The following is a 71,246-nucleotide window of genomic DNA, read 5'->3' on the forward strand; positions in this document are numbered from 1 at the left end:
CTACCATAGTGAAGTTTCACTCTGCAATAACGGGATACCATTGCACTAATCCCATTGGAATGCAGTAATTATCACCTACTAGATACATGCTATATGCTGTACTTCCAAAGGGATTATCAAATCTCCCTGATCCTCTGAGCTGGTTGATTTTTTTATTTTTTTTTTAAATTAAATATGTGCATCTCTCCTCAACTACATCAAACACTGCTTTGGTACAGCTAAGAATATGACCCCATCTGCTCATTGTTTTCATTTAATACATAAGGAATAGAGGGCTTTAGTCAAGAACAAGCTTATATTTACCATAAATCAAAGAGAGAGAATAATCATATACAATATTAAACTGTATATGATTATTCTATTGGCCGAGGCAACTCAGAAACTTATCAAAGAGTACAGGAAAAAGCTGTGGAGACATTTATTTCTTTGGGGTAAATAAAAGATGCAGAAAATCATGACTTTCATTAACATTAACTTTGAAAAGATTCAAGCTGTATTCAGAATTGAAGGTAAAGGCTAAAGTATTGTACACAATAAATGGAAAATATGTATTCAATCCAGTAAAGGCAGAGAGGATTAACATACCGATGTGTAACAAACAAGATACAAGTTCAAGGGAAAAGCCCATCACGTGCAGCACTTTACAGACGAAATAGACAATCCAAGACATGGCTAGGAAAAGGCCTTGCAGGTTTATAGTCTAAAACAAGCTACATTATTCTTACCCTTTTGTGTTCAGATTTGAACATTATATTACAGGGACACAGACAAAAATCAATCTAGCCAACCATGTTATAAACATAAGTCAGTGATTCTCAAACATTTGTACTGCTCAGCCCTTTCACATAGAAAGCCTGAGTGCGAACCCCACCTTATAAATTAAAGACGCATTTTAATATATTTTTAACACTATTATAAATGCTGGCAGCAAAGCAAGGTTTGGGGTGGTGATGACAGCTCACAACCTCCTGAGGGGTCCCGACCCAGTGTTTGAGAATCCCTGACGTAAGTGGAAAGTTTACTGCAGTGAGACAAAGGTCAAGAACTGGGTTTTATTTCCCCCCCGCCCCGCCCCCATAAGCTCTGCTCCTGGCCAGCATCCAGAGTTAGGCAGTAGCAAGAACCATCCAGGGAGCCTGGGCTGCTGTGGGTAGCCCAGAACCCTCCACCTGCCCTGGGTGGCACACTCCAGGGGGTGGAGACATGTGACCGGGGCTGCTTTTGGGCACCCCAGCCCCCCAACCAGGGCAGGTGGAGGATTCAGGGCTCCGCCCAGTGGACTGGGTTCCCTGCGCAGCTCTTACCACTACCCAGCTCTCGCTTCTGGCCTGGCCAGGAGGAAAGAGGAGCAGGGGGGCAGGGCCATAGATGGGGCAGGCTCCTACATGTGTCCTGTTTTTGCATTTTGAAAAGGTCATCACCCTAACCAGCAGGTAGTCTGGCTCTAACCACTCTCTCACAGGTGACCCCCCCCTCTACTCCCCATGGTTAGAGCTGGGGCCCAGCTTAGTGGATAGAGCCCAGAACAGGACACGGGAGTCAAGCAGGAAGTGACCAAATCATTATATAATCAGAAGAGAAATAGTTTAAGAAAGATTTGTTTTCCTGGCTTTGCATTCCCTGTAAAACAGCACTAGGATACTGCAGTGATGGGCACTTTATAGATACTGGAGACACAGAGTAATCCATTGATCTTTAGCAAAAATTCAAGTAGGCTTTTGACAGATGGATGTCTGTTCTGATAGCCACATTTAGTAGATTTTAAATACTTGGAATTAGCCATACTTCTTCTGCACCTGCTTGGAATAGGCAGCTTAAGAGACCAAGGATGTCAGACATTTAGATGGGCTGGCATTTAAGTTTTGTTGATCAGGAGGTAAAATACGAATAGCCCTACAATTGATAAGTTTCCTTCAAAAATGCCAGCTTAACTTTACAATGTCTTTTACTCAGTGAGCCACCCGAGTGCCCCACAGGCTTCCATGTTTTCCTCGGTGTTCCTTTAGAAGAGAAGTTTTACTTTCCTTAAGTAGCAAAGTTATTGTTGAGGTATAGGACAGATTTTCTTCGTTTATCTAAGGACTACTCTCTTAAGGGAGAGTGTCTTTGTGGGCAGTTATTCAGTATGGATTTTGCCACTTTACACAGATGAGATATAAAGATAATCCTTTATACAAGAACAATTTGGCCTCATTTCTATTGTGCAGGATATACGTGGCTTGTTATTTGTTACTGTCTGATAAGGAAATCCTCACTTCTGAGTCTTTAGAAAATAAAGTGGAAATTCCCAGATATACTTACCCAGTGACTGGACACTTTGGGCCCAACTGCTAGACTCACATGACCATCTTCCACATTTGGGTTCTCCAGTGGGCACTTAAGATTCCCAAGGAACTGTTTTAGGTGGCTAAGGGACAGGTTGAGCAGCCAAGTGAAAGTTATGTAGGATGCACCATATCACTTCTAGCATGAGAAAATGTAGCATTGTTTTCCTCTGCTCCTTTAGCATTATACTTATTTAATGTCCAGTGTTGATATCTATTGCTTTTACAAACTGTGACTGTTTAGGCTTGTGACTATTGGAACAAACTGTATGCGTTTGGGAACATGTTTATTCTTAGGCTTTGGTTTCACCTGCTAGATCTGCTGCTTACAGACCATATAGTTCCACCTAGGGAAGTGCACTGTTGTAGGGACCAAAGAGGCTAGCAGATGTTGCGAGCACTGTTCATCCCCACAACAGCGTGCTATGCTACAAGTGAGCTTTTTGGTACCAGTTCAGCCTTGTTGGCATTAAATGAAAAAGCACTGTAAAAACATTGTTTGCAACATCTTGTTCTGACAGCATATGTAAAGCACCTTGCATCCATACTCCACAACTGTTGCAGGCACTACACAAGCATTGGTACAGATCCACCAGCTGGATCAAGCCATAAGAATTTTTCCAGCATGATGAGGAAAATGCCAAGCGGACCCACTAACTATCCCACAATGCAGTGCCCCATTTTGGAAGTTACCCCATAGTCCCCACATAGTATCCCTTTTAGGGCCTGGCACATGTTTTAGGAATGCGCTGGAACACCACCAGTTATGTGACATGCTCGGTGTGGATGCAGTTCTATTGAAAGATTTCTTGCCACTGCCAGCAAGCAACTTGGTGATGGGGCAAATATATTTTCAAGCACTCTCTCTATTGTATATATGCCACATGTTCTCTTTCTAGGAAGTCTGTAAAATGATAGTATTAAGGGTTAACTCAACTAGTCACAAGCTTTTACTTCCAAAAACATGGAAGTCCTACACATCTGACTGTGTGTTCTGTCATACATTGCTGCAGAGGCACTGGACTGCTGCAAAGACAGCCGTTGTAACATGTAGTTTCATGCAGTCAATATCCCGGTAACAGTTTTTTCACCGAATGTACATTAGACTGTAGGGAAATCTCCCATTCCACTACTACCAGAGCAGCAATAGCCTAGATAAGATGCTGGGGGGGTTACCTCGGTTGCATATCTAGTCACAAGGAGTTTGGATGACATGCTGGCTGTTTTAAAATTTAAAAAAAGAAATTAAATATCACCATGAACAGCAGCCTCCTGAGCTTTGCCTAGTGTATTGCTACCAGCACTGCTGCTGGAGCTGCATTGGTGGTAACATAGCAATGCGAGCTTACCCTCCAACCCTCCCCACAAAATAGTAGAAGAGTCCCTAGAATGCACCATTGGACAAACACTCCCTTGGCTGGATCATTCCATTAGCCACCAGTTGATGACACAAGTAACTTTATCAGACATCTAACCCCATGTACTAGAGGGGTTTCAGACAGTTAATTACTTGTTTTTATTTATTCTGATCTCAGGAAATCCCAACTGAAACAAACTTTCCAGAGCACACTCCAGTACGCTTGTCCATTGCACTGCCCCAGCTCTCTTTACATTTGGGCTATTATCTGTGCGAGTACCAAATGTGGTAAACAAAGGGGCTCGTTTTCTCTGGTTGGGCTGCCTTACTAAGATGCTTCCATAACCATTTTAACCATAACAAAATACGGCAACTGTTTTGATAGCTATATCAGAGAGCCCTGTGTCTTACCTTTTTAAAAAAGTAATAGCTCAACACAAAGCCAACATGACATACTTGGAGAGATCCCCACACTGTGGTGTGAGCTGGGCTTCTTACTGGGTATGGTCACTGGAACCAAGCTGTGGAAGGAGTTTAAAACAAAAAATCTGTGTATTGTCTTTAGCAAGTAGGTATCTAATCACTCATTTGCCAGGTAGCTAGGGAAATGCAAGGATTCTAAGGGTTAAATCATCTAAATCACAGAGTACTTATACTTCCCCCCAAAAATACACACAATCCATCACTCTACCCTTCTGTGGTGGTGGGGTGTTCTCTGTAGACAAAGAACCTTAAAAGGGGCTATTTACTATTTCTAGCAAGGACTAAGTTCCCAGCTACCCTCTGGAGGTTGCTTGCTGGGTTCTACATTTTATTTTTGTTGTCTTAGAGGGTTTAGTCATGTTTCTTTCTCACTTAAGGAAACCTGCACTGCACCACACCACATGCTGAAAGAAAGGTGAGGACGTGGATGTGCGCTTCACTGCTTATTGTCCAGTCCATGATTGCCATCTACTGGTAGCATCAAGGAAGAGCGGAAGGGAAAAATTCACAGAAGAATCCTACTGGGGCAGGTGCTAGGACAAAGCAAATTGTTTTGAGGGAACTTTTTTTAAGCAGCGCGCGCGCACGCGCGCACACACACACACACACACACTATCAGAGACCATATTCAAAGGAGAAGAAGGGACATAACTAGCGAGTGGCCTGTAACTAACTGACTAAACCTTTTAAATGGGACAAATTCAGTGAAGAGAATATGAAGTAGTCCAAAATTCCTGCCAATAGACTTGCAAATTTGTTGACACACAGAAGAGAGGAAGGGAATTGTGTCAGCTTTCTTATAACTTGTACAGATGATAGTGGTTCTTGGCAACTACCTGGGCACATAGCATATATTCCAAGGGAAAATATTTAGAAGCAGAATGTACCATAACAACATAAGAATGGCCATACTGGGTCAGACCAAAGGTCCATCTAGCCCAGTATCCTGTCTTCCAACAGTGGCCAATGCCAGGCGCCCCAGAGGAAAGGAATAGAACAGGAAATCATCAAGTGATCCATCCCCTTCGCCAGCATGTGACTCCAGAACTGTAAATAGCTTCCAATGTGGCATTATCTAGCACTCAAACCAACAGCAAGGGGAGGAAGAAACAGAAGGACTGATTCTCATTCTGGAATGCACAGATATACCCCCTAAAAAGAAGAAAATTACCCAAAAGTCAGGGCTGGAACAGACCAAGAATTCAAGGGGGGCTAGTGAGAAAGCCAATTAATATGTTGCCTACCCCACTCCCCCTCCCCTCCCCCAGATCATTCACACTGGAGGAGCAACTTAAAAACAAAACAAAAAAAAACACGCTCTAGATAATGGGTTTATACATCAAGTATTTAAAAACATCACAAAACCACCACACTAGATTGGATGGATGCCACATAATTCTACATCCCATAACTGTTGCAACCATACAATTTATTGACCAGAAAAATTGCACGGATAGCATCCAAGTGCACTTTGCATGGCTTAGACTATAAGCAAAAACACATTTCCAATTTTCAGAGGGCTAAACTGAAACCATGCAAGAAACGTGAAGGTTCAATGGACAGAGCCACATCCAGACTGGGAACATCACCACCACCACCCTCATTGCAATCCTAGCAGGAAGATGCACAAACAGAGGACTATGAAAGATAGACAACTTCAAAGGGAACTTTAATAATTGAATAGTATTTCCTACTGTGCAAAACAAGTCTCTGGCTAAAAATCTAAGGGTTTCAGAAGGGGCCACCCCTAATTGTAGTGTCTAAGAGCTTCTTTAAATTATTCTGGGAATTAACTTTGATCATTTGGACATTTTTCATAGGAAAGAGTGGGTTTTGAATTACTGGGGCAGCCCCAGCTGGAGAGGGCTGTGGTCAGTGTTCCACCTTCTTTTCGCTCTCACACACACACAGAGGCAACTTGGTCTTGTGGTTAGAACACAGGGACAGGTGTCAGGAGACTGGGCACTAATTACAGTGCTTTGAAAAGACAGGCCAGAATTTTCAAGAGTGGCCTCTGATTGCAGGCGCTTTCATTTTTGGGCATCCACTTTAAACCGTTTGGGCCTGCTTTTTAGAAGTACTATTTTAGGATTGCCAGCTTTCTCATCACACAAAACCGAACACCTCTACCCTGCCACTTCCCTGAGGCCTCGACCCTACCCCTTACCTGAGGTTCTGCCCCACTCACTCCATCTTCCCTCCCTCCATCGCTCGCTCTCCCCCACCCTCACTTACGTGGGGCAGGAGGTTGGGGTGCAGGCTCTGGCTGGGGGTGCAGGCTATGGGGTGGGACCAGGGATGAGAGGATTGGGGTGTGGGAAAGAGTTCCAGGCTAGAAGAGAGTGGGGGAGCAGGTATGGGCTGTGGGCATGGGTCCAGGTGGGGCCAGAAATGAGAGATTCAGGGTGCGGGAGAGGGTCTGAGCTGGGCTGGGAGGGGTGAGGGCTCCAGCTGGGAGTGTGGGCTCTGGGGTGGGGCCGGGGATGAAGGGTTTCAGGTGCAGGAGGGGACTGGGGCAGGGTGTTGGGGTGGGTGCAGGCTCTGGGAGGGAGTTTGGGAGGAGAAGGGGACACCAGACTAGGGCAGGGTTGCAGGAGAGGGTTTGAATTGCGGAGTTCCAATGGCGCTTACCAGCTCCTGGGAAGTGGCTGCCAGGTCCCTGCAGCCCTTGGATGCGTGGGTGGCCAGGGAGGCTCTGCACACTGCCCTTGTGTCTGCAAGTGCTGCTCCCATTCATTGCAATTCCAGGCCAATGGGAGCTGCGGAGTTGACCCTTGGGGACCTGGCGACCACTTCCTGGGAGCTGCACAGAGCTAGGGCAGGCAGGGAGCCTGCCTTATCCCTGGGCCCCTGCCGTGCTGTCAAATGGACTTTGAATAGCCTGGTGGGTAGTGCCAACTGGAGCCACCACGATCCCTTTTCAACTGGGCATTCTGGTTTAATACTGGATGCCTGGCAACCCTCACCATGTTCCCATTATTTCACTTGGGGTCACTGGAAACTGTGGGTGCTTGGCATTCCTGTAAGACATACAACATGTCTCAAGTGGGCACCCCCAAACTCAAGATGGGGATAGGGCCTTTTATTTACCTGATGAGGCCAAAGGGTTTGGGGACTTGACAGATGACATCTGTCATGAGTCTGAAGTGGAAAACAGTTCTTTTGGTCCCTCCGTTTTAAAGAGTGCAGATATTTGTTGCCTTTAGCCTTCAAAATACATTACATTTTCCTTTCTCTCTGGCCGTTCTAAACAGTCTTCCTTTACAGTAGATAATTGATATAATCTTGCCTAGAAGTTATGTTGTTCCAAAGTGTTTCCTCTACATCTACATACATAATATACATCTGCATCCGGAAGTGAGTGCCTTAGAAAGGTATTTAATGATTCATTATATTGATTATAGCTGCATATTTTAAATTTGTGTCCTACTTGGGCCTCCATTTTTCTTGTCCCATCTCTCCTAACTGTGGTTATCTGAGATCATGACATACTGTGAAGGAACATAAGAATTTTTATTTTGTTATATGGTTTTGTATGACCAATCATCTCACCAGATTTGCTTATGAGCATGCTGGTCTATAACCAGTATTCAGCTTTACAAATGGAGAAAAAAATAAAACTTTACAAAGTGACCATTTTTTAATTAACATAAAGAGACACTACGCTGTACAGCAGTCCACAGGCAGTGCTTGATTTTACACCAGAGGCACTGGCTACAGGTTCAGAGTAAGAAGCAAATCTAACTTCAACCTCTGACCATGGAGACTTCTTAGGCAATGGAATGGGCATGGTCCTGCTTCACTAGGGAGAGGGCTCTGTATGATGGGGCAGCTGCATCCCAGTGCATGCCCCTGTATAACAGAGTTCATGTGGCACATGAACTATCTTTGCAGCAGTCCCTAAGACCAGGACACAGACTGGCCATGGAAGGGTCATGGGGAATCTGCATTTAGGATGATCCTTTTTCATTCCCTCAACCTTCCTGATGGACTGTTGCCATCTCCAGCCCCAGCTGTCTGCCCACTCTGCATACAACTACTTGGTCCAGGAGCTGGGCTGTGGTGTGTAGCCTATATTATTCTCACACTCTTAGCTGCTGTCTCCTGGCAAACATTGGGGCTCTCTTTGTCCTAGGAAGAGCTGCTACAAGTTATTTGTTGGTGATTTTTCAAATCAGCAAATGCAGTGAAAATTAATTTAAAGCAGCTATTTCCAGCTTTACAGCATTTTACTAGGAGATTAAGTTATCTGTATTGAAAGAATAACTTCACAGAATGAGTGGCTGGGTACTTCTGAATCATTCATGCAAAAAAAAGTATCTGCTTTTATTACTAATCATTTTTCCAATAATCTCATGAGCTATGTTTTGAGACTCTTACTAAACCTCACCTAGATCTGTTAATAATAGGACTTCTGGATTTCCAGCAGTAATGTTTAATGACTGCAGCCTAGTGAAACTAAGTAGAAAATGTATTGATATTAACAGAATTGAAAAAGCCGGAGAGTTTCTTCTCACCACCCCAGTTACAGGCCACTGCTGGTCAGTTTTCATGTTTGAACTGCTATGTAGACAGTAGGCCATCAGCTAAATGTTAAAGACATTTCTTTCAAACTAAAGATTACCTTACCCAAGAGGGACCAAAAAAAAAAGAGTCTCTTGTGGAAATCATCAGCAATTTCACATAATTCCCTGCAGGCCATAGTTTGCCCACTTCTGAGCTAGAATATGGTGTGCTGTGTACTTTAAAATGAGATCGGTGATCTGAAATACCATTTAGATAAAAAACATACTCTCTTTCTCCCTGCTTTTAAAGGATAGTATTGTCTTTAGCACCAAATGTGCAACATTTAGGGTGTGGTTCTTATTTTTTGTGCATTAAAGGGTAGCAATCACAGTATTTCTAATGTCTCCAGGTTCTGAACATAGAATATTAATCTGAATTATCTGGTTTTAATGATATAGTGGGGGTATATGAGACTTTAGTTAGTTACAAATCTCCACAGAAGCATTTATCCCTTTAATGGTGTTGGTTTAACCCTACAGTGATGTTTTAATAAGGTGTTAAAGCAATACTGTCTTCTTCATCAGTGGAAGCAGCCTGTTAGGACCAATTGTGTAACTCACACACAACAATTTTGTGGAAAGCAAAAGGTTGTTAATGTTTATTGCATCATGCGTTAGCTACAGGAGAACCAACTTGCAGCAGATTAGTGCCCATGTAAAATAGAGCTTTCTGCCTTTCTATTCAGCAAGTAATGTGGTGGCTGTCAGGCTTTGAAGTTGTAGCACTGTGTCTCCTTTGCATCCTGGCTGGGAGAGAAAACCCAGACTTCCAAACAAATATTGCCAATATGTCTGCAGACATTTATGCCTCCTAAAATAATAACAGCAATGGGGCATGGTGATTGTGGTACAGCAAACAATTTACAATGGTATAAATAAAGCCAGGACAAAAAAAGGCAAGTTTTTCTTTTACAAAGCCAGTGACATTTATTCAAATGTTTCCTGTGAAAATTTCCCATCATTTCTTCCCTCCTCCCTGTAGTTCATCCCTTCAGTGACTTTAGGCCATAGTCCATTGATGTCAATAAGGAGCCTATTGACTTCATTGAACCTTGGAACAGGCCTGGTGGATATGTTCACATAATTATAACCAAGTTGGGGGCCTTGGTTACAACATGGTTGTCCTCTGACCCACTTACAAACACAATGAAAAGCTGAAGTGCAGATGAAACCTAACCAAACTCTGTCACTGGGTTAAAAACACGGCATGACCTTGACTCCATGATAGAACATGGTTATGGCCCTATCGTCACTAAAAATGATACATTTGTTGTAACGGAACCAGGGGATAACCTTTAGTAACTAGTCTCTTAATTCATGCTAGTTGCAGTATAGATGGGACCTTAGTGTTCATTTTGTAGTCAGTTGAGGAATTTTGACAGTCTTTTGAAAAAAAGAAAAAATTGTTTTTGAAGATACAAAATTTCTATTTCCTTGTTATGAAAAAGGCACCAGGAAAAAAAAAAGTGGTTTTACACCATTTTGGTAAAAATCAACCAAAAATGTGAAATTTGCTAGTCTTGCTGTATGCCAGAGGTGGGCAAACTATGGCCCACAGGCCACATCCAGCCAGCAGGACCCTCCTGCCTGGCCCCTGAGCTCCTGGCCTGGGAAGCTAGCCCCCAGCTCCTCCTCCGCTGTTGCCCCTCGCCTGCAGCCTCAGCTTGCCCGCCGCCGGCACAATGCTCTGGGCAGCAAGGCTGTGAGCTCCTGGGGCAGCGCAGCTGCAGAGCCGGGGCCTGACCTGGTGCTATGAGCTGCGCGGTGGCATGGCTGGCTCCAGCTGAGCAGCACGACTCCCTGTCCTGGTGCTCTGGGCAGCGTGTCTGTAGCACCGCCAGCCACTGGTGCTTCAGGCAGCGCAGAAAGGGGGCAGGGAGGGTTGAATAGAGTTCAGGGGAGTTTGGGGTGGTGATCAGGGGGTAGGGTTGTGGATAGGAGTCAGGGCAGTCAGAGGGCAGAGAACAGTGGGGGTGAATGTGGCAGAAGTCCCCAGGGGGCAGTCAGGAAGTGGAGGGTTGGATGAGGTGGCGGGGGGCAGTCAGGGGCAGGGGGTTCTGGGGACGGTCAGGGAGAAGGGGTGGTTGGATGGGGAAGGGGTTGAGGAGGAAGTCAGTAATGAGAGGAGGGGTTAGATGGGATGGTGAGGATTCCAGGGGCTGTCCAGGGACAGGGAATGGGGGGGGGTTGGATGGGGCAGGAGTCCTGGGGAGCTGTCAGGAGGTGAGAAGCAGGAGGGGTCAGATGGGGGCGGGTCCAGGCCTCTCCTGGCACAGCCTCCACTAACCAGCCCTCCATACAATTTTGGAAACCAGATGTGGCCCTCAGGCCAAAAAGTGTGTCCGTCCCTGCTGTATGCACAAAACTTCTCATAGTTTTGGTTTCAAGAGCAGTTCATGGAAGTTTCACCTCATCCAAAATACAAACACAGTTAATTATATATTCTTCTTCTTACTCAGGGACATATCTGGGTGAGGGTTAAACCTCTTAAGGAATCTTTATAAATCAATGACAAAATGTAGGAAGCTTGATCATTTTTAGTAACTGATCAAGCTCTCCTGATCTTCAGGGAAAAGCATTTGTAATCCCTTCTGAAGTTAGCTGGCTTTAGTAGAACTGATTATTTGTCTTCATTTTTAACTACTTAATTAATTAGCTATTCATTACTCTCATTATTCTCAACAGCACAGCAGCAAGAAAATCCAACAAGTGACTAAGAAGTGACTTTTTTGACAATGTAAGTTATTATTAGGTTAAAGTCTTATAGTTAAAGTCCAGTAGAATTCTCAACACTTTCCAGATACAGTTTAGCAAAACCTAATCTAGATTTTTCAGCTATAATCTCTTTTCCAGCAAACTTGAGTCATTTAAAATAAGAGAAAAACTAACATGAATGATGAAAGTTTTCTGAGACTCAGAGTGGGTCATTAAACCATCAGTGCACAAACATTTGACTGATTTGTGTCCAACAAGCAGCACTGCCCTGAACAGATATGCATAGTTTAGGAAAACATCTTTACAACTAGCATAAAAAAAGTGGAAAGTAAAAATGCTCATTTTGGTCCCCTGCATCTCCCAATCCTTTTGATTGCCACTCTCTACCATTCATCAGCATTGTGAATGCCATGTCAAAGAAACCGGCAGCCACAAGAGCAATGGCAACACTATTCAGTTTGCATTTCAAAGGAGAAGAAACATTTCCCAGCTTTGCTTCAAAGTAATCATTCAGTGTGTCTTTGCACTCATATATATCCTAGACTGAATAACAATGCTACCACCATCATTGAAACTAGATTAAAGAGTGGGTTGGCTCCATGTCAAATAACACCTCGAGCAATCTTAAATCTTGTGCCTCGCCCCTCAGAACTAAATAAGTACTTGTGAAACTGCTGAGGCCATGTCTACATCTAAAATTTTGCAGCGCTGGTTGTTACAGCTGTATTAGTACAGCTGTATAGGGCCAGCGCTGCAGAGTGGCCACACTTACAGCAACCAGCGCTGCAAGTGGTGTTAGATGTGGCCACACTGCAGCGCTGTTGGGCGGCTTCAAGGGGGGTTCGGGGAACGCGAGAGCAAACTGGGAAAGGAGACCAGCTTCGCCGCGGTTTGCTCTCGCGTTCCCCGAACCACCCTGCAAACCGCAGGGAAGGAGACCTGCTTGTTCGGGGAACGCGAGAGCAAACCGCGGCGAAGCTGGTCTCCTTTCCCGGTTTGCTCTCGCGTTCCCCGAACCACCCTGCAAACCGCAGGGAAGGAGACCTGCTTGCTCGGGGGTTCGGGGAACGAGAGAGCAAACCGGGAAAGGAGACCAGCTTCGCCGCGGTTTGCTCTCGCGTTCCCCGAACCACCCTGCAAACCGCAGGGAAGGAGACCTGCTTGCTCGGGGTTTGGGGAACGCGAGAGCAAGCCGGGGAAGGAGACCAGCTTGATTACCAGAGGCTTCCTCAGGTATGCTGGGATACCTGCTTATTCCACGGAGGTCAAGAAAAGCACTGGTAAGTGTCTATACTTGATTACCAGCGCTGGATCACCAGCGCTGGATCCTCTACACCCGAGACAAAACGGGAGTACGGCCAGCGCTGCAAACAGGGAGTTGCAGCGCTGGTGGTGCCCTGCAGATGTGTACACCTCCTAAGTTGCAGCGCTGTAACTCCCTCACCAGCGCTGCACATTTGATATCCACTGAATATTGCAGGACTCTCCAGAGAACCGCAGTGGCAAAAGGAGCAGAATGAGAGACCGCCAGCCACCCCCTGCCAGCAGCGTCTCCGGCACAGCTGTACCGCCCCCAGCCCTACCCCCAACCCTTCCACAGAGCTGCATCTCCTGTCTGGGGTCTGTCCAGCCACACTGGAGGAGAGGGCTGGGAGCAGGGTGGGGAGGAGTCATATGGGGAGGTCATGTGCCCAGGAGGGACTCTAGACATTTTGCCGCCCCAAGCACGGCGGCATGCCGCGGGGGGCGCTCTGCCGGTTGCCGGTCCCACGGCTCTGGTGGACCTCCCGCAGGTGTGCCTGCGGAGGGTCCTCTGGTCCCGCAGCTCCACCAAAGCCGCGGGACCAGCAGACCCTCCGCAGGCACGCCTGCGGGAGGTCCACCGAAGCCCCGCCTGCCACTCTCCCGGCAACCAGCAGAGCGCCCCCTGCAGCATGCCGCCCCAAGCATGCACTTGGCATGCTGGGGCCTGGAGCCACCCCTGCATGTGCCCCTTTAGCTGGTGCACCCCTTTAAGTCCCTCCCATGAGTCACCATACCGGTAAGAGTTAAAATCTACTTGCACCACTGCCTACCTCCAGGCTGCAGTGAGGTGCTTGTCTCTGCTAGCAATAAGCGCAAACCCTCACCTCAATGAGAGACATTTGGCATCCAAGCTGTTTCTTGTGAGAATGGCTTAGTGTTAATGCTTAACTCCACCCAAAAAAAAGAAAAGGCCAGGGTGAAGGCCCTATACACTGCTAATGTCGATTCTGAGGTGGTGGGACTCTCCTGGGTTTTTCAACAGGATTGTTGAAATATAGAATGGGCAAACTTCTGAAATAAAAAAAAAGTTATGAGATGGAAGACTGTTTCCCCACCCCCGTGTGTGTGTTCTGGCTAGAGCGCTGCTGGGCTTTGGTGGTCATTGTGTGTGTATATGCACACATGTTCTGGCTGGAGCACAGATGAACTGGGGATGGGGTAAAATGGCAGGGGTGACTCACATAGAAGGGGTAAAGAAGGCTTAAGTGGAAGAGAAGGAGCTTTAGCTGGGCAACAGGTAGCTTCAGTTCCACATCACCCTTGGTTCAAGGTTTCAGGATGCCAGTTCCCTCTGGACCAGAGAACCCTGGCCTCTCTGGAATCTTCCCCACAGCATGATACCTAGACTCACTCCTCTTTCCTCTTGGTTAAAGGATTCCACAGCCTTCCTTCCTGGGGCTGTGCTGCGATTCAGACAGGCTTCCCCAGCCCCTCCCACCTCTGCTCTGGTTCTAGTTCCCATCCCAGAGATCCTCTGTCCTGACTGTATGCTCCCCTATAATTCTCCTCTCTGGGCAGTCACCTAACAGCTGGGTTTTATGGTTTAAAGGCAGTAACTACCTGATTAAACAATTCCCCAAGCTAGGCCTTAACCTTGCCATCCCTTAAAATGGGACAATAACCCTGTTAGGAGTTTGCCACTACCAACAAGCTCAGGTACCACATCCTGGTCTGTGTAATTTCTTGGGTTAACCAACAAAGGAAACAGAGGAAAGTGGAAAGCAAATCCACGCTGGGGCTTATAATTGAGAAGCTGGAGTATTGCCTTGTTCTAAATCAGGGGTCGGCAACCTTTCAGAAGTTATGTGCCGCATCTTTATTTATTCACTCTGATTTAAGGTTTCACGTGCCAGTTAATACATTTTAACGTTTTTAGAAGGTCTTTTTCTGTAAGTCTATAATATATAACTAAACTATTGTTGTATGTAAAATAAATAAGGTTTTAAAAATGTTTAAGAAGCATCATTTAAAATTAAATTAAAATGCAGAGCCCCCCGGACCGGTGGCCAGGACACAGGCAGTCTGCGTGCCACTGAAAATCAGCTTGTGTGCCGCCTTTGGCACACGTGCCATAAGTTGCCTCCCCTGTTCTAAGTGGAATGTAAAATGATGTAACGGTGTTCAATGGAAGATTGAACAAAACCAAATGTGGATTGGCCTTTGTATATATGCCTTATGCAGACATCTCCCATTAACACTGAATAGAGTGCATATGAAGAGGGATTATACTATGGAAAAGGATATATTGCAAGTAACTTGATTCCTCATGCCACTAAAGAGCATCTACAAGGGCAGCTGATTCAGTAATATGCAAAGTCCTAAATAAGGATGTTATTCCTTTGCCACTGGTTTTCAAAGCACATAATGTATTAGTACTAATGGAGGGCTCTTGGAACAAGTGCCAGCATGAATTAATTGACTCAGGCATATGCTCTACTTTATCAGCCCAGCAATTTCATAGTGAGAAAGAGGCTAAAGAGGTATCTGACACAAATATTTATATATAGGATGGAACAGCAGTGGCACATCACACTCCATAATTCACTGCTTAGTTTGGTTACTTGGATAAATCTATCTAGACATGGTAAGAGCTCTTGCTTATTTCTTGAGCTGGTCTTGCACATGTGGTTCTTATCTTCATGTATTGAAAAACTGCATTTAGAAAGCACTTATGACTCCTATTTATTTTTTCTAGTAGCAATCTCTTTCACTTCATCACTTTTTTGTAGAGTAAAGGGACTAGGATTTAGTTTTGCTCTCTCACAGCCTTTTAAAATGACATTACTACAGATTACACTGAAAGATATATCCCCATTCTCTCTCACTGAGGTGCGAGGGAGAAAGATCTGTTTTTGTATTGACAGCTTTGAGAGCGCCTCATTGCTCACTGGGCTACTGCTATCTTCTTAAATCAAGTGATGCAATCAAACAGGGACCAAGTAGTTTCGTATCTAGTGCAGACGCAGGGACAAAAGCACTGTTTTCAAACTGGAGTAGGAAGAGATATTGCATGGTCATGAGGTTATTAGGTGGGGGTTCACAAGCTATCAGCCTCCACCCCAAACCCTGCTTTGCTACCAGCATTTATAATAGTGTTAAATAAATAAAAAAGTGGTTTTAATTTATAATAGGAGGGTTCATACTCAAAGGCTTGCTATGTGAAAGGGGTCACTAGTACAAAAGTTTGAGACTCACTGCATTAGGGCTTGTCTACACTGGGACTGTTAAAGCACTGGCGCGGCAGAGCTTTAATGTGGCTTGTGTAGTGGCATAGCACTGGGAGAGAGCTCTCCCAGCGCTCTTAAACAAAAAACAAAAAACCCACCCCCAAGGGGCACGGCTCCCAGCGCTGGTACACTGTCCATACTGTCATGTTACAGCACTGAAACTTGCAGTGCTCAAGGGGGTGTTTTTCTAAACCTCTGAGCATGTAAGTTGCAGTACTATAAAGTGCCAGTGTAGACAAGCCCTTAGAATCCTTAAGACAGAAATGTGAGAATCTATCTAGCAGAGTAGAGGGAGGGAGGGAGAAAGGGGTTAAGGATTCTATAAGGACAGTCTGTCAAACTAGATAGGCCAATGAAAACAAACAAATCCCTTCATCCTCAGTTGGACTTGCCTAGTGCAATGTTTATGACTGGTAATAAAGACACAAAAAAAGCCTTATTGCAGTGCCAAAGAGCGAGAAATATTCCTCAGGCCATACCAAAGCCACTTTTCTCAATTTGTACTGAAGTCTCACATTGAGTTTTCTCATACAGATATACATTTAGAGTAGCGTTTTCCTAAATCTTAAAAGTAAGACTTAATTATAAACAAGACTGTGATAGAGATTAAAAATCCAGCTCCAGTCAGAGACCATGAAGTCTTTAACTATGCCCCTCAAATTATGTGCTTCCAGGAAGTACCAGCAAACTGTAGCTCAAGTGACATTCATTGTAGTCTCACAGTTGCTCTCCCCTCACCCCCAACATTTATTTTAAAACAACATTTCTCATATTATAAAAGGTACATCACTCAAGGTACTTGACACAAAAAGCTACAATGTATTAGTGCAGTCACTATACAAACAAGAGCAGCATTTTTGCCTTTACACGGAACAGTGTTTTGAGCTTGTGTTGGCTAAATTTGCCCCCTTACCTCTTTGCAAGTAAATGATCCCGGATACCTTTTCACAGATGAAAGGTTGGTAAGACGGACTGTCCTTTAGTCTCTGTAGACAGCAATTCTAATGGCCAAGCAACCCACAAAAAAGTCAGCACTGCATATGAACCCAACTCCTTGGGTGAAACATGAACTAAGCCCTTCTGCCTCAGATGTGAGAATCCAGCTGAGCCATAGACATTTATTTGTTCTCGGTTCACTAATTTGTTATATAGTAAACGTAACCACAGCTCTCAGTATGCAAAAAAACACCCACAAGTGACAGATGCAGAAAACCCACTGCCACAAAACAGGAGAAACTTGGGAGTTGTGAAAGCAACAAATTCCATGTTTAAGAAGTTTCATATAACTTCATTTTCAAGGTGCAGCATAGGTGAGGTCAATAATTATCAGAAACCGTTAAATCACAGCAGTTCCAGATAACCTGGCATTAAGTCTAAAATAGATTAATCCACTCTGAGAACTACAGAGAAGAATGCCATAAGCATTTATTTCACTTTATATATGTGTAATGCTGACAGATCCCAGTTGTCAGCAGGCAGAATTGAATCAGGGACTTTTGGAGCTTAGTGCATGAGCCTCTACTGCATGAGCTAAAAACCAACTCCCTGTTAACTAAGGCCTTGGCTACACTGGCGCTTTTCAGTGCTGCAACTTTCTCGCTAAGGGGTGTGAAAAAACACCCCCCTGAGTGCAGCAAGTTACAGCGCTGTAAAGCGCCAGTGTAAACAGTGCCCCAGCACTGGGAGAGCGACTCCCAGTGCTGTAAGCTAATCCCCACGGGGGGGTGGAGTGCCTGCAGCGCTGGGAGAGCTCTCTCCCAGCGCTGGCGCCACGATCACTCACATGTCAAAGCGCTGCCGTGGGAGCGCTCCCACGGCAGCACTGTACAGCTGCAAGCGTAGCCATACCCTAAGGCTGTAGAGCAGACTCACTCACTCTCTCTTTAAGCAGTTTCTGTGCCACTAGCTGGGACAGAACACCATACCCAGGAGGTGGGTGGGTTACATATGCACAGATATTTTGAAGTGTGATAACTGAACAGACTTTTCTTACACAAAGAACATGAATTTTTCCCCATCCAAAAACCAACATTCAGCAACTGGGAGAAATTACCACATCTTAACAGCAAAATGCTTAAGAACTAGGATGCAATAATGTGAATGACCCAACTACATTACTTTTCAGTTTTTATTTTAAAAAAGCAAAACCAAAGTGAAGTTACATTTACACTTAAGAACAAGAAGGTCTTGTTCAAAAATATTCTGGTTAGAGCTTTAGATGTTTAAGAAAAGTGTCTTCCATGATTTACCCCTATATTGTATAGAGCTTTGCAGATCACAGTAGACAGGAACACTTTTGTTTGTTGAACAGCTATACTGCACAATGATCCACACATACCACACAATTCTTAGCTTTGTCTACATTGTAAAGTGCTATTTTGTAGCAAGAAATTAGTTCAAAAAATATTTGGATAGGCAAGTGTCACTGAACTGCGTTTTTAGACGATGACACTTTTTTTCAATTATTGTGAAAAATGGAGAACTGTTCACCTCTGTACAATCAAGGTAGTATGTTTTCTGTTTAATACACTGAAGGAGCAAGCACCATATATTACTGTATTAATGTGTCCAAAGTATTCAAGTAATTCCCAGAGCAAATCAATTTTTAATTCAAATAATGAGATGCGTATAATAGCAATGACAGAAGCTGGATCATAGTTCAGTTGACAGACTACTCTAAAAGACCAACATGCCTATTTATTAATCACTGTCTAATAAATAAGTTCTTGCATAGCTGGCAAATCTAAAATAAAACAGTAATTTTACCTTGCATTCATTTAGGTTTATGATCCAGTATGATTAATACCCTCAACCTTGGATTAAAAAAAAAATACTGTGATTTTCAGGTTCCATTTAAGTATTTACTTAAATATTATATATTTAATAAATGCATGAAGTACAATACAATTTACATCCGTCAAGACAGACAACCACAACCAAACAAGAACAGTGAGTTATTAAATATGTTATATTTCAGGAATATTTTCAATTGTAGAGATGCATGTTTCTTATAAGCTACGGTAACAGTGCAGATACTTAAACCATTTTCGCACATACATAAACACCACAACATTAGAAAATTTTAATACAACAAGGAAATGTTTGCACTAAACAGACACATTAAGGCAAAGAATGTCTCAAATGTAATCAGTGCATTTTTCTAACACATTCTTACAAAAAGAATCCTTTATTGAAGACGTTAACTTACAAAACATATATTAACAGAAAGACCTGAATTTTTTTAATTAAAAAGTTGTTTATGTGTTTTATCATTTGTGTCAGTTCTTTATTTGTTTTTGCCCAGCAAAAGACCAGGAACCATTATTATACATGCAGATAATGGAGTTTCATAGACATTGAAGGCCAATGTTTCAAGACAAATTGCACTTTTTTAAATATACTTTATACAGTCCATACTAAAAACCTGGGATAGTAAAGATATTTAAGAACCTCATTATTAACCACTTGTACAGTTATTCACCAGTTTCTGGAAGTCATAATTTTAGTTTATAGTCAATCTAAATGTATATCAGATACAATAATCCCCCTCCACACATCAAATATAAACCTATTTAGTGCAGTTTTGATTTCCTACTGCTTTGCATTTTCCATTGGTGCAAACATTATTTAGCATAGAAAAATCTCTCTCACTGGTGCTCATGAGTCAGTTACAAAAATGCCTGATCACTCACTCAAATGCATTCAGACAAACTTCTTTTAAAATAAAAGGACACACAAAAGATAATCACAATAAATGCACTATTATGTGGGCCCTGACTCCATTTAAAAAAAAAAATGAAACCAGCAGAGCCAGCTAAGTAAGGATATAAATTACATAACAAACAGGTTTCCAGCTCAAGACAGACAATTAGGTTGCTAATCAAACTCTGAAGAGCAAGTTTCACCACACAAAGAAAGAAAGGCAGGAGAGCGACTGGAAGAATGTCCTCATGGGCACTATAAGCCGATAAAAAGGTGGAAGAGGTTGGACAACAATTTTTGTTTCTGTGATTAAAAAATGACCCAAAAGCATGAGTGCAGCAAAAGCACTTAGTAGATATGATGTAATTGATCAAGACTTAATGCTAAGGCAGATCCTTCTGCTCACATTTTTCATCTCAAAAACAGTACCAGTAGATATTTGCACTACATATCATCTCGATATTCCAAATACTTTGCTGTGATGGCTTCCTCAAGATGAATTCCTGCACTCCCCATTAATGCAAATGCTGGATACATTGTACCAGAACAGTCTACCTGGCGCTCATAGAGGCATTTCATGTGGTCTGCATCATAGAATCCAACTTTGCCTCTGTCACAGTCAAGGCAGATTCCTATACAAGATGGCATTGGAAGAATTCTATTTGCAGAATCTTTGGGAGCAGTAGGTGCCTTGGGAATAAAGAATTTATTCATGCCTAAAGTAATCAATGTGAACGGCTGTGATGAGTCAAAGCAGGTATCTTCACTCCCACTGTCATGACCGCTGTCTTGTTCATATCTAGAATCAAAGAGCATAATTTTCTCAACAAACAAATCATAGTCAGAATGCTTTCGCTTATTTTAAACTGAAGTATTTTATGAACAGATAGCACTATATTAAACTTCTGGCTCTGCAACAGATGCTCATAAAATGGATGTCCAATTTCAACCTGTTTTATAGGCATTGGGAGAGAAAAGGTTTGAATTTGGACTTCTTCAAATGGTGTACACTGCTCAGCATTCAAACCAAACAATTCTGCTAGTCCTTCACTGACTCAAAGATTGGTTGGTTAGGGGGTTTCTGATTTTTTTTTTTTTTTTTTTTTTTTTTTTTTAAATAAAAGATTGATGCAGCTAGTCCCATCAGGCTGAAGGGTTCTTGCCAGAGTTGACAACTCAGAACTGGTGCATCTTATCGACATTAGGAATTCTATTTTAAAGAGTTCCACATAAAGCTCATCAGTATAGTATCTGACCTCACCTGAATGTTTGTGAATTTAGTTTCACAAGAACTTTGTGAGGTAAAGTAGAACTATCCTTATGTCGCAGAGAAAGAAACTGGCACCAGCATCATCAATTGACCAAGGTTGCACACAATCTGTTGCAGAGCTGGAAGTTAAATCCAGAGCTCCTGATTCCCAATCCTCTCCTTGTCCACCAGACCATTTGGAAATCTGTCCAGGTGGCATGGTTCCAAGATTTATTGCACAAACCTCTTGCAGTGCTCTGGTTCATACCACATTACCTGTGAAGTTTTGGTACCTCCAGGAATCAAGATGCCCTGAATGTATAACCTCTCCACATGGATTCTCTATCTCACAGTAGATGCATCCATGATTATTACAGTTGTGACTGAATATATTTGGAAGTCCTTCATTTGTCCTTTGCCCCTTGACTGCTACCAAGTCAGAAAATTTTACTCCAGTGCAGTGCTATGCCTGCAAACAGTGAGACTCTGAGGTCCACCAAAGTAGACTATTACAAAAACATGTCTCAGGTATTATTACAGTGTCTATTCCAAGACTTAACAGGCACACTGAACTCTAGGAAAGCCTTCTTACCACAGCCTACAATATCCTGGACAGCTGCAATGGCTGGAAAGTCATGGAAAGCTATGTAAAGACAGACACCAATATACTTCAATTGTCTCCAGGGAACAAACTAGGGTTTGGATAATTCAGACATCAATATTAATTGCTAGCTTCTCAGGAAGTCAATCAACTGCTGAAAATGTACAGTAATTTCTCTTTAAATCAGAGGTTCCCTGGATTGCTTCCCATCTCTTATTTCACCATGCCACACGTGATTGCTGAAGCTAACCTAATTGGAACAAATTAGAAGTACACCTCTACCCCGATAGAAGGCGACTCGATGTAAGGTGGGTTTGCATACAATGCAGTAAAGATCTGACACGCTGCTCTGAGCAGTGTGTTAAGGGTGCTGGGCCAGGCTGGGGCCCAGGGGTTCGATAAGGGGCAGAGGGTCTCGGCTGCAGTTAAGGGCTCCCCCCACCAGGGTCTGGGGGATAGGAGCTGTGGGAGGGCACTTTTGGGGACCCCACAGTCCCAGAGTGGCCCGGGCGATTAGCAGGGGGCCGGGAGCAGCCTGCTCTGGTTCCCTCGCCCTGGCCCCAGCCGTGTCACTCAGGGGAGGGGGTTTGGGGGGGAAGGAATCCCCACCGCACTCAGCAGCAGTGGCGGAAGCAGAGTAGCCCAGCCCCAGCCCGCTCCACTCTGCCAGCTCCCAGCTGCAGTGCTCCGCTTCCCATCACAGGTGAGTATGCAGGGTGTCCTTTCCTCAACCTCCCTGCACTCACTGGCAGCAGGAAGCAGAGCACTGTGGCTGGGAGGTGGCGGAGTGGAGTGGGCTGGGGCCAGGCTGCTCCTCTTCCCGCTGCTGGTGAGTGCCTGTCAGGTGGCGGGCGTAGAGGGGTGGATAGGGGTTGGAGCAGTCAGGTTGGGTAGGGGGTGGAGTCCTGGGAGTGATTAGGGACGGGGGTCTCTGGAAGGGGCAGTCAGGGAACAACGAACGGGGAGGAAAAGCAAGTTTGACATAACACAGTCTTACCTATAACGCGGTGAGATTTTTTCGTCTCCTGAGAACCACGTTATATCAGGGTAGAGGTGTAATTACAGTCAACTCTTAATTCCACCAAAAGGAAAGCTGTCCTTTTAAATTTATTTTAAAAGATTCACTCATTACAAAAGTTATACAAAAGATCTCCCACATTTACCTTGGGCTGGTTACATCACGGGGATTATGGAGCCATTCTTGTAGTTTAGTGTTAGATGCAACTCCCACTTTCACCAAGTATGAATAAGATTCCACATGAAAGGCCCAGAAGTGCTTCCCTTTTGTGATTCCAGTGTCTCCGATGATGTAGTCCAGAGTTGTGTAACACCCTACTTGGATACGTTCAGCCCCTAGCAGCAAAGGAAATCCAGCCCTACTTTCCACAGAGGTTCTCCTTGGATTCAGCATGAGACGTTCACTGTTGTAGCCACATTTATCATCAAAAAGAAAACTAAAGACTTAAACAAAAACAAAAATTCACACTAGGTCAATATTTTACCACGGAGTTTTTTGTCCTTCCCTGTATTTTTCTAAGATGCGCTAACGTAAGAGATAAAGTACTGGTAGTGCAATACAAGACAGTGTAAAACTCTTATAGCTGATTGCCAATTAGTCTCAACCTTAATTCATGAATAAATGCAATGCTTATTTATTCATTCACACACACACACCCACCCACCCACCCACCCACCAAAGGATGACAGCAGGTCGCAAATTTAAAATTTACTTGAAAACAGGCATAGGTTAAAGAGAAAATGTACGCATTGTATATTGATTCTGTTGTCTATGGAGTAACTTATACTTGGTATACCTGGAGCTGCAGGTGTGTGTAAAATAACTTCCCTGCTCCAGGGGCTACAGATAGATCCTTTATATCCTCTGACTCTAAAGGCATAGCTGCTGTTATTTTCAAGGTCAGAGATTACTTTACTCTTGCTGCAGGCTTCAATCTCTTGCCATGTTGCATTCTCCTCTTCTCTATTAAGTTTACGGTATTCAAGGATATAGGTATCAGCTGAGTCTTCCTTCACTAGATGTTCCCAACAGATCAAAGCTTTATTATACATTCTGCTCTTCTCCTCATTGATCTCTGGTATATCTAGACCTGGAATAGCCATAAAATACAAGAAAAACATATTATTGTATGTAATCAGCTATTAGTATTAGTTTTAGAACTACATACCATTGGTGTGCGAATGGCTTATGAAGTAATGGAAAGTTCTTCCTCCCATGGTGAAGGATGTTCTTTGTACTCATGTTGAAAGTTTCCAGTATTCCTTATCTATATATTTAAAATGTCAAGCAACTACAGAAAGTTTTTTTTTAAATCTATGTTTTTTATGCGAGGCACAAAAACTTCTAGTTAAACCAAGTATTATTGCCAATCTAAAAGATACTTCTAACCATCAAAGAACAATCCTGATATAAGAGTATTTGCAAATAGCTACTGAAATCGGTTTTGGTACCAATAACTCCAAACACAAATGTCAGTTATTGTGATTACTTGTAAAGTTGTTCTATGTGCCAGGTTACATTAGGTTTCTATTGTATCTCATTTTTACCCATGCACACACTCTAATAGTATTTTTCCATTTTCAGTGTTATGATGATACTGCGTGTTAAGATGGAGAGAGTTCCATTCATGCTCTCAGGCCTAGTCTATGCTTAAAAATTAGACCCAAGCTACGTCAGTCAAGACTGAAAAATTTTACACCCAGGGCATCATAGTCAAGGCTAAGATTTTGTCACAGTTATTTTTAGTAAAAGTCACGGACAGGTCACAGACAATTAAAAAAGAAAAAAAAAATTCATGGAGCCCATGATCCTGTCCCTGACCTTACTAAAAATAAAATAACTGGGGTCAGGGCTAAGGGGGGAGGAATGGAATCTAAGTGAGGGTGGACCAACAGGTGGGCACTGCCCCTGCTCCAAATCTGGCCGCAGCGGGTGACACAGCCCCCTGCTCCAAATCTGGCCACAGCCTTGGGACAGAAGTGCGTGGCCCCAGCTCCAGCCCCCGCCAAGCTCTGGAGACAGCCCTGGGGAGACATGAGGAGGATACACAGCCCCCCTGGCAGCCGCCAGACAGAGACGCGGGGCTGGGATGCAGAGTGGGGGGCACACAGTCCCCACTCTGGAGCTAGCCACAGCTGTGAGACGGGGTGCACAGTCGCACCTGCAGCCCCTGCCAAGCCCTGGGAGTGAGGGGGCACATGACCCTGGGACACCATGAGATGGGTGCATGGCCCACAGTGAAGTCCCCACCACGGGGCTGGGGCACATGGCCCTGACTGTAGCATGGTCCCCACTGCTGCCCATGGCAGTGGGGGTGGAGCGCAGCCACAGGAACCACGCAGCTCCTAAACAGGGGCTCACAGCCTGGCTGCAGCTCCCTAAGCCCCAGAGCAGGGGCTGCAGGATATTGTTTCCAGCCATCCAGCCCCATTTGCAGGGTGGAGGCGCACAGTCCTGTCTCCAGTTCTGGCTTTAGCTGCTGACAGCTGAAGTGGAAGAAATCACGGAATCTGTGACTTCCGTGACTAAATCATAACCTTAATCACAGTTAGGAGGGCCTGAATTCCTGGTGTACACCCAGCTAGGTCAATAGGAGGATTCTTCCATGGTGTAGGAACTACATTGATGCAAAAATAAATAAATAAAGAAAGAACCCCTTCCGTTGATCTAGGAAGCATCTACACTATAGCGGCACAGCTGCAGCACCACAGGTGTGCTGCTATTGCACAGTCATACCATTAGTAAACATGGAGCTACGAGACTGAGAAGCTTGACGTTTCAGAACATGTTGTTGGAAATGTAGAAATCTGTCTCCATACAAAGCTTTTTCTTGATAGAAAGCAGCTTTTGGGAGGCGCATCAAGGATCTGAAGAGCTTGGGAATCCTACCTAAACCAAGCCTCTCGTCAGGGCCACAATTCAGGAACGAGGTAATAGAAACAACTCCCTTTATTGAACTTACCACTGGAGTAAAAGGACAAATCTCCAAGAACCTCTTCTTGCTTTGTTATATCAATCACATAATCTTCAAAAGAAGTTTGAGCTGCTGGCCTGAAACTCTTCAGAGATTCAGTAGCTTTTTGAATTCTGAAAGGGGAGGGGGGAGGGAGGAGAGAGAGATACATAGACATATAGTTTAGCAAAGTAGGGCTACATTCACAAGGGGAGCGGGATCAGACTTGGTTATGTCTTACACAGCCAATAAGGTCCTGTGGCAAGGAGTCTGAGAACTCAGGTCAACAGGTTCACGCTATGGGGCAAAAAAACTAGCAGCGTAGACTTTCTTGCTGAGGCTGGAGTTGGGCTCTGAGACCCTTCCCCCGCACTGGGTTTCAGAGCCTGGATCCCTGCACGAGTAGGAATGCCTACACTGCTATTTTTAGCCCTGTGGGCAGGAGTCTGAGCCTGCAGACCCAAGCTCTGGGACTCGCTACTATGAGTCTTTGGTTTTGCAGTGTAGATGTACCCTTAGGCTCTGAGTACTGCAACACCTAACTTTTAGGCTTCCTAAAAAGGCACCTAGAGGAATTCACTACCCCAGACACCCTATACAATGCATGGGGACAGTTAGGTGTCTAAGAAGGGATTCAGAGAAGCCAGCATGCTGAGCAGGCAGCCACCTAAGCAAGCTGACAGCAAATGCTAAGAAGAGAGGTCTAAGCCCTGCCCCTCAAAAGGAAGTTAGATGCCTAACTCCAGGCCAGAAGAAGCATGCTTGCCAGACCGGGCCTTGCAAGAAGGAACAGGCAGAGAACACTGGGACTCAGGTGTAAGCTACATGCCGAATTTTTCAGTACTGTCAAGACTTAGATGGCTTTGCATATACCCACCAGCAGAAATGTAGACACCTAGGGAACTCGGGCACCTACGGAAGAGGGGTTTTGTGAATGCTAGTAGTGCCTAGATGTTAGTCTTTAGGTACCTAACTATCCTTTAAAGCACCTTCGTCTCCCCTGTGAATCTGACCTGTAATGTATCGAAAACAGCATTAAAATACAAAGCATGAAATCCTGCTGTCCTGGGCAAAACATCAGTGGAGTCAGGATTTCACCCAAAAACTTTAAACACTGTACACTGTGACAGAGAAATCTAAAAAGGTGACAGATTAAAACTGATATTTCTGTTTACATATTTCAGTTTGTGCAAACATGCCTCCACAAAAGCAGCATAAAGAACAACATGAATATTCATTACTACTAATGGAGATCAGCTTTTAGGATCAAAGAGGTTAGAGGCAGAAGATACCTATTAGATCATCAAGTCTATCCCTTTGCAAATTCATAACACAGTCTCCCTGCCAACAAAGGGTTGTGTATTCATCCAATAGTGTTCCACTTTGTTGTTGCTTTGCAAGGGATGAATTTTTGACTTTTCATCTCTATAAAGTGTTTCCTATATTACAATGCAACTTAAGAATTGCCACCTCAAAAAGACTGAACTCATTAAATTAACCGCTACACGAGGATCAACTACATCCAAAATTTTATTTAACAAACAGAAATATCTTAATACACATGAAAAATATGATAGAAAAGACAAAACTTTTCAAATACTCTTTATAACATAAGATAATTAAATACCTAACATGGAGCTGTTTTGCTGTTTGAACAAAGCAAGATTGGTCTGTTTCTTTAAGCACTTCTTGAGCATATCCCACAAGGCCACTGTTTTCCAGAAGTCCTTGATATTCCTCTATTTGGGTTTGGAGTTTCTCTAGTCTTAAGTTCTTGGACGCCTCAATTGCCCTCAGAGCAGCTGATCTCCTCTCTTCCAAAACATCAAACAGCTTGTCAAAGTTATTAGATGCTTCTTCTTTAGCTCTCTCACCATTGCACTATTATAAAATACAAAGTATATTTCAAAAAAACCAAAGAACTCATTCTCAAATCTTATGAGAAGCAATAGGAGGTTTTATGAAAAATTTTCAAAACAGTATTGCAAAGTTCTACTCATTCATGGCAAACAATTTTTGATGGGCAAAAGATGTCAGTATTTTCATCATCCAAATAAAGAGCAACTGAGTAGATTTTGTGCCTAAGTTGGGAAACTCTCATGACAAATTTCACAACTCTAATGTAGTTAGATGGATGAGCAGAGAAGCATTTTCCTGCCCACTCAATGCAAACCCTTGAACCATGCAAGGCATTTCTCCATCTACATCATCCCACAAGGATTTTAACTGATTCTTGAACAACTTCTGTAATGGCAGCTCAACAAATTCATGTGAGAGTGGAATAATTTAAGCCCTGGAGAACACTAAGACGTTTCCTTAGAGCGAATATTAATGTATATTCCCCATGTAAACAGAGAGTTATTTCTATTATATGAGAGTAGAAACATGATTTTTAAAAGAATTTCCTGGTGTCAGCTGCTCTTTAAGCTTATATATTTCAAGACAGACATTAAAGCTGGATTTCCTAAAATATGGAAAGTGAAAACTCCTGGACCTATCATATTTTCCATTCTCTCTGCACTCTCTCTCTGCTTATGTAATACCAGCTTCTTCTCAGCCCTTATGTCTCATATGTAAGCTTTTTTCCCAGCCTGAACTTCCTACTTTCTCATTCGGTTATTTCCTTAAATTTGATTTTGACTGTATTATAGTTTAACTACAATTTAAGATGGAAGAGACCTATTAGATCGAGTTCCTCTTCTGCAGACAGTCACTGAATATTATTTCTATTTAGCTATAGAACGTAACACCTATATATTTCTAGTTCAATAGGAACCCAATGGAGATTGGAAGACATTCCCTGTCCTGAAAAATATGTACACCTCTACCCAGATATAATGCTGTCCTCAGGAGCCAAAAAAATCTTACCACATTATAGGTGAAACCGTGTTATATCAAACTTGCTTTGATCCGCTGGAGTGTGCAGCCCCCCTGAGCACTGCTTTACCACGTTATATACGAATTCGTGTTATATCGGGTCACATTATATCTGGGTAGAGGTGTAGCATAATGGGATGTTATCAGATATTAAATCATTTTTGACTAATGTACTAAATTTAACTCCAAACAAGCAACTTTTGATTATTTTGTGCAATGTCACTCACAATTAAAGTTCTACTTTGAAGAATCTGTTCATCCCAATTTGCAGAGCGTATACAATTTTTATTTACAATGTAAAAGATGACACAGTCTAGAAAAAAAATACGTAAGCACAATCTTTTTTTGAGAGCGAGGGAGAGAATGTCTAACAGAAAAACAAAAACAAAAAAATCTGACCAATAAGTTATTCCTACCTCTGTTTCTTTCATTAAAAGACCCAGTTCAGAAATTTGACCTTTCACCTGGCTCTCCTTACTAATGAGGTATTCTATGTCCTTTGAAAGTTTTTCCTGTAGAAATAGAATAGTACGTTAAAAGAAATAGGATAATATACCTACATTGGCAGGTGGTGCATGTAAGTCATCTACAAGACAGACGTCCAATGCTCAGTTTGAGTTGTTCAGTTAAATTTACCTATTTACAGAAGACCAACAGCCAGCCATGGATTATATATAAGCAATAGATTACAGGAATGACAGGTCACTGATCAGCTCTACCTGGTGATCTGTCGTCAGAGTCAGATGTTTCCAAGGAAGGTGAAAAATCTCTATAATGCACCTAAGTTTACGCTATACTCTACTATACACCATCGAAGGACATTTCTTCCCAACCTCAGAAACCAATTTTCTCATACCCTGAAGAGTGAGATTTTGGTCTTTGTGATAATTAATAATATTTATATAAAATGAAATATAAATGTAAGATCTTAAAAACCCTAAGATAATTAAGATGATTAGGGCTGGCAGAATTTAACATTTTTATATTGTTTTGATAACTATCATTTAGTTTTAAGCATTTTTATCTATTTAAATTTTCACAGTTGCAGGATATTACTTGGGGGGGGGTCATAAAATTTAATTTCAGTAGACAGAGATTCAAAAAGTTAAATTTTTAACTGTAAAAACACAAAGTGTCCTTAAATTAAACTCCAGTAAGTTCCCAAGGAGACTTTTTCTTACTTTGCCTGCATGTAAATTGTGATCATCATCAATGGAAATTTGGGCATTGGTTCATGAACACAGCAAATTTGATTTTAACCAAAAAAGTTACCTATAAAAGTCTTCCAAGACTAATTAAGATTGAGCTGTTTGAAGTTTCTGAATATTTTGCTTCTATGCCTCATTTTTCACCATAACCAGAAAGTTGTAAATACTGCAAAGACAGTGTAACATAAATAGCCAGTGCTGGAAATCAAATGAAAAGGAAACCCTACCGTAGGCCAAGTATCTCAGATAAATAACACTCCCGCTTCTCTACCCCACAAAAAAGGAAAAACAAATAGTTTAAGTTTACTCTACAGTTCTACATATATGCAGAGTAGTTCAATTTTGGTTTAACTTGACTTGTGGTTCTTTTAGGCTTCTGGAACCTGCTTCAACTATCGGACAAATTTGCTTTTCACTATTTAAAAAACAATTTCGTCATTTGAAATTCCGTTTGCACCTTTGTTTTTTAAGTCATTCCTCCCCAAGTCATAAGACAAGAGACTGTTTTACCTGAATAGCTAGAGTGGGCAGGCCAGTAGTGCCATGTTCTTAATTTTTTTTAAGTCTGTACTTTACAGTGAACTAAAAGAAACATTAAAGGAAACATTTTATAAAGATGGGCAGATACGGTATAATTTTAAATTATAATTTTATAATTTTAAATGAGCCAGAGTATGTAGTTTATTGTTTCAGATAGACATTAACACCCACTCACATGATTGAAGAAACTAGTTACATCATCATGATCTATTGTGCAACAGCCACATGGATAAGGCATTAATTACAACATCCTCTAAATGCAAAAGCCTGAGAGTGTTTTTAACATGCAATACCTTACACAGTTTTCTTAAGACAAACTGAAGTGACATTTAGTCTTACCTTAAGAGTTTTGTAGGCAGTGCTCATGGTTGTTACTCTATGATTTGCATGAGACCCACCCAATTTACAAAGATGACACACAGGCCTTCTGCAAATTTCACAGTACATGTTTACCCTCTCCATTTCATGTTCTGGACACATCAAGATCTGCCAAAAATAATAAGAATGCAACTGTATTCCACAAAAACATTTAACAGCTCATTAAGGTACATTATAACAGTAAACCAATCCCATAGTCACTGGACAAACTCAAGCAATTTACATTCATCTTATTTATAATCCATTGTAAGTGATATCAGGAGGGGGAAAAAGAAATATTGCCCAGTGACCTGTGAATAGAAGAACAAATGAAGCAAACTTTTGCTTTTGAATTCCAAGTATCAACTATGTCTCTTCAGTGAAAAGGCTAAAGAAGATCAACCTGTTTACCAAGGTGCTACTGAGACAATTTCAAGAGTGCATCATTAGGCTAGAAATATGAATATTCAGGATTCTATGGTTACAGACTATTGGGCTGGTAAAAAGAAGGGAAGCCCTAATAAAATTCCTTTAAACAGACCTCAAAATATGAGGACTGAATTCATAAGGGCATTATTAGCCACTGTTTGGAAGACAAGCCATTTTTCCACAGGAATGTCTGGCCTTTATAATAGATCACATCTATTCCTCATCTTGTCTCTTACTACAATCACATTAAAGTTACAGCACTCCAACAAGGTGCAGGTGGAAAAAACAAGATTATCATCTTGTCCTTCTCTCAATTCAGGAACAATCATAGTATATGCTTCTCTGATCCCCACCACACACATCACCAAGTGCTATCAAGTCTGGTTTTAAATTAATCAAATAGATGACTGGGAACATTGTTTAGAAGACTAATACTTCACGCATTCAAGTCATGGCCTAACAAAGCATGTGATGCAAGTGCACATTTAATCTTATATAAAAGTGCTGGCATCCCTCAATAAGGCCATCACAAAAGCTTTAAAGTAGCTATTTTGGTCTCTTATCATAGGGAAGCCTGTATAATGACGTATTTAAGCCATATTCATAAAAACTGTATTAAGAAAAACATTTCAAGAACATGTCTATTTCCATTGTCAAAGCTTCCTCTTATACATCACAACGATATGCACACACAATATATCAAGGTCTAGAGGCCCAAAATCATTCTCTCTTCCCCCTTACTGCTTCTGCCTGCAAAAGAAAGATTTGTTTTAAGCTTTAAATCCTTTAAAAAACAAAAATTAATATTTGTAAATAGTTACACTCATCAGAACTTATGGAAGAATTCAGAAAGACATCAAAGTCACTAGAAGTCTTTTTTTTTAAATAAATTAAAACATGTATTGAACTTAAATGACAAGGATTTGATGCAATGATATGCTGTATTAGAGAAGTAAGTACCATTTGTTGATTATCGAGCAGACTATTGAGTCTAGAGATCTAAAGATTATTTTTTAAAAAACTGACATCACAAGTAAAAAAAATGTTTTTTTGTCAGGAAAATGCCTGCCTAAAAAAAAAAAAAAAAAAAAAGCCACACACCAGTTTGGCTTTAAAGAGAGTGAGAGCTTGGGTCTGTGTTTTTTCTTCCCAACATACACAAAATCTTTACAAGTATAGTAAGAAACATGCAAACGAGGTTTTGTTTCATTCAATTACCTATTTTACAATATTATTTGAATTACATAGTTTTGTACTGTTGGATTTTGTGTCAGATTGCAGGAATACTATTAATTTTTTTCATGTAAATTAATCTTGAATAGAATATTTTGTTTTTAAAAAGATCACTTTAAGTTAATTAACCCTACAATACTAAAACAGGACTATTAATCTCAGGATTTCCATCTGCACTAAACTTGGATCAGTCTGCTTCTCTAAAGGAGAAAGATTAAATAACTGTAACAAAGTAGAAGCAGCTAGAGTAGTCTGGATAGCAAGAGAATCTGAAAGAATATTAATTGGTTTCAAATTACACAAAATTTCTGCAGAACTATAACTCAGCTTTGCTGCTAAGCCTTGATTTTCTAGAATGTAGAACCATTAATGAATGGCGTTACTAGATTTTAACCTTAGAGTCCTGCTTAAGTTTAAATATATATTTTAAAAAGAGCTGCTGCTAGAAAATATGTAGCTGTTAGCATAAAGCTTCCAGATGACACAAACCTTTACATAAAAAGCAAATCCACACCTGTAAGTCTATTTGTCTCCCTGATTTTATAAGTACTTTACATTTTCTCTAGGTCAATTACTTGACGCATACATATTTGGACCAAATTAGACATGCCTTCCAGCCTAAAGTGAACCAAATTAAAGAAGAGAAGCTGGCCCCAGATTAATATCTGAACTAGCAGATTAATATTTTAAGAAAGCAGTACCACACTATCTTGGGTACACAGACAAGAGGGACACAAATTTAGCAATATTTTTGGTATTTGTAAGGACCTAACAAACTACAAAGATGATTGGGGACATTTACACAGTTTAGGTTTTAAATTCAGAACACAAGAACTACACATTTCACCACACACCTACCACATAATTGTGTCAGGGACTCAACCTTCTGTTACTGCTAAGAATGCAGGAAGAAAGCAGCAGAGGAGGAGAGAGAAAGAAAATACACTTTTATATAAATGAAGCCCCATGCAAGTAATGTCCAAAGGGAACGTGAATGGAACTATTGCTACAAAACTCTGGATATTGTGCTACTTCTAGAAAAGACCCACTGCAATGATTAAACAAACAAAACAAAAAAAAACACATTACATTATTTAAGGCCACTAACAGACTAAAATTATTAACACCATGTTCTTAAAAAGCCCCATTCTTTCATCTGAAAGAACCACACCCAACACGTTTAATTTGATGAAGTCAAAGCTTATGGCCCACTTCCAATATGTGCCCCGTGCATTTGTTAACACCTGCCTCTTTGGCATCAGATGAATAACTTTAATGCAAAATCTTACAACTCATTTAATAGATTTTAGCGATGGAAACCAAAATGTACGATTATGCAATAGATAAATGCTTTTTATGGGCAACATTTGCTCTGCAGCATCAGGTCAGATGCAAGAGATGAAAAGATCTGCAAGGTACACCAGATTAAAAAACCACTTACCTTGGGCCTGAAGTTAGTGGTTGGTCCTACATACTCATGCTGAGCTTTTACAGTTCCCCAAGGATGATGTATTTTGAAGCATTCATTGCAATAGCTTGCACTGCAGTCCATGCAACTCTTCGTAGATTCTTGAGGTGGAGGTTTGCAGACATCACACATAATAGCAGTGGCTGCCCTGGCTGCCTGCCTGTATCTTTCCACAATAGTTTCCAGGGTGAAATTTCGAAATAAGCCATTGATGCCACGTTCTCCCAGATCCACATCACGCCGGCAGCCAGGACAAGGAAAAATGGTCGTCCTAGGAGTCAGTGAATTGCGTTTCCAGCCTGTATAGATGGCAAGTCCTAGTTTAGTTACAACATAATAGGAATAAAGATTAGGATAGGAAAGGGGGAAAGACAGCACCTAACAAGAATCCACAAGCCTAAATTCTGAGGAAATCCTGAGCTATTTTAGCACGTGTCATTCAAAGTGGTATTATACAAATTCAGGTGAATTCTGCCAAGTCAAAGAAGATTTATTTTTTTTTTTAAATTAACAAGGCATGACCCCGGTTGGATTCAGAAGATATAGTAAGTAAAAAATTACTTCCAAATGAAATGGCAGTAAAAATATTTAACAATTCTGACTCCAGAGTTGCAATGGTGCAATTTTGTTTCTTGCTATAGTAAAATATGCCAGTAGTGCTACACTCATGCCTCTTTCTTCATAGTAGGCACTGTATGCTCCAGTCATTCTGAAAAACAATATCAGTTAAATTCAGTCATTAATCTCAACAGAACTGTGCACGATGCGGAAAATGGCCTAATAGGTCTGTATTCATTCCTGGTGGCAAGTCACTGTGGCACAAATGCACTCCATCCAGTTACTTAAATTTGTCTGATTTTACACAGGAAGGTACTATCTACCCTACTAAGCTTGACAAATTTACATGGTAATTGCATGAATGTGAAAAGCTGAAACCCAATCACTAACAGAGCAAGAGCTACCATAATAAATCTAGTTTTGGATACTACATGGTTAAAATCTCCGACGCTTTCTGGAATCTATGTTAGTGTTCGGGTGACTCTGTCCAAAGTGGAGATTGTTTAGTCTCAAAAAGTGAGAATAAATAGCATTGTTCCCAGAGGCATGTAGTTGAATTTGACCTTTTACAAGTTTTATTATGGCTGCAACATATCCCAAGTGGAGCCACAACTACAAAACAAGACAAGCTGGACATTTAGAACACTAGGAAATCCCAACCAAATCTCCCAGTCAATCACAGCATGCACAGACTGATTTGGCTTTTCCCAGCTGCATTGCTCAGATTTTAGCACTTTTAAACAAGGGGGTCAGAAACATCTCTGTGAAAGGAAGGTTAAATGAGACAACAGCTCCAAGTCTGGGGGCTGGGGGGAGGAGCTAAAAGAAGTTCTTACTGAGAAGAAGTAATGTTCTGTCCTAAACAATAGACGTTTCAATATAGCCAATTTACTGGGCATTTTCACAGCTTCAGTTACCAGTCAAGGGGAACCCCAGCACCAAGAAGAGGTATCTAGTTTTTTGACAGTTTAATATAGTTTCACTTAGTCTGAAAATATCAGCTTACTTAGATTTAAAGGAATTTTGCTCTACTTTTAGTTGGGGAGTATGGTGCATTATGGTGACATCAAATAACTGTGCACAAAACCCAAGAATTCCCCTGCTTCTTCTGTTAATAGCTATTCCATCTTCCCTTGTTCAAAGACTGGAATAAAGTGGCTAACTTCACCAAATACGCGCGCGAGCACACACACACACACACCCCCACACCAGCCTGTTTCCATTTTGAGTCTGCAAAACCCTGGGATAGCTCAATACTCCTACAAAGCCTCAGACAGGAAGTACTCAACTCATTTCATTCTTGAGCAAAGAAATAGGAGGAGCATCAGCCAAAAGGAGGCAATTTAAATAAATTCAAAATTGACTAAACTGGTATTCAGGCATGGTGCATATCCTCCCCTCCTTCTCCTGCCAGTAAGCTTGAAGTGATGCTTCTGTAACTAGAGCATGGCATTACCACCCTTTTCTCAAAAATGCTTTCAAATTCTGAGAACTGTGTGAGAATTATGACTCATGCAACTGTAAATTAAGGCAATTTCCTCTTTTCTTTTTATGCATATGTTAGATCCCTTACAACCAAATTCTAAGGGAGAATGTCTCCCACCAACATAGCTTCCACCTCTCACAGAGGTGGAGTAATTATGATAACGGGACAGCGCTCTCCCATTAGCACAGCGCTTCACAACCAGACGTGCAGTTGTGCCAATGTAGCGCAGTAGTGTAGACTTGCTTCAAGTCTCTATAATTTTAAAGTGTTTAATTCTTTTCAAGAATAATTTTCTAAAAGGAAATTAGGCAATAACTGTATTTAGTCAGCTGCCTTAATTCAGAAAAAAAGTTATATAGTTTCCCAGTATTTTGAAAGTTTTCCTCAAGTATTAAGATTCCATTATGTGCAAAGCTATCTAGCGGTGCTGATCTCTAGCTGCCCCTAATATACCAACCAATTCAGAATTTTCTTCACAACTTCCAGCATTCTGCAACCTTTCTTTAAAAATATTCACACCAGGAACTAACACCCTTTTTATAACCGTTACTTTATGGTGAAAGAACTGTTCTTCAAAACATGTTCAGTATGGCAGGTATGTATACGCTTCTGGAAGGGAAAGGCCCATAGAGTGAGCAAGTGTGCACAAGCAGACAGTGATTTCCAATTCAGTAGGTTCTGTATTTCTGTCTAGAGAGCCTACAGAAAGATGGCCAGCTCAGACTTTTGAATAAATACAATTAAACTGATTAGTGTAGTTATGGCAACGTACAGACTTCTGGCTAAAAAGTAATCCAAAGTGTTTGCGTACTTACTTGAAGCGAATTTAATAACCCAAGCTGGAGGCCCTGCAACACCTGTAACTTGGCATAGCTGAGCAACACACATGTAATGGATGAAAACAGTACTGATTTAAAAGCCTTATTTAAATGTACGCCCAGACATATGCACGTAAGTTTAAGTAATACACCTTCTACAGACACTTCAAAGAGAGCCTGAAATGCCTGAGTAGAAGGATTATTTGGCATTCAAACCATGCAGTGAAGAGAAGCCATTAAAAGTAAGGTAATACTTATGGTCACTAATTAAGCAAATAAATAATGAAAACTAATGGTAGCTTGTAAAAACACAGCACATGAGCAGTTCAACATGCCAGCTAAATGAGCAATGACAAATAGCAAAATAGCAGGTGAAAAAAGTATAGTTCAGTGGTCAAGTTTAAAATAAGAACCATCAAACTCTTATCCAATAGCATGCTTTTGAAGTCTGGACCAAGTGCACACAGAAGTGGGGTCAATATTTGTTTAACCCAAAAGTGAGTTAGTTGCCAAGCAGTTGTGGCGTTTCATTCTGTCACTTAAAACACAAAATCAGACCATGGTAAGGACTACATGCTTTACACATATACTGGTGACACCATGCCTAGAACACCACATTCAGTGGCCAGGAAATCCAAAAGATGTTCCATCCCTTTTTGTTAAATTTACTCCAATAATTTGATTTTTCTTAGACTCATGATTACCTCATGGCATTTAAGCCCTCTCAAGAGGGGAAAAGAATTTTTGCTAGTTAAAATAGCACCATATGCTAAATAGTTTTAGATACATGAAGAATTAGCCTCATCACTACTAATGGCTGCTCTCCATTTTTTTTAAGTCAATATAGTTGTTAAAAGATAACATTTCTGTTTCAAAGATGGAGTAAATTGATCACAATGTGTGGTGAATAACCAGGCAGATTAATATATTACAGTTAATGAGATGGGTTCTGTTTCTCTTCCATTCTCATTCACAAAAGCAAAAAGTTAAATTTTGCAGATATACAAAAGGTAGCATATGCCTAGAATAATTTCATAAAAACACTTCAACTTTTGTGGCTACCACTTTTAAAGTGAGCCAGAATGCTCCATGCCATCTTTTACAGGTTACAAATCCAGCTTCTACCCATCAGTTCTACACATACCTCCTACTAATATTCATACACTATCAAGATTATTATTTTCTACCTCTAAATTTCAGAATACTCTGCAAACGGCACCCTGCACTACTAATAAATAGCCTTACTTGTAAGTAGACGATATCCTACCAATTCACAGGTCCCATGGCTACAGTTTAACTTCTACAGATTCTCTAACTCCATTAAAAAGATAAAAATATGGTTCTCTTGGAAAGCAGTTTAGACCCCAATCCTGCCAACAATTAAGCACATGCTTATGTTTACTAAGATGAGTAGTAAGTCAAAGCAGCAAAATTGCACACATTTTATCTAAAAAAAATTTTAAAACAATGTTTTCCTCTAAGAGAGTGTGCTAGATCAACATTTAAAAAGTAGAACAGCATAATATACGGCAGTTAAACCAGGGAAGTGATAATGCACCTTAAAAATATAAATTGCTTGTTTGTGTTTTTCAGATAAAATATGATATCACCAGCATTCTGTGATTATGGTGGATATGAAGACTGAATTTGTGGAGCTGTTAAAAAGATTAAAGGATACTTTAAAGTTTAACTGGATTTAGGGTGACCAGAAGTCCCAATTTAATAGGGACAGTCCTGATATTTGGGGCTTTTTCTTATACAGGCTCCTATTACCCACCCCTCACTGTCCCCAATTTTTCACACTTGCTATCTGGTCACCCTAACTGGCTTCAGCTACAAACTTCTTAAATGAATTGATATATCCACCTCAGGCCCACAGTTAGCATTTTTGTAAGATTCTTAGAAAAAAAGTATTAACTTTCCTTTCTTTTTAGAAAACAACTTCATATTAGGTACTGCATAAATTTAAAATCTTTCAGTTACAATAATTGTAGGTGTTGCCAGGGACGGCTCTATGTTTTTTGCCGCCCCAAGCATGACATTCAGGGTGTTTTCACAGCGTTTCGGCGGCGTTTCTGCAGGAGGCCTGCCAGTCACGCAGATTTGGCAGCGGTTCTGCAGATGATCTACCGGTCCCACGCCTTCAGCATATCTGCCGCCAAAGCTGTGGACCTCCCACAGAAAAACCGCTGAAAGCGCCCTGACTGCTACCCTCACAATGACCGGCACGCCACCACCCCCGGCTTGCCGACCCAAGTTTCAGTTACTAAACCTGCTCCCTAGTTTCTCTGCTAATTTTTGTGGTTTTACAATTGCACTTTCCTATCTTGCTAAATAATCCTTTTTGTTGCTGTGTGACAGACACACAAACAGGGGAAGCACTGAAACTCACTTATTTAAATATTGTCAAATGCACAAAGTAAATAAAAAAAAATCCAGAAATAATGTGGTGTTCTTGCAAATTATAGTACACCTTTCATAAGAGATTAAATTGGTATATACTGTTGAAAGAGAGAAAATGAATGGATTTCAGAAAATTATTAATTGAATCCGAACGTCACATTAAACACAAATCTAAAAATCAAACTTGGAGGAAAAAATAATGTAACTTATTTCACTCCAAATGTTTAGAAATATGAAGGATCTATCAAAATAGAGATTCCCATCAATTTGCAGACAGTTCAAGTAGCCTTAAAAAGAAAAAAAGCATTGTCAAAAATCCCTTCTGCTATATGTCCACTCTAGTTCTAAGCAACACCCAGAGGCAGCTCCAGGCAAGGGGGAGGCATGGAGTCAACAACCCATGCCAGCCCCTGTTCAGCCAGGGATACTTTCTACCTGCAGGCAGGCTCGTCAGGCTACAGCAGCTCTCAGCCCAACCCAGCAGCAAAGGGTGCCCAGCTGCAAGGTAAAGTAGCGGAGCAGGGGGCATGACCTTTGGAGTTTGGTTACCAGCCATTAGAAAAGTGACCACCCTATATTTAAGAAGCCTTTAAAAAACAGTTTAGTTATTCACTTTTCTTTGTGATGGATTACAAATTTAAATTGCCATTATTTTCCCTTTAAAGAAAGGATTATAACTGGCCATAATTTACAGTATATAGAAGATCAATACTTTAATTAGGTATTACTGGACGTAAAACTACAACCAGTTTTACTGGAACCTGGTTTGATAGCCTCTCAGGAAATGATTCCTTAGGAAAACAAAAAACAGACAAAAATGTTTTGATGGTAAACTACAGAAATTAAGAGCAATACCAACAAAAAAATATGTTCTACAGGTTTTAGTCCAGTTGACCTTTAGATCAATCGCAGAACAGAATGAAAAGTTTTTCAGATAACAATCTTCCATAACTTTGGTCAAGTCTACAAAAGTGTAGCCTATGGACACTGATATTTAAAAACTATATGCTAACCATTTATATTTAAATTAAGATCTAAATATTACACTATCTACAGCCATACAAGAAGTGAAGCATTTCTACCTCTCCACTCAAAAGACCTCCGCTGCGTGGCTGTGAACAATGAATAGAAAGCTGTTAGAAACAGAGAATAAATACACCACTGATTTACAAAAGATAAAGCAGCAACTCTTTTCGTCTCCACTGCACTTGCCAGGTGAAATTAAAAAATGTTTAGTTTCCTAATACACTATACAGTTATAATGCATAAATGGGGGAGAAAAAACAAAAATCAAGCTCTCTTTTACTGTATTTCAGAATCGTTCATCATTTACACAGCATTGGAGACCTAAATACTTCATATGATTTTTGTAGTATAATGGCATTATACTTAAATATTTGCTTTTAAAATTATAAACCACCTCTATATTAATTAAATTTTCATAAATTCTCCAATCCATAAAATTAAGGCCAGTATTTTATTAATCATTACTATGCCATATATATATAGGCTTGGCAGAATTGTTTTTTTATAATTTCAACAGATATCAACGTTTATTTTTGAGCATTATTTTATTGATTTAAATTTTCACAGTTGCAGGAAATTTTGGGGGATGGTCAGACAATTATTTAATGACAGTAGATGCTAAGATTCAAAAAAGTTAAAATTTAAAGCTTTAAACTCACATTATCAACATCATATGTCAAAATATACAAATAGTCAAACTCTAGTAAGTTCTTAGGCAGTATTTTTCTTACTTTGCTTATCTTTCCATTTCTGTTACTGCCAATGAAAATGTTTTTTCATTGTTTTGTGTACGCGTGGTGAAATTTACTGGTAAGTTAATAAATCTTAATATAGTTTATTATAGGACTGGCTACAAGCGTTGTCCTTGATGTGAGATCTAAGGCACAACTGACCTGGGTAAGCGACTGGGTAAGCGAATATTGCTGTGATTCTTGGTCTTAAGGACCATATATCATGGAAATACACTCACTCGCCAGGGTGACAAAACGGGCTGGAGTATCCTAGGGACTGTCAGTGAATCTGTTTAAGGCTGTTAATGTGCCTGAAGTGTTTGCACAGGGTACAGTTGGTTGGGGAAATCTACATTTAGAACGAACAATCAATTTAGGGTTTATGTCCTGTTTTTTCAAGTCTGCCCTGAGCTTTGTACTCATGCTAATGGGCCACTGTTGGGATCATTACAAAGTCAATGGGAGCTTTGCACATAAATTAGCATTTTGTACCAAGTACCTGTACTCTGAAAAATCAGTCCTTGTACTCTGAAAAATCAGTCCCTAGGCGTCTCAAATTGGGCACCCTAAATTACTTGTCACTTTTTTTACAATATTTAAAAAATATAATCTCTGTATTTCCGGCCTTTCATATGTAAAATGGAGATGAAAATATCATCGCACCTCAGAAATGTTGTAAAGATTAATTAATTAATATTTGTAATTAACTAAGAGGTTTATAAAAAGAATTAAGATATTATGATGAGAGTGCCACAGAAAAGTTCCAGAGGAAATTAATAATTCTGTGTTCAGTGCAGAGTTTGGATGGCATGTGGCACATAGCACATGGGGTTGTATACTGAATAAGCTACCCATGCAATGAGCACTGTTCATCCTGCACACTGAATGAGGCAGGCATCTTATGGATAAAAAATAATATGTGGTCATGTACTTACAGACAGTATTATAGTGCATACGCACAAAAGGGCCAAATTAACGTTGTATGGTCAACACTTAGTTCTGCCATTTCTTAGCTTCCATGCGCTTGATTTTGCTACCCAATAGTTCTTTTTACAAGTGTGGTTTTGTTTGTGTTTGGTCTGGATGTAATAGTACACAAAATGTGAAGATGGTAAATTACTGTATTAACATCACAAACAGGATTCCTAGCCTCAAAAGACACTTCCTGAGTGACAGCAAACCAAAATACAAAATATTAGAGGGTAACTAATTTTAAACTAGGATTTTTTTTTTTTAATTAGCAAAGCCAGATGTGCAACATATTGGTCAAACTCTACCCTTTTTGGGGGTGGGGCAGGAAAGAGGACACAAAGAGGTATAACTAGCCACAATCCTAATTTAAGTCACAGTCCTAATTTAAGTGTGCTTTAAAAGATGGTGATGAAAGTTTCTGCTCTCGAGAAATGAAAGACAAGAAATTAACATTCCTAAAACCTGAGATGCAAGTTTTAGGATTTGTTTACACACGAAAGTTATTCCATAATAAAGGTAGGGCTTGAATTTAAAGGGAATCCACTTTGGAAGTGGATTAAGCTAACTCAGGAAAACACACTCTAATTCCAAAATTGAGTGTGGACACTCAGAGTTATTCCAAAGCGACAGCTATTCCAGAATACCTGCAAGTGCAGCCATCCCTTGAGATTTTTTTTAAGTGTTACAGAGTACTTTTACACTTATTTACATTTAATAAGGTGGATTTCTTTTACTTAAGATCTATGAATATTTAGATAATTGAATAAGGTTAAGCTAAGTATCTTCAAGATAAAGTCAGACATGAATTAACAGTTCAAGAAACCAGTAATTAAGTATTCCTTGATACTTTACACAGAGAACTCTGGTTCATTCTTCTTGCAAAGTTTTTTGCTTGAAGAGTTCAGATATCACATATGGAAAGTAATCTACTAATATACCTTAGTGAAATGCATGAAGCAAAGGAGATATATAGTTTAGAAAAGCTGCACCAAAAAGACTCCAAAGGAAACCAAAGCCACCAGACTGTGAGCAGCATAAAGCCTGGAGACCAACCCAAACAAAAAACATGGCATTTTCTAAAGATACCTAAGATTATGTCACATTAAACAGCCATAGTGACTAGACTAATTCAGCATCAGAAAAATTATAGCTATGAACCAATTTACAGGATACTATATTTAATAACTATTTTATATATGTCCACTAGAGTATCTCAACTTTACAATAGGACATTCTCACTTCCAATATTTGTTTGCGCATGCTATAAACAAAGACCGAAAACTAAACCATTCTGAAGTTATTCATGTGACAACGTTCAACATTAAAAGTATCAGATGACACCTTTACTAAGGCATAGACCATTCATATTAAAATCAGTCTTCTACACGAAATTTCCAGAGCACAAACAATATTCTGGTACATACCTGATCTATTAACCCTGTCAATTCTATCCAAACTAGGAGAATGGATTCGAATACGAGGGCTACTTTGATTGGAGGATTCAGAGCCTAGATCAGTGAAAGAGTCCTCAAGTGTGAAGAAGAGAATTTCTTTTACACATTTGTGACAGATACTGTGCTGACAAGGGAGGATCAGTGGATGGGTAAATAACTCCTTGCATGCTGGGCAGATGAGCTCTCGTTCAATATTCTTAATGGTAACCTTGAAAAGAGAGAGGAGAGGAGGAAAGAAAAATTAAGAAAAGATCAGAATCTGAGCCAGCAAGACTCACATTATATACAAACATTCAAAACTACATTTACATCTTACATCAGAAAAAGAAAGTGGCTCCAAAAACATAAGCACAACAAAGCTAAGGCTTGCATCTCAGGTCCTCCATCAAAAATGAGAAGTCTACTGTAAAAACAAAGTGGGTTTTGTTTTGTTTTTTAAATTAATCATAAAGTTCCTGTCTTCTGGCTTTGCAGTTCATCTTCTAAAAGGGCCAAAAAATCTGTAAATACCAGATTCACTATCTACATTACTAACACAACACCTCCTGTACTGTGTTTATTATCCAAAGGGAGTGCAAATAGTAAATATAGTAAGCAAAAGTGAAACTGTCTAGAGTCAATATCCTTTTAGTTCTACTTCTCCTGCTTTGCACAATAACCTGCATAAGAGGTGTAAATGATATTAAAAAAATGAAAATTGTAACAATCCTGAAAACATGAGGTTTTGCATGTTTTTTTTTTAAGTAAAAGCCATGTGTTCAGGCTTTAACTACCTGAAAGTATCATTTTACTATAAAAAACTGTTAATTCCATTATTCAATTTATTTCAGTACATTTGGTTACAAAAACTTCTTAGATAAGAAAGATCCAAGTTCTCAATAAGTAGCTGTGGATAAACTATTCCTCACACATCTACTTAAGCTTGCTTTTCTCTAGCGTACGTTCATAGTTGGGTTTACTCTTCTTCCAAGTTCCTAACAATCACGAAGAAAACAAGAAAGCACATTGTTTCTAAAAGAGGCGGGAGACCGGGGGGAAGGTTCCTGTCCCAATTACAGTCCAGTCAAAGTAAATTATAGCCTGGTTGAATGAATTAGGAGAAACGCTCTGCAACGCCCTAGGGAACGGTGCTTTGTGAACTGGGTTTGGTGGGGTGGAGGAAAGGAGGGCGCTTGGCTGTTAAAGAATCAGTGAGTAATGCGCAACCTTTCCTCGGCCCCCTAAAACAAAGGCTTCTCCAGCCACACCCCCAAGAGGGATTTCTGGAGGGCGCTCTCCAGGCAGGGCTGTCAGACAGGAGCAGGGAAGGGCGGCGAACTGCAGCAGGATGAGTCTGCAGAAAGCCAGCAATCCCCGCGCCCAGGTTTCCAGCGCCCGAGAGGGACGCACCCTGCAGCTCGCGGGCTGGGTGCGGCGGGGCAGCCGCTGCAGTTACAGGAGCACGGGGACAGTACGACGCGCCGGGGCCGGCAGCGGGGCTAAAGGCAGGAAGTTTGGGGCATCCACGAGCCCCGCCTGCTGGGGGAATCTCCCGCCTTCACAGCGCCCCGTGACCCTCTGGGGCCAGGCACCCACCGTCCGCCCGACCGCACCCCGAGCCGGCCGCGAGAACCCCCGCGCCCCGCACTCACGGCGGGCTCCAGCCGATCGCCCTCCATCCTGGAACCGCCCGGGCTCGGGCTCGGGCTCTCCTGCGGGCGGAGCGCGGGGCCGGAGGAGGCTACAGGCTCCCAGACAGCGCAGCAGCTGGCCGGGGCGGGGCGGGGCGGCCTGGCGACGGCGCCTACCGCACAATGAGGGGCGGGGCGACACCTGGCACCTTTGTCCGGGAGGAGGGAGCGCGACCCTCGCCCCCCCGAACCGCCCCCAGCCGGCCCGGCTCCCGCCCGCCGAGAGGAGGGCAAGGGGCAGCGCCGGGGGGCGTGGGGCGGGGCGCGGCGCGGCTGGGACCGGCGCTGTCCAGCAGGGACCGGCCCCAGAGCCACCGCACAGTACCCAGGGCCACGCCCAGCGCGGCAGGCGGAGGGCAGGAGACTCGCTGCTTCCCCCCGCCTCAGAAAGGGGACACGGGGCAACACACTCACTCTCCCCCTCATCCTGCAGGAGGCTGAACCCAGACTGGCTTCCCTTAAAATCCGGCCGGGGGGAAGGATTGTCCTCCTCCTCCGCCTGTAAGTGAGACGTGGCCGGGCCGGGGACTTAAACTCTAGCAACAAGGGGAGAAGTTAGAGGTGAGCAAGAGGTTTTTTGTTTTTTAAATGAAACAAGTCACACTGGAAGAGGTGGTACAGAACGGGACCCTCACACCTAAATATCCCACCCTCTCTGTTTACTCTTGACTATTTCTTTTCACTCGAGGTGGGGGAAGAGTTAAATATTTTTCAAATTAACATTTCAAGTTTGCATTGTTATGTCACAGTATCGACTATTTTACATATTAACATACTCCATGTGTACCCCACAATAAAGTACCTAAATCTGTGACTGTGCACACATTCAGAAAATCCTTAATGCTACCTTATGCCACAAGGAAAAGTAAACAACATCTCCCATCTACATTTTAAAACACCTTGTGTTTTCAGTGCCAAATTATCCAGGTGGTGCTAGCAGGCTTGCAGATTTGCCAAGGCTGCAAAAGCTCCAGCTGGTGCAAAATGCAGCTGCCTACTACTTGTATGGTTTATGCTGCCAGGAGCACGTCCTGCACTCCAGTACCTCCCCCCCAATGCACCACCCTTGCCCTTTCAAGGCTTTGGTCATAATCTTTAGAGCCAGGAATATACCAAATTCCAGATGCATTAGAGTACACAAAAGGTAACACTTTCAAACGTGCCTAAATCACTTTTGAAATCTAGATTTAGGAACATAAATCTCAGTCTCACTCTTGAAAATGGGATTTAGGCACTTCTAAAAGTTTTACTCAACATCTCTATTTATGAACCATCAAGACAAAAGCACTTCTCTGCGACAACGCAGATCATAAAACTGAGGGAAAAAAAGAACGTGAGAGTTGGAGACAAGGTAAATACAACTTGTCTACATGGGAAATTGACTGGATAAGCACCCCATGTGGACACACTTATCCCAGTGTAAGAGTGTCCACACAGAGAGCTATTCTGGAATAGATAGTGCTTTATAGTCACACTCTACATTATACAGTAATAACTTCCCTGGGTCCATAAGCCCTGTCTGTAATAAATAAATTTGCACCAGTGTAATGATATAACTGCATCAATATCATTAAGGGTTTGCACCATAAACATGCTGCACTGATGTAAAGCAGTACTTACACAAGTGTAGCTTGATCCTTTAACATACCAAACCAAACTCATGTAAGTAAAATTCCTTAATGTAAATAGGGCCTTTGTCGAAGGTATCCAGCTGTGAAGTAAAATGAAGAGACTAGGTGAGTCTAGAATCTGACTATCTTTAAGAAACTACAGTTACCTCTCTCTTTGATCACATTTTCCCACCATGACCAAAATGACATTCTCAACAACCGTTCTCATCTATTTTTTCTCTCCCTCTCCATTCTTCCCCCTAAAATAAATAAATAAATAAATAAAATAGAACCCCACTCCAAGCACAGACTTCAAGGACACCAAAAGGGAGAGTAGCCACTCTGACGTTCAGAGACTTTGCTATTGTCAATCTAATTAACACAAAGTGCTCAGGTACTGAGGGGATGAGGTGCAGTAAAACAAAGTTTGTTTTGTTTATGTTGATAGAATTGAGGCTGTATCAGCAATGGAGACAAAGAGCATTTTCTCTACAAGAAAATGGTATACTATATTATGGGGGAAAAGAGAGACAGGTACACTTTCTAGTAGCCATCATACATCTCAAAAGCATTTAAATAAGACTGCCTAGGATGAAACGGAAAATTCTACCAGCATAGGCACCAATGTTCTATGATCAATTTATGTCCTTGTTGTGAACTAATCACAGAACAGTGATGCCTATAGTGATAGAATTCTCAGTTTCATCCTACTAATGTTGATACAGAAGCACCATCCTGCGCCTATCATTGTAGCTAAGGAACAACTAGCAATAAAGGAATGATTCTTCTTTGCAGCAGGATGGACCTTCTGCAGTCTAGTGGAAGTACATCATAGTTCAAGACTGGGTCTGAGGGCATGCCTACATTTACCTTCAGAGTGATCGATCCAGCAGGGGTCAATTTATCACATTTAGTGAAGACGCGATAAATTGAGCGCCGAGCACTCTCACATTGACTCAGGTACTCCATCGGAGCAAGAGGCGCAGGCAGAGTCGACGGGGGGAGCGCCAGCAGTCGACTTACTGCAGTGAAGACACCGCGGTAAGTAGATCTAAGTACATCAACTTCAGCTACGTTATTCATATATCTAAGTTATACAACTTCAGTTCAATTCTTGCCCCCCTCCCCTCGCCGTGTCAATCAGTATTGTGCTGAGAAAATAGCTCGGCAAGAACTCAGAAGTTTGTGGGGAGAAAAGCACCAGATGTCATTTTATAGTCATCTGAAAGAGCTCTGCAAGGTACCTCTTTCTCAACTGGTGTCCTGGGAGCGAGAGACTGGAATTCAAGATTTTCCCAAAAAGGGAAGAAGGGCAAACAAAAAGGGAGTGGAATGAAGGGGGCAGGGGGAAGGAACAAATACATTGAACTGATTGTGTCCAAAACTAGAAGAAGTCAGGAATTCCCACCTAATCCCACCTCTGCTATTAACTCCCTCTGCGGTAATGGGAAAAAGCACTTAACTGCTGTGATTTATGCCTTCTGTACTAGAAAAGTGCATCAGTTTAAACTAAATTAAATTTTTACACTGAGCTACTTAAACAAGTGCTAAATTCTAAAGCAGAGACATGTAATAGAATTTGACCCTTGTTTGTATCAATTTACTTTAAATAAGTAGTTTAATATAAGGTAGGATTGAACCTGGTTTATGTGCATCATCTTTATGGATTTGCACTAGTTTAACTAGATGGATTTAAAAAAAAAATAAAACTAGGTCACTTTTCTGGTATAGGCAAGGTCCTAATTCTTATCTAGATAAGGGGATAAGATTATCTGCCTCCTAGGCTGTGCCCATGCTAGACTATTTTGGGAAGTTTCACACCATTGCTGCATCAGGTTAGATTAGGAAAAACAGGGTGCACTCTGTGCCAGGCCAGCTCATCTTGCTTAGAACAGGTCTGGACAACGGTGGTAAAGAAACCTGTATCCTGTTTTCACCTATGCTTGCTGTTGCTACCAGTGATGGGAAATTTCCCCCAAAAAGTTTAGTACAGATAAGACCTCAGGGTGTTTAAAATATAAATCTTCAAACTGCTGCACAAATATTAAGGTGCACTCTGTGTTAAAAATGTACTGGGTGTTTTCCAATCACCAAAAACAAAAGTAAACAAACAAAGGAACAAACAAAAAAAACAACAACATGGTCCTTGCCCCAAAGAGCATCAAATGTATGTCATCCAAGGCATCGGAAAGAAATGTGGAGTGTAATTTTAGAAAAGCGGGGAGGAACAGGCCAGGAGCTCTCTCTTCTTTAATGGCAGTGTGGATGGATAAAAACATAAGAATGGCCACACTGGGTCAGACCAAAGCTCCACCTAGCCCAGTATCTTGTCTTCCAACAGTGGCCAATGCCAGGTCCCTAGAGGAAATGAACAGGAAATCATCAAATAATCCATCCCGTCATGTATTCCCAGCTTCTGGCAGACAGAGGCTAGGGACACCATCCCTGTCCATCCTGGCTAAGAGCTATTGATGGACCTATCCTCCAGGAATTTATCTAGTTCTTTTTAAACCTGTTATAGGCCTTGGCTACACTGGCGCTTTACAGTGCTGCAACTTTCTCGCTCAGGGGTGTGAAAAAAACACCTCCCTGAGTGCTGTAAAGCGCCAGTGTAAACAGTGCCGCAGCGCTGGGAGTGCAGCTCCCAGCGCTGCAAGGTAATCCCCATGAGGAGGCGGAGTACGTGCAGCGCTGGGACCACACTCACACTTCAAAGCACTGCCGCAGCAGCGCTTTGAAGTTTTGAGTGTAGCCAAGCACTCATGGGGATTAGCTTGCAGCGCTGGGAGCTGTGCTCCCAGCGCTGCGGCACTGTTTACACTGGCACTTTACAGTGCTGTATCTTGCAGCACTCTGGGGGGTGTTTTTTTTCACACCCCTGAGCAAGAAAGTTGCAGCGCTGTAAGCGCCAGTGTAGCCAAGGCCATAGTCTTGGCCTTCACAACATCCTCTGACAAAGAGTTCCACATGTTGACTGTGTGTTGTGTGAAAAGATACTTCCTTTTGTTTGTTTTAATCCTGGTGCCTATTCATTTCATTTAGTGACCCCTAGTTCTTGTGTTATGAGGAGTAAATAACACTTCCTTATTTACTTTCTGGACACCGTCATGATTTTATAGACCTCTATCATATCCCCCCTTAGTCATCTCTTTTCCAAGCTGAAAATTCTTAGTCTTATTAATCTCTCCTTCTATGGCAGCAGTTCCATACTACTAATCATTGTTGTTGTCCTTTTCTGAACCTTTTCCAATTCCAATATATCTTTTTTTTTTTTTTTTTTTTTTTTTTTTTTTTGAGATGGGACGACCACATCTGCACACAGTATTCAAGATGTGACCATACCAGGAATTTATGTAGGCAATATGTTTTCTGGCTTAATATCCTATCCCATTTCTTAATGATTCTCAACATTCTGTTCGCCTTTTTGACTGCTGCTGTACATTGAGTGGATGTTTTCAGAGAACTAGCCACAGTGACTCCAAGATCTCTTTCTTGAGTGGTAACAGCTAATTTAGACCCCATCATTTTATATATATATATAGTTGGGATTATGTTTTCCAATGTGCATTACTTTGCATTTATCAACATTGAATTTCACCTGTCACATTGTCGCCCAGTCACCCAGTTTTGTGAGATCCTTTTGTAGCTCTTTGCAGTCTGCTTTGGACTTAACTATCTTGAGTAGTTTTGGATCATCTGCAAATTTTACCACCTCATTGCTTACTCCTTTTTCCAGATCATTTATGAATATGTTGACTAGGACTGTTTCCATTTCAGACCTCTGAGGGATACCCTATTTACCTCCCTCTGTTCTGAAAACTGACCATTTATTTCTACTCTTTGTTTCCTACATTTTAACCAGTTACCACTCCATGAGAGGACCTGTTATCCCATGACAGCTCACTTTGCTTAAGAGTCTTTCAGATAAACAGCTGAAAAACCCAGAGGTTTGTGTGCATCTCACCTTCCCCTTTTCCAACAAGCTTCCATTTGAAAATATACAGAATACATCCTCTCCACTCACATCCAGGACAAAAAAAATAAATTAAACCCTCACATAATATGGATTAGCGTCTTTAGATATTGGGGGAGGGGCAGAAATATTACCATCTGTGGTCATGTATAGTTAAGCTTGTGAAAAAAAATGCATTAGCTAAGAAATTCAAAGTTAAGACATACAATGTCCTTAATTCACACAATGGAAAGAGGTTTAGTTAATTAAACAGATTGAGTTATGGCCTGAGTTTCAATGTTAAAAGGCTGCTAAGTTTGATAAGCCCTACATTTGACCTACATGTTACATACACACACACAAAAACACAAAGTAAAGTCAGTTTAAAAGAATGTAATCAAGATAGTCAGGTATGTTTTTCCCCCCGAAATTCTTTAATGATGTTACTAATGCCACTTCAGATGATTCATGAATACCAAAAAATTGTAAATAGTAATTTGCTTTTCATCATTATTTACTTTACTGGGCTTGAACAGTGAAATTTGACTGGTAAATTGCATTTGCTGGAAATGGTGAACACAGTGGTGATCTTTTTGCATTTTCAGCATTGCAAAGAAATATTTATATTCAAAACAGAGGAAAATGGTTTATTTATTTTAGAAAAAAGACAGATGCAGCCATTTTATTTCAAGTTTGCTTTGTAAACCACCCTCCTAACAAAATTCAGAATGTTGTACTTAAAGTTACTGGCATTAACCGTGTCACTAATTTTTACATGCTTTTTTAACTGGAAAATGTCAGTTAGCCAAATCTCATGTAGCTCTATAGCACAGACAAGGGAAGAAAAACAGGTTAGTGAGGAAATGTTTTATTGTCAAGCTTCCAAGAGGCTAATAAACCATGAATTAAGACTTAATTTGGAAATTTATGAGTAACTGCATTATCCTTTACATTTAAGAATTCCTTGATTCTATACGCATGTTCCATCAGAGCTTTGAAAGCATCACCCAGTTTTGTCTACACTAGCAAGAGTACCCATTGCTAACAGACATGACTGAATTGGTGCTGAATATGGTTCAGCTATCAAGTGCAGCCAAGAACAAACCCTGTTTGGCACTGCCACCATCTCTGAATAGTACTGAGAAGGGTTTGGCCTTGGCAACACTTGCACTTATAACACAGTCCACACTAGTTCAGGAGGTACCCTTGCCAATACCCGTTACCAACAATGGTTAATTTTGCTAGCATAGATAAGGCTATACCCCTACCTCCCGATTGCACTGTAGTGCCAACAATTGTTAGTGTCAGGATTTTGTGAGTGACTATTTGTTCAATCCTATAATCGATCACTAAGGTATTAATTTGCTTATGTGTCTGTTTACTTTGACTTCAAAGTACTTTGAGAGCAGGATTTTAATTAGCTGGGCTTCCCCAGCCTATTAAGACACTGCATGGATGAAAGGGCTGAGAGGCCTGGGCTCCAACTAGTAGATCTGGAAAGGAGAAACACGTGTTCTCTCTTTAACCCCTCCCCTTTAATCCCCCTGGACACCTAATTTACTATCTTTTTGACATCCCCTGACTCCAGAACTACTGCATTCTCAGGGCAGTTTCCCCTGCATCATTTTTGTTCATATTGCTGCATCACTGAGAAGGAAAAGGAAGGGAAGCACCATTAAATAAATTAGTCAGAAAACCACCACCAGAGTAGGTGGCTTTGTTAGTTGTCTCTGTAGAAAGGTTGTCTGGAAAGTCCCTGGGGCTTGGGAGTCCCTATGCAGCATAGAGTTAGCAACACTATGTTTTCCTGGCCCCCACAGTATAGGAAGTATAGCCAGAGTGCTTTGCATTCCCATAATGCATGACTGGCAGAACCGTTAAACTGAAATACATTTTATGATCCATTATCCTTGCTTTTCCCTCCCATGTCCTTAAACTGTATTTGTTAACTTGTTCACTAATTCACAATAGGTCTCCCAGGCATTGGTTTGCACTGGCTTTCGGGTAATTTCCAGGTAGGATATGAAGTACTAGTTTTAAGTAAACTAAATTATTTAGCTAAATTGTTTTTCATTTGTATTGTGATAGTGCCTAAAGACCCCAGTCCAGGACTAGGCACTTTACATGCAACACAAAGATTGTCCCTGCCCTAAAGAGCTTAGAACAGTTTGTGACCTGGCTTCTAGAGACACACCTCTCCCTCTGTGCAACACTGTGGCATTTGCAATCAGGATGGATGTGACAGAGTTGAGCTCAGAGTTCATTGGTTAAAAACAAGGAGGCGAATGGCAAAGCGTTCTCTGCGAATTGTCAATTCTGCTGATTACATCCCTCTTAGATCCAAAGAAGTTGAGCTTCAGAACGTACAGCAAGGCTCATGTGTTCTCCTGGGCTTTTCCTAGATGTAGGGGTTTCAGGATGCAGGTTAACCTAGCAAGGAAGGTTGTTTAGAGTGGCCTGGCTAAAGGTGCTATTTTTAGTTTGGGAGATATAACTGGTTTGGGGAGTATGAGCTAGTCTTTGTATTCTAGATATTTATCCTTCAGTTGTGTTACTCTGAAGAGTGGACAAGTGCTTTGTAAAATAAGGAGAGAAGAAAGAATACGGTTTTGCTATAACATACCCACACAAACATATTTAGATGAATACCATTATTTGGTTGTTAAAAGGAAAGGGGATTACTGTTCTAGAGAATGTTTGCTTAGTCTATTATTATACGTACACAGCCATTGTCACATGAAGGCTGTAACTAGCTTCACATAATAACTCAAAGTTTAACCATTCAATTTCTTTCATCTTCTCTATTTTTTTTCTTCAGAATAAAGCCATTGTTCCTGGAAATTGTTATGGATGGTATTCTTAATTTTGAAGTGATTAATATGTCTGTATACTTTATTTTACAAGCTCTTTCCAGGTGACTTTATGAACTCCACAAGGAATAGTGGCACCCACACAGGAGAGGTGCAGTGCTTAGGTCTTTATTTAGAGTTTATCAGCGTCTAAAACACCTGTCCCAAGTTCAGAGAGCTTCCACAATAGCTATGTTTTGTAGTTTGGTTTGGTTGTTTCTAAACATAATCCTAGATAAATATAAAAAAAAACAATGTCTCCCCCCTCCATTCCATCCAAAATGTGGCTACCAAAGTCATTTCTTTTGCTCCTCACTTGGACCTTCTCATCCACTTACCTTTGAGGTTACTTCATTGCCTCCCACAGCACTGCACAGGAGATTCAAATACTTTGTCCTTGCTGCCAAGCCCCTACCTTGGGCAGTTTCTCCCTTCAAAGTTGTTTCAATGCTGTTCCTAACACTTAGAACACGCCTAGAGTCCATTTGCTAAGCCACCTCACCGACCACATTCAATGAGATGGAGACTATGGCAATTGAGAGGGAGGATATGCAATCTGAAAAAAGTTAACCATCAAAATGGCTCAAGTGCTATGGAGTCATCCTCCTCTTCCTCTCCAGTCCCCCACTTTACCTGTTTACACCCCTCACTAGTTGTATCATGCTGAATTCAGTTTGCATGCTCTTCAGGGAAAGGATCTTATTTTTATGAGGCACTGCAAAATTCAAATAAATGTAAAGGCAACAATGGATTTCTGATTAATACATGCAGCCAACCACCAAAACCATCAGCTTCATCCTTTACCCACAGTTGCCACCTTCTGAAATACAAGGTGGAAAAATATGAGATCTACAGAATCAGAGGTCTGGGCTGCACTTAAAACTTAGATAAACATAGCTACACTTCTTAGGGGTGTGAAAAATCCACATGCCTGAGTGGTGTAGGTAGGCCAACTTAAGTCCTGGTGTAGATGAAGGAAAGCTGATGGAAAAATGCTTCCATTGCTTGAAGAGGTGGTGTTCCTATAGCAATGGAAAACCCCTTATCATCATTGTAGGTTGCATCTACTCTAGAAGGTTATGCTGGGAGTTACGCTGACATAGTTATGGCACCATATTGTAAACATGGCCAGAGAAGGCTTTAATTTCTATGGCTCTTTCAGTGTACTAAGCTATTTATAGGTGCTAAACAGTGCTTGGGTCTGGCAACTCAATCTCCAGGAGCAGAGATGTGCTACAGGACCTGAACCCTAGTTGGTCTTACAAACTCTGCCAGGCCAGTTTATAAACTTTCTCAGCTGAACTGCACAGGTTCAAGGTTACATTCTTAACTGGTGCAGATACAGCACCATGGAAACTGCTCAGTGGATAAGGACTTTGCTTTCCAAAGTCCCAAGATGTTATGATACTCTTCAACTATGGCAAAATGAATGCAGCTGGTATCAGTGCTTAATTTATACCAGGGCTGAGCCCCACCATCTTTAGGCTTGACAGGTCATGGCCCCAGCACCTCTGGGATTGCTGCATCAGTTATGAGTGTAAAAAAAGTGCTTGAACCCCGGCACTTAATTGTTTGAGCCCAGGCATCTCTTTCATCACAAATTAATCACTGGCTAGTATGCGTCTACTACTCTGAAGAGTAAAGAGAAGTCCAGCACATCTTTTCTGCCCCAAACCTGTAGCATCCTTTTTCACATGAAGGGCAACCCAGGGAGCAGCAGCAGCTACCCCACTTTGCTGTGCCAAGTGATCCAGGAAGCAGTAGCATACAACAATGAACGAGAGCTTCAGATCTGCTGGGGCTGCGGCTTCTCTACACATCACCTGGAGCTTGAAGAGTAGTCACTTGCCATATAAATGTAACATATACTGTGACAATGCAGCCACTTTTAATTTTTTTTTTTTTAAGAAAACATCCAAACCAAAATACACTTCATTAAGGCAGAATTCAATCTTCCAAGAAGTAATGGCACTTAGATTATTGTAGTTATTTTAAAAGCATTTTGAAGTCATGGAAAATTCATAATTCAGGATTAAAGTTGCTTGTTAAACCTTACCTCATAAAACCAGACATAAAACGTGCATAAATCACCAAACAACAGATACCCAATGATAGGATTATCAATGCTTTTCTATTCCCACTACCTCCTCCTTATGTTTCGTCTTCCCTTGTCACATCATGTCCTTAGCTCCTGTAAGCTCTTCAGAACAGGACAAAATCCATCTGGGAAATGACTAATGCACTTTCAGGTGCTGTTTAAAAATAATATAACTTCTAAAACAAAGCACCAACCCTCATCACATATGGGCCACCAACTCAAACACTCACCCATTGATAGCAAGAAACATCTGAAGTCTGATACATACACACACAACACGAAACACTAACTCCTGTTCAATTCAAGTGAGTCAATATGTCTACACAGAATTTTGGAGCAAACCTCCCAAACTGCGTCAACAAACTTTGGCTAGCAGGGCTGGGACTACACTCTAAAAATAGCTGTTTAAGAGCACTTTGAAGTTGTGACTCTGCCTGAAGCTAGGGCTTTATGGCTGCTAATAAACCCTATTATACTTCCTCTTTTCAATTCCTCACACAGCTCAGTTTTTGTACCACTGTACAGAGCTCTAACTATATTCTCTCCTAAGATTAAGCAGCAACTGCACCATAAGACAGTTATCAATGTACATACAGACACTATTCAGGAATGGATCATAGACAGGAACGCAGAGGCAGAGTTTAGATTATTTGAAGAGCCTGAATTATGAGTTTCCTGACTTCCAAATGCCTTTTAAAATACTATTTAAAAGCGATGGTGTTCTAATAAGGTTTTGATTTGTTTTTTAAAGTATTCTTTATTGTACAGTTTTTTTTGTCTAGAACCAATATTTTTAAAGCTGCTTATTATTAATCACACGCTCTCTGGAGAGCCAGATCAAAGAAAGACAAAACTGGAGTAAAAGGAGTGAAGAAAGGAGCCTGGGGAATTGACCAAGATGTTATATATGTTGTGCCCCTTACATAAACAACAAAAGTCCACAGTTAAAAATAGTCATGGATAAACTAAAATATCACTTACATTTCTCATTGATTTATAGTCTCCTCTTATAGAGCCAGGCAAGAAAACATTAACTGGAGCAGGGTCAGCACTAAACACTATTTCCAGAGCTGCACTGACATCCGTTATGCAATTATACAAATATATATTTTACATTACTCAGCGTTAAACATTTATGTCGCTGCCATTAGAGAACCCACAGTGTGAATTCCAAGATCTATTCCAAATGGAAACAAAAAAAACGATATATAAATGGGAGACAATTTTGTGAATGGACAGGGGAAGAGATTTGTTTTTATTAAGTATTTTCAGATGCCGTTGTTGCTAAGTAGTATTTCATATAATGGAGAGTAACAAAAACGAGATTTGATATACGATATCATTAGCATTTTACGTTTACTGAAGATGAGACAGGTGACAGCAAGGAAGGATGGTCTTGTGGTTAAGACACTGAGCTGGGACTCAAGAGATCTGGATGAAGATCAACCATTTCCCCTATGCCACAGTTCTGCTGTAAAACGAGGAAAATGCTTAGCCTCCCGACCTTACAGACATATATTGAGGTACCCAGAGATTGTGAGGATTACCATAGAAAAGCCTGTAAATCAAGGGGTCAGATGCAGAAAAAGGTACCATCTTACATGGGGAACTGGGATTTGTGAAGAAAGTCGGTCAAGTGGGAGTTGGGGTGTATAAGGAATGCAGAATGGCTTTTTGTGAAATTAGCCGTCAAGTTCTACGCTGACACTCAACCCTATGCTACCCACTGAAGTACATGTTGTTGCATAGATGTAATGGGACAATTTGGCACCAGTTATCAGCACAGAACAATCATTTGTAGAGGAGGGGACGGAAATAAAACCCTTACAGGCCAGTTCAAGGGTAGGAGGTGATTCCTTCCCTTGGAAACAATTTTTATTACGCACATCATTTAGAGCAATCTGATCCGTGACAGGCAAACATTTGTCTTCAGAATTATCTTGTTGAGCCATAGGGCACCAGGCACAAATCCCTGTTAGCAGGGCTTATAGTACTGGCCAGAGAAACAGAAAACTGCAAAGAGGCAGAGAAATTTCACACATCCCTAGGGTGACCAGACAGCAAGTATGAAAAAATCGGGACGGGGGTGGGAGGTAATAGGCGCCTATATAAGACAAAGCCCCAAATAGCAGGACTGTCTCTATAAAATCGGGACATCTGGTCACCCTATTCACCCCAAACATTTATTATTCCAGCTATCATTTCCAAATTACAGTTGCTTATAAAGAGAAGTGGAGGGGGGAAAAATGCCATGAAGATGACAAAACCACTTTTGAGTATGTACAAAGCATTGATCACTCCTTAAAAATAGAAAGAGGAAGAGTGCCCAAAATCATCCCCTCTGCAGATTAAAGTACTGTGTGTGGTCAGATTGTTAAACTATCACAAACTATGGCATAGGCTTTTGGGGAAAGCAAGTCTGACTGAGATATCCTTGCATTAGCATCATATCTATCACATACAAGAAGGGTTGTTTTTTTTTGTTCTGTAAAATTTTAGAAGATGCAGACACTGCCATTTCCCCCAAGCCATATCTGCAAGTTCTGAATCATTTCCTGCTACATGGTATCTTTCCACTACAGCATTACCACACCAGTTGTGGCCTTAAAAATAAATATCCTCTTTTAAAAACATTGCCACTGTTTGTATCTACATTGGCACACACAGCACCACAATTTGGCGCAGGCAGATAGAATTCAAGAGGTACAACTACCAGCTCCCTTCTCCTCTCCTCCACCCCCACCCCGCCCCATTATCATGGCACAAAGTTTTCTTCCAGAGATTTTTAACAACCCTTTGTTTCAGAGAAGAATTCACCAATGTGCCCCTTCCCCCAAAGCATTTAAGTGAGAACACCCCTGACAATTTCACATTCATTTTGTATTCTACCTTGGATTCTACACTGCACACACTACAGTCTGCACACACTACAGTATGGGAATGATGCAGCAGCAAGACAATGTCAGAATTTTGACTAGCCCAGATTTAAGTGTAGGCATAGCCTTGGGTTTTAATACTGTAGCTGTGCCACTCTAGCGCTTCAGCGCAGACACTTCCTATGCCAAAGGGAGGGGCTGTCTCTTTGGCACAGGTAATCCACTTCCCTGACTGGCAGAAGAAGATCAACGGAAGAATTCAGCCTATTGCTGTCTATGTGGGGATTTAGGTTGGTTTAACAATCTGCCCAGGGATGTGGATTTTTCACATCCCCGAGCATGTAGTTGGGTCGATCAGCTCTCAGAGACCAAATAATTTAGTGCGTTATAAATGACATACGCTCCAATCTTGCAAAGGCGTATCCATATGATTAACTCCAAGCATGTGAGTGCCCTCACAGGTCATGTCTACATGAGGAAAAAAGTGTGTTTTTAAACTCTTAGCATAGACAAGGCAAGTTGCAGTTTTCACACATTAGCTAGATGAGGAGCACACTACTGCACAGCCCATGGTTTACCCTCACCCAGCCAACCTATTAAAAGAACAGCTTGCCTTGTCCACACTAGAATTATATAACATGCAGTAAAAAGACCTTTCCCCCCTCGTGTAGGCATGGCCATTGAGTTCAATGGGACTAGTCACATGTTTAAAAAGTTAAGCATGTGTGTACATCTTTGCAGTCCTACTGCATTATCAGTAGACTATATCAGTAATGAGACTGCACCATAGATCAGCCTGAGAAGGAGCCAGAATTTACCAATGTACGTTGCCAAAGAGCCACAGTAATACAACAGTGGCCCCACATCAGCTCTCCCCCACACCCCCTCACTGCTTCCTGCCCACCAGCAGCCCTGCTGATCAGCACCTCCCACCCCCTCACCTCCTGATCAGCTGTTTCATGGGGGAGCAGGAGGCTGGGGGGGGTAGGGGAGGAGTGAGAGCATAGCAGGCTCAGGGGAGTGGGCAGAAAGGGGTGGCATAGCGGCATGGCCTGTGGCACAGCCAGGAGTTGAGCAGTGAGCACACACACCCCAGCACATTGGAAAGTTGGCACCTGTAGCTCTCCAGCCCCGGAGTAGGTGCCTATACAAGGCACCATATAACTTCTAAAGAGCCGCTTATTGCTCTGGAGCCCCAGGTTGGCCATCCCCAGTCTAGCTGAGGAGTGCACCATCAAGGGGGTGGGCTGGATGGCCTGACAGGGCTCATGCCTCTCTGCCATTGTCAGTTACTGTGACTCCCATTTAGCTCTTGGGGACTAGCTCCTCCCCCTGCTCCTGGCGCTTGGCTCGCCCCGGGAATCCCGCTTCTCCAGCCTCAGCCAGTGAGCGCTGCGGAGCGGGTGGGAAGCCCTAGTTCGCGGAGTCATCTCGCCGTGGCCGAAGCCCCGTTCACACGCCGGCGTTCTGAGCGGGGCTGCATGCCAAGGGCGGGCAGCCGAGCTCGGAGTGGAAAGCGCTGCTGGAACGGACACTGCCCCAGGCTGCAGCTGGGCGAGCGGCGCTAGGCGCTCACACACAAAGCAATGGCGCGGCTGCATTTAATTGTCCGCAGCAACCGACTGGCTCACGCTACTACTCAATAGGTGTAAACAATTCCGGAGTCAAGTTTAGAGGACAGCCCTGGAGGGGTCTTTTCCGCTCCCCCGGGCCCCAGCAAAGCGCCACCATGCAGCGCCCACAGAACGATTGGGGAAGCCTTGTTGCCTATTGTGACTACCCATTAAGAGGGTTTCACATTGTCCGCGGGCTGGGAGGAGAACTCGGACCCACTGCCCGAGGGACTGAGTTTCATCCCATCAGTTTCACGCTTGAGTCGCGATCTGGTTTTGCTCTGACAGATAGTTCGTTCCCGCCCCCACCCCATGTAAATCAGTCGCTCGAGTTGGAGCTAATCCAGGCTTTAGCAACAACTCACCAGGTGAAGCGTTTTGAATGCAAATAACCCTACCCCACACCTTGTGCTTTATATGCTGCAGCAAGCGAAGGAAAATCTACGGCTGAGTCTAAATCCAGCCCTGCCTATATGTCCTGACTCTGCACATTCAAATCCATTTGCCATCCACAGTAAAGCGCTAATCTGGAAATACCCGCATCACCCACTGTGTCTTGCCGGGGTCTAACGGTAGGGGAATTAACCAAGACAGTCTTCCGAGGAGTCGTTTCTGGGTCCCATTTTCCTTACCTTGCCTTTTTCTATCAACTTCATTATGTAGGCAAACTCACTCCCTTCATCTGACTCACACATGATTAGTAACGCATGCAAACAAAAAACGAGGAAGCAAACTCCTAAAGGCAAGCGAATTTCAAGAGCATTGACTTTCGCCGTTGGTCTTGGCCGGAGTTTTGCCAAAGAGAGAAATTAGACCCCGCTCTGCGCGCTCTCAAGGAATAAAGAAAGGAGCTGCGCTGTCTTCATTGAATCTATTTGTGATGCGGGCAAGGAGAAGATGAGCTAACGGAAAAAACGTGAGTGGCTGTGTGATGTGAAAATGTCATTAGATGAACTCTATCTCGGGACATTCAAGCTCCGCCTACACAGACTGACTGTTTTTCTCCTCCCTCCCCTACAGGGTATATCTCATCAGCTGGGAACAACAAAACTCCAAGCCTGTCAATCTCCAGAGGGTAACATGAATAAATGTGTCTAATCGAGTCTTCAGCTCTGGTTTATTCATGCAGCCTTTTGATTCGTTTGGGACTTTCAGAATGTCTTCCAAGCCTTTTCCCCGAGAACAATCAGCCTATTTTTAGGTTAACAAACAAAAGAAAGGAACTGATACACAGCAAAGAAAATGAAACAGGCCAGGGCATCTGGAAATTAGGTCCAACAGATACTAGGCCATCGCTGGAGATCAGCCTATTAGGCCTGTATAATGTGAAGCTAGGTTTATATTGATCGTTTAGATCGAGTGCAGTTTTGCTTGGAAAACTGGGAGTGGTTAATTTTTAAAAAACATAATAGACTATGGGATTTGATGAGCTCAAGTGAAGAGTTACATGCAGCAGCAGACTGAAGATTTAAAAGATGTTCCTGAACTGTTTATTTTAAAATTATAGGTTAAAATCAATTCATTACCTGTATTACATTAAGTAATTAGAACTGTGGGTTTTTAAATGGGAATAATTTTTTTCATTAATGCTGTTACTCTACTTTTAGCATTAAATACACCTTAGACAAGGAAAATAAACTAATGCCCTCATCTTTCAAAGACATGCACCTGTTTAACTTTACACACTCTAAGCAGTCTCATCGAAGTCACAGGACTTCTCAGAATGCATACATTTAAGTATATGAATAAGTTCTTGCAGGATCAGGGCCTAAAGCATACCTTCACCCGTGATTAAATATTAAGGTGAGACATGGCTTCAAAAACCCTTTGGTCCCAGTGCAACAATTGGATCTACCAGAATGAACCTTGCTCCCTGGCAAACTACACAACACACTAACATGGCTGCCACTCTGAAGCAAGCACAGGGGATCACCTAGGTCAATCTGATTACAGAACACCCATCAATCTGATTAAAGAATCAAGGTCTAATAGGATGTTTACACAGAGAAATTGACAAGAATGATTACTGTGGAATAAACTATTCTGTAATAGCTATTCCACAATAACTCCTTAGGTGTTTCTATGTGGACACTCATTCCATAATAAAAGTAATTTTATTCCAGATTAGTTAGAGCACTCATAAAGCCCACTAATTCTTTGGGAATAAAATGATTTTTAGTCTGGAATAGAATATGCACATGGGAAACTATTCTGGGAGCATCAATTTCCCCATGTAGACAACTCCTGAAGGACAATCAGCTTTTCTTTCTGGTTCTTTTGTGCTATAGAACCTTGTTGCAATGTGGAAGCTGCAAAATACTATAGTAGAATGTTTAAATCTAAAGAAAAATATTTCAATTAATTTAAAAAGCAGTTAACATAGTTTTTTCTATTGATAATGTTTTGCAAAACATTTTTGCTTCCAAGAACAAATATTTGTGACTTTTAAAAAATATCTGATAGTTTCAATTTAAAATCTCACCTGTCTTTCTTTGCCTGATAAATTACTGATGTCCTTCCCTAGTTTGTAAGATGGATTACAGGTGTGACTTACAAAGACATAGACATAGTATATATTCCTGATGTTTATATGCCTCTTTTCAAAGGGGGTAACTTGACACTGGGGTTTAAAGTGGGTTGGTATGTGGGGATATCAAATAACACCAACTCTCTCATGATTCACCTTGTTTTCCAAAATCTATGCATTTGGGAGGGGGAACGAGGCAGCGGAGGACTTGATTATACCCAAAACTGAATTGGTATAGCATATATGGATGTAATTTACACTAATTGTGTGCATGATCACACTTGTACTGGAGTAAACTATTGTATCTGAGCTATAGGCCCACACAGGGCTCTGCTGCACTAATTGCAGTATACTACAATTTGGGCAAGAATCCCAGACTCATGTCATTTTAGGCAATTTTCATGCTAGTTTATGGGATAGGTCCAGGAGGCTGAAGGAACTGTGGTTGAAGGAGTAAGGCTCCCATGAGCCCCCTGTTGTGTCCCACAATTCAGGTGATTTCTGCACAATTTTCATATTTCTGTTACTGTGGAGGAAGCCCAAAGGGATGCTACACTCCTGTCCATTACTGAGATGGAAAAGCAGCTTCTGTTGTAACTGAGATTCCACCATGTTGTATTTGTGGCAGCACCTGGGGAGCAGGGAGTGTTTTGAAATTGCCTGAGATGGACTCTGCAAGGTCTGCTGAAATGTTCACATGTGGTAATAAGGCTCATGAGAATGGCATTGGGTGTCTCACTGAGAATATCAGAACATAGGGGATTTCTTCCCTGGCTGACTGAATGTCAGTACATTAGTGAAGAAATAAATGGAAAGGAGATACATGGTTTGAAACGGCCTTAAAGATCTCTTCCACCTCATAAAACTCATGATCCAGGGAGCAGGAAGCCAGAAGGGTGACCTTCCATAACTCAAACTGAGGAGCCTGTCACTGGAGCTGCAGTACCTCTGATGAGGGAAGCCCCAATTCACCCTCCCACTGCCATCGGCAGAACTCTAACCTGCAGCCGAACTGCGATGAGGCAGAAAGCTCTCCCCATATTTTCCTCACATGAAAGCTCAGAGGTAGTATAGTAGTCACAGAGCTTGGGAAATGGAGATTCATGAGCTGTTCTCTTCTAAGCAACTCTAGAATGCCTCAGTACTGGCTTGCAAGAATTAGGGGGGTTAATTCTTCATCCCAAGGCTGATTTTTCTCTTGGCAGCTGTAGTGTTCTGAAGTCTGCAAAAGTCAGAAGGCCTTGGATATTTTCTGCTGAATCAGAGCCAGAGGTAATTGCAATTTCCTGGAAAGACAGTATTCCTGTCTAAAACAGGTTAAAGTGCACATGTGCCATGTTTTCAGAAGTGTCTGCTGTGGCTATATGGGCTATTTCCTAGTAACTTAGTGTTGTCTTGGCCGCTGATGTGTTCAGATTGCTGCACATCCTCAGTAATTGTAACCAAGTGTACATTTAACTGATTAATATCTGTGCATACATCAGCTTGGTCTCTCTGCACTTCAAGGTGATTTTTGAGTTAGATTAGCAATGGCTCCTTTCTCTCTTCCTCTCATTTGGAGGGGAATGGGAAATGAGCTGGATTGGTCACTCCCTTCTTCTTGTGCAGCAGCTGGGTAGGCTGTCTGGAAATGTGGCTTCCTTTTTCTCTTTACCCATAGATCCACACAGGGCCCAGGACACACCGAAAAGAGATGTGGGGGAGCTCTCCATAAAACTTTGCATCATTCAGTTTATTTTATTATGAGAAATGGTGGAGCAGTTTTGTATGTGATTAAACACGGGGACCAGATTCTCAGCTGATGTAGATTGCTGTAGCTCCAATTTTATTTAAATGGTGCTATGTTGATATACACCAGCTGAGGATTTGGCCCAAGATAAATAATTTGGTGTCCAAATGGTCATTTTCTCAATAATATAATGTGCACGAGTTGTAATTATAGTTGGGCCAATAGAACCAGGAATTTCAGCAACAACCCAGTTGTCAGTTATTTAGAACCTGGCTACAAATACTTTCTGTTTGTTGAAATGTGATAGTCAAGGTTCAAGATCAGAAAAGAGTTTGCAGCATTTTCACCCACTGCTCCAATCTAATTCTCTGCCTAACTCCTCCCACATGGAGGAAATGAACAATCCCTGCACCCGTTCCACAGTTAGGAGAGTGAACAATCAGTTGCTAGGGGATACCAAAGAGTAATGTAATGTACCTATCCGCTCCACCGGTACTGACTTGGACTCCTTATTCATTCCATGGGTGGCGAACCCGAGCCTACTTATTCACTGACACTTTAAAAACCCTTGCACCTCAATCTGGGTCTATGCTGGTTATGCGATATGTATGTATTTTTTCATCCTTGCAAACGATATCTGTAACCCCCCATAACCCAAGCCTGACCCCAGATGTACAGTACCTTCCCTCTCAATCTGTGTATATTTCATTTCAAACATTTAATTTTTTTTTAAATCTATCTCCCCTTTCATCAAGATTTGGATCTCTACAACTGTCTTGGCTCCAAGGCATGGAAATAATGTGGTTGCTCCCAACCCAGATATCCCAATGATACCTCAGGTAGGCCTATATTTTGCCCTCATAAAAGAGGAAAGAGTGATGGGAAAACTTTGCTACTACAAAGCTGCGGAAAACCCAACAGGATTTCCTTTAGGGAATATGTCTGCAATCAAATTGCACAGGCAAAGTGGAGAGCCCCAGGGGCTCTTGGGAATCAGCTCCCAACCCCCACAGATTTTGGAGCATTTGTGTAGTCAGCCAGCTTCTCAGTCAACAATTATGTTGCCATTGTCTCCGCCTCTGCAATTGCAGGCCTCCTCCTCTGCTAAGGTAAGCAAGAGCCAGTGGCGATTTAATGCTAGTAAATCTGGTATTTTTTTGAGACAAGCATACTGCAGAGAGCAGTTGGCTCCACATTTCCTTCCTCTCCAATCTTACATCCCTCCCGCTCCAGCCTCCCAAGATCACAAGGAGGAGGGCATAATAAGTAGCCAACACTTCCTTCTCTTGGCTGGTTTAAGGGCTTATTCGCTCATCTTTGCTCCCTTCCACACCAAAGGGAGCTCTTTGGCTCTTGTATATCCTCGAGCCTATCTAGCCCCGTCATAAACAGATAAGTAAGAGTTAATAGAACAGAAGTACTTCATATCTCTTTTGCCTGTAAAGGGTTAACAAGATCTGTGAGCCTGGCTGTCACCTGACCAGAGGACCAATCAGGGGACAGGATACTTTCAAATCTTGAGGGAGGGAAGTTTGTGTGTGCTGTTAGAATTTGGTTGTTGTTCACTTTGGGTTCTGAGAGGGACCAGACGTGCAACCAGGTTTCTCTCCAATCTCTCTGATACAGGCTCTTATACATCCAGAATAGTAAGTACTAGGTAGATAAGGTGAGTTAGGCTTATGTTTGTTTTCTTTATTTGCAAATGTGTATTTGGCTGGAAGGAGTTCAAATTTGTATTTGGCTGGAAGAATTTTAATTTGTACTTGTATACTTAGGCTGGGAGGGTATTCCCAGTGTCTATAGCTGAAAGACCCTGTAACATATTCCATCTTAAATTTACAAAGAGAATTTTTACTGTTTTTTCTTTCTTTAATTAAAAGCTTTTCTTGTTTAAGAACTTGATTGTTTGTTTGTTTGTTTTTTTTTATTCTGGTGTGAGATCCCAGGGGACTGGGTCTGGATTCACCAGGGAATTGGTGGGGAGAAAGGAGGGAAGGGGGAGAGAGAGGCTAATTTCTCTCTGTGTCAGGATTACTTTCTCTCTCAGGGAGAGTCTGGGAGGGGGAGAGAGAAGGAGGGAAGAAGGTGAATTGTCCTCTCTGTTTTAAGATTCAAGGAGTTTGAATCACAGTGATCTTCCAGGGTAACCCAGGGAGGGGAAGCCTGGGAGAGGCGACGGTGAGGGAAAGGGTTTACTTTCCTTGTGTTAAGATCCAGAGGGACTGGGTCTTGGGGGTTCCCGGGCAAGGTTTTGTGGGGACGAGAGTGTACCAGGCACTGGAATTCCTGGTTGGTGGCAGCGCTACAAGCACTAAGCTGGTAATTGAGCTTAGAGGAATGCATGCTGGTACCTCATCTTTTGGACACTAAGGTTCAGAGTGGGGAATTATACCATGACAAGCCCCTCTAAAGGGTATCTGATAACAGTGCAGTGTATCTGTTCAGAGGCTGTACTTTCCATGTTTCCTGATCCTGTAGTAACATGATCCCAGCTCCTTTCTACAGGTTACTCACAGAAACAATATACCCTTTCTTTCTCAGGAACCAGGCCACACGGATAGATATCAGGCATGTTTGTTACTAGATACTATATATCACATGACTCATGAAGCAAATGGCTTATTATTTGAATACGGGCATATACTTTCAATACATTTCAGCACCTGGTGTATTTGTTTTGTGACTGTGGTTTAGGAACGAACAACATGGGGGAAAGGGAGGAAAGAGCTGTCATCAGTCAATACAGCTGAGAAGCGCTTAATACATAATTTAACATGATGCTAGGTATTTTGTTTCTTTGATCTAACTAAGTGAAAGTACCTTCTTTACAACTCAGCAGGGGCGGCAGGTTTGTATAATTTTTGGTGGTGCCTAGAATGGGTCCAAGTTCCCCCCACCACCACCACCTGCCCAAGGCTCTGGGAGGGAGTTTGGGTGTGGGAGGGGGTTTGGGATGCGGGCTCTGGGGGGGAGTTTGGGTGCAGGAGGGGTGCTAACTCTGGGAGGGAGTCTGGGTGCTGGTTGCAGGCTCTGGGCTGGGGCAGGGAGTTGGGGTGTGGGCTCTGGGAGGAAGCTTGGGTGCAGGAGGGGATTTGGGGTGCGGGCTCTGGGAGGAAGCTTGGGTATGGGAGGGATGCAGGCTCTGGGTCTGCCGAATTGCTACTGACGCTGCGGGATTGGTGGACCTCCCTCAGAAATGCTGCCAAAGGCAGCCTGACTGCCACCCTCACGGCGATTGGCAGGCTGTCCCCCGCATGTGCTTGCTGCGCTGGTGCCTGGAGCCACCCCTGCTCACACAAGCCCCCCGGCTCCTGCTCAGGAGGTCCAGCCAGGATAAGCCCCTCGGAGTCAACTTGGAGTCACATACCAGGGTGGGGCAGAGCGGCCATGCACCTCCTCCCTCCACATACAACTCGCTGCTCCTGCAACTCAGTAAGTCCTAGTAAAAACCACCTTCACGGCAAACTTCCACCTTCTGTTATAGTTCCTTTACCTAAGCATTACATGGAGTTAAACAGCGAGCATGTTCCTCCCAGGACAGCAAGTTGTTCAGAAGGACATCTTATTGGTAATACAACCATCATTCTGACTCATGCCATGTCCAAGCTATGGGGATTATAGCAGCATAGCTACAGCACTGTAGCTCTGCTGGCATAGCCACCTAGTGTAAACGTAGCCTATAGGAACAGAAGGGGTGTGTCTGTCACTATAGGAATACCACCTCCCTGAGTGAGGGTATGTCTACATCTACAATTTTGCAGCGCTGGTTGTTACAGCTGTATTAGTACAGCTGTATAGGGCCAGCGCTGCAGAGTGGCCACACTTACAGCAACCAGCGCTGCAAGTGGTGTTAGATGTGGCCACACTGCAGCGCTGTTGGGCGGCTTCAAGGGGGGTTCGGGGAACACGAGAGCAAACCTGGGAAGGAGACCTGCTTGCTCGGGGGTTCGGGGAACGCGAGAGCAAACCGCAGGGAAGGAGACCTGCTTGCTCGGGGGTTCGGGGAACGCGAGAGCAAACCGGGGAAGGAGACCTGCTTCCCCGCGGTTTGCTCTCGCGTTCCCCGAACCCCCCTGCAAACCGCAGGGAAGGAGACCTGCTTGCTCGGGGGTTCGGGGAACGCGAGAGCAAACTGGGTAAGGAGACCTGCTTCCCCGCGATTTGCTCTCGCGTTCCCCGAACCCCCCTGCAAACCGCAGGGAAGGAGACCTGTTTGCACGGGGGTTCGGAGAACGAGAGAGCAAACCGAGGAAGGAGACCTGCTTGCACGGGGGTTCGGGGAACGCAAGAGCAAACCGGGGAAGGAGACCTGCTTCCCCGCGGTTTGCTCTCGCGTTCCCCGAACCCCCCTGCAAACTGCAGGGAACGAGACCTGCTTGCTCGGGGGTTCGGGGAACGCGAGAGCAAACCGGGGAAGGAGACCTGCTTGATTACCAGAGAGGCTTCCTCAGGTATGCTGCTATACCTGCTTATTCCACGGAGGTCAAGAAAAGCGCTGGTAAGTGTCTACACTTGATTACCAGCACTGGATCACCAGCGCTGGATCCTCTACACCCGAGACAAAACGGGAGTACGGCCAGCGCTGCAAACAGGGAGTTGCAGCGCTGGTGATGCCCTGCAGATGTGTACACCTCCTAAGTTGCAGCGCTGTAAACCCCTCACCAGCGCTGCAACTTTGTGATGTAGACAAGCCCTGACAGTTGCTAGGTTGAAAGAAGCATTCTTCTGTTGACCTAGTTGCATCTACACTGGGGGTTAAGTTGGTATAGCTACAGTGCTCAGGGGTGTGGATTTTCCACACCCCTGAGGGAGGTAACTATGTTGACCTAAGTTTTCCATGTAGATCAAGCCTTAGGATACTAATTTCGTCCTGAAGCAAGTACAGGATAAATGCTGTGCTGTGGAAGATTATAATGTGTCATGGCTGTCTGTGTCCAGAATGATAATGCACCTTTGATCCATTTAGTAATGATAAGCACTGGGAAAAGCCAAAGAATTTACAGCTGTTTTCACTTCAGAATACTGAAGACAATAGTTTACAATCTCCTCTTAACAGCTGTTTGCTACAACAAAATACCTACTTCTTACCTTGAGCATTTTTCAGTTGAGTTGCAATATTTATTCAACTTGATTTCCACAATGGAATGACATTGAAAAAAGCCCCAGGAAATGAGTCAAAATATCAGTCCAATGAAAACAAAAGGCCTAGTTAGTTAAAGGGATCAGGGAACTGGCTAAATGAAAGGATCGTTAATGGGCTAGAGAAGCTTTCACTTCTAAGTTGCTGGTTCAAACCTGGCCCAGGTTGGTAATGACTGAAAGTTTCTATCAGCTGGTGGCTTGTCTGAAAAGACTTTGTTCCCAGTCAAGAAGCATCCACGCTTTAAAAACTACCCATGGTAAGACTCAGAGGCAATTTCCTGTCTATATTGGGAGATTGACTAGATTCAAGAGCCCTCTCTGCAATAGCACAAGTACAAACAATTTCAGCACTGATTCAAGGGAGCCCACCACCAAGACTGTCTGCAGTAAGTCCGTCTTCTAGGGCTGGATTTACAAATGGACCTAGGAACCTAACTGCCACTTCAGATGCCCAAATCAGGCCCCGCTGGGAGTTGCCAAACTCCCGCTTACATATCCTGATCTCTGTGGGTACCTAAACTTGCTTGACACGTTTGCAGTAAAATTTCCCTAGGTGCCAATGTTTCTGCCTGTGCACCAGGGCCGGCTTCAGGCACCAGCTAAAAAAGCAGATGCTTGGGGCAGCCAACACCAAGGGGCAGCACTCTGGCCACTATTGGGACCGCATGTCTGGGTCTTCAGCGGCAATTCGGTGGCAGGTCCCTCAGTCTGTCTCGGGGCAAAGGACCTGCTGCCCAATTGCCGCCGAAGAGTGGAGCAGTGTGATCGTGCTGCTGCGGCTTTTTTTTGTTTTTTGTTTTTGCACCGCTTGGGCAGAAAACCTGGAGCCGGCCCTGCTGTGCACACCGCAGCCCCATGCCAAGTGTTCACATGCATAAGGCCCAAAGCAATGCACAAACCTGGGGAAGATAGTTTTCCTCTGCCTAACTTACTTGTAGAGCCTGTTCTCTAAGCATGCTCAGAAGTTGCCTACTGATTGGACCCCTGTAGGTGAGTTTACACTAAATGGAGGTTGGGAGGAAGATACAGCCCCCCTCCCCATAACTTTTCACCCAGTGGTTAGGGTACTAGCGTGGGGTGAGGAAGATCCCTGTTCAAATCCTCCCTCTTCCTGAGGGGGAGAAGGGATTTGAACAGGGCTCTACTATCTCTCAAATGAGTGCCCTAACCACTGAGCTATGGGATATTCTGATGTGGGGCTGCCTCAGTCTCTTCTGTTGAAGCTGTTTTGCTGTGAATAAATAATGAAAAAAATCATTGGCCAGAGAGGTTAGAGCACTCACCTGGGAGGTGGGAGACCCAGGTCCAGGCTGAGTTATATTGACAGGGTAGGTCATGTCCAGATGGCAATGATATATCTGTTTTCTGGTTAAACAGAGACTGTCAGTGTCTTAGGTTTTCAGTTCAACCCCTTTCACAAGCACTACATTGACACAAATAGACTCACGCAGTAGAATACTGAAAAGAGACCAAAAATCTCCCATGTACACCTATTCATATGCAAGTGAGACCAGGATGATGTAAGCAAAGCTGTGCAGTCAAATACCCACTTGCGTGATTCTGCACAATAGAAACATCACTCAGATATTGCAGTTAATCTATCATGCTTATTACCTGTTAAGAACACTCAGATCAGGTGTTTAGAACCTGCTGCTTGCTGGGGTGGAAAAAGCACTTTCTGGTCTCTTACACAACCTCATCCTCAGTATATCCAGCCTAGCAAACAGCAGGATTTAGCTCAGTGGCTCTCTACTGGGGCTGGAGGGCTCTCGAGCCTTTTTCAATGTTGCTCACAGAGTGCTGGATCTTCTCATTTCCAGTTGCTAAAAATATTGTGGTTTCCTAATATCACTTGCTCTAGCTGGTGTTTATTCCTCAGTGGAAGGGGAGGTGTCCATGAGCCGATCAGATGTGGGCCAGGACCACCTTATACAAATGGTTGAGGACCTTGCCTAATCCCACAGAAACTGACTTGTGAGACCAGTAGGAATTTGTTTTTCAGCTTGTTCATTCTTTTGCTTCGTCCCAAGGAACTCTTCCCCTCTGTGGAACTGGCATTCTAATGTTCTTCAAAAGCTATGTGGGTGATAATCCAGCACCTTTTGTTAGCACTTGACACAC

The 71,246-nt window shown here is 42.3% G+C and overlaps 1 protein-coding gene across 3 annotated transcripts; it reads right to left on the minus strand.

Moving 5' to 3' along the window:
* Positions 1-18,090: 18,090 nt before the first annotated feature.
* On the minus strand, positions 18,091-60,733 carry TRIM36 (tripartite motif containing 36). Of its 3 annotated transcripts, none has more exons than XM_050945758.1 (10): positions 60,360-60,733; positions 43,030-43,267; positions 33,585-33,910; positions 30,464-30,610; positions 28,793-28,888; positions 27,127-27,380; positions 25,509-25,633; positions 23,343-23,636; positions 22,692-22,989; positions 18,091-20,477 (listed from the first exon to the last, which is right to left on the minus strand). In XM_050945758.1, exons 1-10 carry the CDS (start codon positions 60,420-60,422, stop codon positions 20,123-20,125), a joined length of 2,196 nt encoding a protein of 731 aa, XP_050801715.1. In that variant the 5' UTR covers positions 60,423-60,733; the 3' UTR covers positions 18,091-20,122. The 3 variants fall into 3 exon arrangements, with proteins under 3 accessions (XP_050801715.1, XP_050801716.1, XP_050801717.1); XM_050945759.1 differs by lacking the exon at positions 60,360-60,733 and adding an exon at positions 44,691-44,778; XM_050945760.1 differs by lacking the exon at positions 60,360-60,733 and adding an exon at positions 44,635-44,657.
* Between the last annotated feature and the right edge of the window lie 10,513 nt (positions 60,734-71,246).

Source organism: Gopherus flavomarginatus, chromosome 3, assembly GCF_025201925.1.
Source record: "Gopherus flavomarginatus isolate rGopFla2 chromosome 3, rGopFla2.mat.asm, whole genome shotgun sequence".
Taxonomy (NCBI): Eukaryota; Metazoa; Chordata; order Testudines; family Testudinidae; genus Gopherus; species Gopherus flavomarginatus.

Coding starts and splice junctions, on each gene's coding strand:
- TRIM36 (XM_050945758.1), bottom strand. CDS start 60,422: ATGTGTGAGTCAGATGAAGGGAGTGAGTTTGCCTACATAATGAAGTTG. Junction 43,268..60,359: donor AGTTGATAGAAAAAGGCAAG/GTAAGGAAAATG, acceptor TCTCTTTTCAAG/GTTACCATTAAGAATATTGA. Junction 22,990..23,342: donor ACACACACCTGCAGCTCCAG/GTATACCAAGTA, acceptor TTTTTGTTTAAG/TCTTTAGTTTTCTTTTTGAT.